This window comes from Aegilops tauschii, chromosome 1, assembly GCF_002575655.3.
Source record: "Aegilops tauschii subsp. strangulata cultivar AL8/78 chromosome 1, Aet v6.0, whole genome shotgun sequence".
Classification (NCBI taxonomy): Eukaryota; Viridiplantae; Streptophyta; class Magnoliopsida; order Poales; family Poaceae; genus Aegilops; species Aegilops tauschii.
Genome location: NC_053035.3, coordinates 415737690 through 415808175, shown reverse-complemented (window position 1 = coordinate 415808175; position 70486 = coordinate 415737690). Strand labels below are relative to the sequence as shown.

At 46.5% G+C, this 70486-nt stretch overlaps 4 protein-coding genes and 1 long non-coding RNA gene across 8 annotated transcripts; 2 read left to right on the top strand and 3 right to left on the bottom strand.

Moving 5' to 3' along the window:
* Window positions 1–26664: 26664 nt before the first annotated feature.
* Window positions 26665–31559, bottom strand: LOC141023288 (uncharacterized). Its single transcript, XR_012184117.1, has 3 exons — window positions 28330–31559; window positions 28098–28224; window positions 26665–28006 (listed from the first exon to the last, which is right to left on the bottom strand). It is a non-coding gene; the product is annotated as an uncharacterized lncRNA (long non-coding RNA).
* A 2117-nt stretch (window positions 31560–33676) lies between these two features.
* LOC109767089 (GPN-loop GTPase QQT2) lies at window positions 33677–38715 on the top strand. 2 transcript variants are annotated; one of them, XM_040388460.2, is made up of 7 exons: window positions 33677–33885; window positions 33979–34102; window positions 34238–34467; window positions 34809–35099; window positions 35408–35613; window positions 35709–35995; window positions 38387–38715. In XM_040388460.2, the coding sequence occupies exons 1-6, from the start codon at window positions 33823–33825 to the stop codon at window positions 35992–35994; spliced, it is 1200 nt and encodes a 399-aa protein (XP_040244394.1). In that variant the 5' UTR covers window positions 33677–33822; the 3' UTR covers window position 35995; window positions 38387–38715. The 2 variants fall into 2 exon arrangements, with proteins under 2 accessions (XP_040244394.1, XP_020181436.1); XM_020325847.4 differs by having other exon boundaries at window positions 33677–34102.
* Window positions 38716–39435: 720 nt separating this feature from the next.
* On the top strand, window positions 39436–40861 carry LOC109767090 (uncharacterized). The gene is made up of 3 exons (XM_020325850.3): window positions 39436–39987; window positions 40098–40193; window positions 40536–40861. The coding sequence occupies exons 1-3, from the start codon at window positions 39561–39563 to the stop codon at window positions 40658–40660; spliced, it is 648 nt and encodes a 215-aa protein (XP_020181439.1). The 5' UTR covers window positions 39436–39560; the 3' UTR covers window positions 40661–40861.
* Window positions 40862–41984: 1123 nt separating this feature from the next.
* LOC109767087 (probable prolyl 4-hydroxylase 4) lies at window positions 41985–52086 on the bottom strand. Of its 3 annotated transcripts, XM_020325846.4 has the most exons (17): window positions 51324–52086; window positions 50774–50855; window positions 50601–50676; window positions 50199–50258; window positions 50007–50094; window positions 49826–49930; window positions 48833–49442; window positions 48321–48514; window positions 48134–48242; window positions 47855–48003; window positions 47231–47432; window positions 46954–47094; window positions 44491–44595; window positions 44105–44162; window positions 43044–43219; window positions 42812–42869; window positions 41985–42702 (listed from the first exon to the last, which is right to left on the bottom strand). In XM_020325846.4, exons 2-17 carry the CDS (start codon window positions 50801–50803, stop codon window positions 42407–42409), a joined length of 2457 nt encoding a protein of 818 aa, XP_020181435.1. In that variant the 5' UTR covers window positions 50804–50855; window positions 51324–52086; the 3' UTR covers window positions 41985–42406. The 3 variants fall into 3 exon arrangements, with proteins under 3 accessions (XP_020181435.1, XP_020181434.1, XP_020181433.1); XM_020325844.4 differs by lacking the exons at window positions 41985–42702; window positions 42812–42869; window positions 43044–43219; window positions 44105–44162; window positions 44491–44595 and having other exon boundaries at window positions 46700–47094; window positions 47221–47432; XM_020325845.4 differs by lacking the exons at window positions 46954–47094; window positions 47231–47432; window positions 47855–48003; ... (7 more) ...; window positions 50774–50855; window positions 51324–52086 and adding exons at window positions 44692–44749; window positions 44865–45266.
* Window positions 52087–57907: 5821 nt separating this feature from the next.
* On the bottom strand, window positions 57908–61164 carry LOC109767086 (NADH--cytochrome b5 reductase 1). Its single transcript, XM_020325843.4, has 9 exons — window positions 60850–61164; window positions 60311–60452; window positions 60087–60177; window positions 59857–59934; window positions 59543–59623; window positions 59363–59452; window positions 58776–58841; window positions 58361–58447; window positions 57908–58248 (listed from the first exon to the last, which is right to left on the bottom strand). Exons 1-9 carry the CDS (start codon window positions 60959–60961, stop codon window positions 58156–58158), a joined length of 840 nt encoding a protein of 279 aa, XP_020181432.1. The 5' UTR covers window positions 60962–61164; the 3' UTR covers window positions 57908–58155.
* Between the last annotated feature and the right edge of the window lie 9322 nt (window positions 61165–70486).

The following is a 70486-nucleotide window of genomic DNA, read 5'->3' as shown; positions in this document are numbered from 1 at the left end:
TAAGCGAGTATTTTATGGTTATATTTCAAAGATAGTAGTTATAACATGGCTTCCTCTTGCCCAACCCCTAATGCCGAAGACTCCAGAAACTCGTGTCGTCAAAATAAGGAAGTTGTAATTGACATCTATAAACAACGAGGGAAATTAATAATCCATACCATCTATTAATTTTTCTCCAAATATAGGAGTAGAGCTGGAGATTTGCGACCTCAATCAGGTTTTAATTATTTAATTTATGCTCATAATATAACCAGAACAGGAGAGCACGGATGGCACGTGCCCCTAAAATTTCTAATATTTCAGTCTAAATTGTTTTTGTTTGAATATATTAAAAACTTAACTAAAACAACTTAGATTTTGAAATCATGTTTAGATCTATGCAAGGTTTCACCTAATTAAAATAAAGATTATAAGCCGCTGTGCTTGAAAAGAATAAGCAGACCTTGAGGTCAGGGTGCGGGTGATTTGTCCATCGTTCACGGCATTGCTTCCCAATCTGTCCTGGGAGGTGTTTTGAAATCTCCGCCCATTTACGTTTTCCATGCTCAGCCCCCAATATCTTGAGAAGTCTGTAAACCGGCAATTGGGAGGGGGCCCTCCGGCAAGGTGATCATTGAGGGAGACTTGCCGAATCCGGAAACGAGTGACCCCATGTCATGGATTCTGGTCGAAGCGGTGCTAGCTTGCTGGAAGGGCGAAAAACCATGGCTAGATCTCGGGAAGTACCCTTCAACCCTCCCTTCCGCCTCAACCATCATGGTTGTCGCGCCGCAAGCTCCTCATTGAAAAGGATGTCCACCGACGACGCCATGGGCACGGACAGAGGTTGGAAGCAAGTCAGGAACTGCGAAGGGGGTGGAATTTTGAAGGTACCAAGCTAGAGATATACGAAGAGTTTCACGGAGGGAAAATGTCAAGTCGATGTCGAGATCCAGGATGCACATAATATAGAGGAGGAGGTGTCACTTCATTCATTCATCTATAGCCCCACTTTCATCAGACGACACAAAACCTTCCATGATATAACGTTCCAATTACACACATTGCATGAACCGGTTCACGAGAAAGGTGAACATTGGGCCCATCATTGTCATACAATTTCTCTGTGCCCATGTACACCAGCGCAACCAGTTGTCTCAAGAGGTTAGCTGTTGCGCTGTGGGTCCCAGCTAGCTATCGGTACACCTCACTAGAGCTGTCAGGGAGGCTTTGCTCGACTCAAATTTCCAACTCTCTCTGTGTTGTATGCATATAAAAGGCCCTTGCCAGTGGGATCCCTATGGAAAATGGATCTTACTAATGATCTTTGCTTCCTATGAAATCGGTCGAAAGCCCTACGATTAGAAGCAATCTGTTCAACCAATCTGGCACGAAAGCCATGCGGCTGGTGGGTTGGTTTTCTTTTTGATCACCTTCTTTTCGGCAACTACTTCCGTTTATCACGCCAACCATACGGAATATGCTTAGATTCCTAAACTCGCTTCCACAAATGACGTGATGCAGTGGCGAAGCTTACTAGAGGCCAACCCGAGCCATCACCCCCAAGCCCACGAGATTTGTTTAGATTATCCTTCAAAAATTGGCTCGTCGAATCACTAAAATCCAGCCCATGCATGGTGTTGGTTACCCCAGCCCATTGCCCGCCAAAAAGGTTGCACAAGCTCCGCCACTCGCATGATGCATCATTGCTTGCAGAAATAATTTTGACAAATTGTAATTATGGATCTTAACTAAATCCATCTATTAAATATGATCTTTTAAAACGTATTTCTATATATATATATATATATACCACATAAACATGTTTTAAGCTAACCACGGAATCATCCCTATTAATGCATGGAAAAGTAACTTTTTAAATGTGCCCAAAAATTGTTGGCATGATAGTGCACACCTTTTTCTATTCTATTGCCACAATATAAGTGTGTTAATAAGCATCATTTTCCACTAGTTTTTAATTTACGAATGTGTATCTTACATATTTTGTCCAAGGTCAGTGTAGTCAATCCCTAGCTCCTAGCAACAGCGGCATCGCCACCGCACCTCCTCCTGGTCTGTTTAGCTCTCCCACTATACCGATAGGTTCCATGTCCTATAAACTTTGTCATTGATTGTCATTGAGCCCACCACCATGCACCCGCACCCTTGACCGGTATGTCTCGGTCTTTATCATTCTTCTCCCGCTCAACATTCTAGCATTCCCATAGAAGCGATAGGGCACGCATCCACAAGGGCATGCTGGAGTAGATCACTAGGCACGCACTGGTAAACGATGTTGCCAGCTACCTGCGATTCTAGGCAGCATACACGGAGTGAAGGGAACATACCGATGACCCCAAGAAGCCTAACAACCTCAACCAGCGCTTACATCACTCTGTTGGATCCTACTACGAACGAGTGCCACAACTGGCGCTGCATGGTGAACCAGTCCAGCCAGCCGAAGATCACCGCGAACCTCCCTCACCTCCAAGGCCTCACCATCGAGCCAAGTCCAGTGGCGTCCTCGTCCTCGTCCTTGTACACGAGAGTAGCCTTTTCATTTGGATTTTGAGCCTGATCAGTGGGTAGCATTTCAACGGTTTGAACAACTTCCGTTGGTCCCGTGGTGAGCCACCCTGCATTGGACACCACGCCAAGGACTTCCTATACCTGTTTAAAGTGACATGAGCCACGTTTGCCAGAGTCTCAATGCTGGTCCTTCATTTAGAGTGGGATAAAAAGCTCTTGGCACCAAGCTCCAAGATGGTATGCGAAGACTCGTTGCTCTACTCGGCCTTCCCATTTCGTGGAAAGGTCTACTTCGCCGACCGACAGAGGGAAGGGCCCATGGTCGTGGACGCCGAGGCTACATTACCAAAGCTGACGCTAACCACAAGATGTCCGCCGATGGTGTTCAAGTTTGTGCACAACTTCTGGTTCTAACCAACAACGGTTATGCCAAGAAAGGAACTGTGTATTAGACGATGGAGTTCGGCACATTCTGACTGAACATGGATGCCAGGGCACCTATCCTAATGAGGAGCATCGTTGGCCGTTACTGTGGCGGGTTGCTCCTATCGTCCCAAGTTACCATGAAACCCAACGCCAACTACTTATAGTTCTATCACGATATCATTTCGACAGGTTTCTTGTGTGTGGTGTGTCCCGCGAAAGTGGAACGACCAGTCCATTGTCCGATGCCGAAGCTCAGGGCTGCTTCATTCATGATATGGCATCTTATGTGCCTTGGGATGGGTGCAAAATTGACGGTTGATCAATGGTGGCATTTGTTTTGATCATTTGCAACTGCAATAGTACCAATGAATGTTGATGTTTGTTCTTAAAACAAAATTATGTTCATGCATGTGGTGTGTGGCATGTGTTGATCAAGTCAAAACTTTAATGGACCAAGAGTTGTCCGAAAATGCTCTAGTTTATTTCTTCAAGATTAGTTATAAGTATGCTTGGATACAATATGTTACTCTGTTATTAATTCATTGATATATACAAGATGGTGTGATGCTCTAATCATGTGTTTTCCCCATTATATTTTGTTTGTTGAGACAAATGTGTTTTTTCCATTCATACATTTTAGCAACCCCTATGGACCAAAGAGGCCCATAAGCTAGATTAACTAACCATGTCATATTTATATTTGTATAATAAGCGAGTAGCTTATGGTTATATTTCAAAGATATGAGTTATAACATGGCTTCCTTTTGCCCACCCCTAATGTCGAACACTACAAAAACTCATGTCGTCAAAATAAGGAAGCTGTAATTGGCATCTATAAACGACGATGGAAATTAATAATCCGTACCATCTATTAGTCTTTCTCCAAATATAGGAGTAGAGGCTGGAGATTTGCGACCTCAATCAGGTTTTAATTATTTTAATTTATGCTCATAATATAACAAAAACAGGAGAGCACGGATGGCATGGCACGCGCCCCTAAAATTTCTAATCTTTCAGTCTAAATTGTTTTAGTTCGAATATATTAAAAACTTAACTAAAACAACTTATATTTTCAAATCATGTAGAGATCTATGCAAGGTTTCTCCTAATTAAATTAAAGATTATAAGCCGCTATGCATGAAAAGAATAAGCAGACCTTGAGGTCGGGGTGCAGGTGATTTGTCCATCACTCACGACATTTCTTCCCAATCTGTCCTGGGAGGTGTTTTGAAATCTCCGCCCATTTACGCTTTCCATGCTCAGCCACCAGTCTCTTGAGAAATCTGCAAACAAGACAATACATTGATCAAGAAAATTAAACAGAACAACATACATACCATGAGATCAAGCTGCTATTAAAACAAATTAGATTCCGCTCTTTCACATACTCATCATCTTGCTGCAACCACCCTCCTTTGGACGGTGCCACCGCTCGGTTGTTCTTGGCGGAAGGCTTCTGTTGCCAATCCTTGAGGATCTCCACCGGGATGGCAGCAGCGCTATAACCAGCAATCGGGAGGGGGCCCTCCGGCAAGGCAATCATGGAGGGAGACTTGTCGAAGCCGAAAACGAGCGACCCCATGTCATGGATTCCGGTCGAAGCGGTGCCAGCTTGCTGGAAGCGCGAAAAACCATGGCTAGAGCTCGGAAAGTATCCCTCAACCCTCCCTTCCGCCTCAGCCATCATGGTTGCCGTGCCGCAAGCTCCTCTTTGAAAAGGATGTCCACCGACGACGCCATGGGCTCAGACGAAGGTTGCAAGCAAGTCAGGAACTGTGAAGGGGATGGAATTTGGAGGTACCGAGCTAGAGATAGATGAAGTATGACAGGGGAAAAGTCAAGTCGATGTCGAGATCCAGGACACACATAATATAGAGGAGGAGGTGCCGCTTCATTCGTTCATCTATGGCCCCACTTTCTTCAGACGACACCAAACCTTCCAAGATTTAATGTTCCAATTACACACATTTCACGAATCAGCGAATGAGAAACGTGAACATTGACCCCATCACTATCCAGCAATTTCTCTGTAGCCCATGTACACCAGCGCAACCAGTTGTCTCGGGAGGTTAGCTATTGCGTAGTGGCTCCCAGCTAGCTATCGGTACACCTCACTAGAGCAAGAGCAAGTCTGGGTGATGAATTTTTACAGCTGTCAGCGAGGCTTTGCTCGACACAAATTTGCAACTCTTTGTGTGTTGTATGCACATAAAAGGCTCTTGTGAATGGGACACCTATGGAAATGGATCTTACTACTGATCTTTGCTTCCTATGAAATTGGTCGAAAGCCCTATGATTAGAAGCAATCTAGTCATTCAATCTGGCATGAAAGCCATGCGGCTGTTAGGTTGGTTTTCTTTTTTATCACTTTCTTTTTCGTAACTGCTTCCGTTTATCATGCTAGCCATACGGAATATGCTTTGTTTCCTAAACTCGCTTCCACAAATGAGGTGATACAGTGGCGGAGCTTAGTGGAGGCCAACCTGAGCCATCACTCCCAAGCCCACAAGATTTTTCAGATTAACCTAAGAAAGTGGTATGTCGAATCACTAAAATCCATCCCATGGATGGTGTTGTTTGCCCGTTCACATTGCCCCCCAAAGATGTTGCACAAGCTCCACCACTTGCATGATGCATCATTTCTTGAGGAAATAATTTTGATAAATTGTAATTATGGATCATAACTAAATCCATCAATTAAATATGATCTTTTAAAACGTTTTTCTTTATATATACCACATAAACATGTTTTAAGCTGACCACATAATCATCCCTATTAATGCATGAAAAAGTAACTTTTTTAATGTGCCCAAAAATTCTTCGCATGATAGTGAACTCCTTTTTCTATTCTATGGCCACAATAGAAGTGTGTTAAGAAGCATCATTTTCCACTAGTTTTTAATTTACGAATGTGTATCTTACATATTTTGTCCAAGGTTAGTATAGTCAAAATGGTGCATCCCAGGTGTGTGTGGTCCATTGAATTGGGATGTGAGTACACCAACATGTGTGGTCGGAGATCCGCATGAGAGGAGATAGGCAACAAAGGATGCACATCAATGTCCAAGCACCAAAAAAAGAAAGAAATGCAACCTCCCGTCTGACGCCGTCGTCTAGCTAGCCGAGAGGGAGCAACAACGTGTAACTGCGTGTATCCTTCTTCCTTTGCCCTCCAGATTACCTTTCTGCAGCTATCCCGTAGAGAGCTACAATGCACCATGCGTCTGTCTAGCGAGTACATACATATACACCAACCCCTCCATGCCTCAATGCAAACCCTAGCTCCTAGCAACAGCAGCGTCGCCGCCCCACCTCCTCCCGGCCTTGTTTCACACTCCCTCTATACCGATAGGCTCCATGTCCTCTAACCTTTGTCATCGACTATCTTGAGCTCACCGTCGTGCACACGCACCCCCGATTGGTACATCTCGGTCTTTATTGCCCCTCTCCCGCTCAACATTCTAGCACTCCCATAGGAGGGATAGGGTAGGCATCCACAACGCCATGCTAGAGTGGATCACCTGGCACGCACTGGTAAACGATGTCGCCAACTACATGTGATTCTGGGCAGCATACATGGAGTGGAGGGAACATACCAATGAGCCCAAGAAGCACAACGTCCTCGGCCAGCGCTTCCATCGCTCTATTGGATCCTACTGCGAACGAGTGCCACAGTTGGCACCACATGGTGAACCTGTCCAGCCTGCCGAAGATCACCGCAAACCTCCCTCACCTCCTAGGCCAAGCCAAGTCCGGTGGCATCCTCGTCCTTGTCCTCGTACACGAGAGTAGCCTTTTCATTTAGATTTTGAACACGATCAGTGGGTAGCATTTCAACGGTTCGAACTCCTTCCGTCGCTCCCGTGCTAAGCCGCTTGCATTGGACACCACGCCAAGGACATCTCGTACCTATTTAAAGTTAAGAGACATGTTCGCCGGAGTCTCAATGTTGGTCCCTCATTTAGAGTGGGATAAGAAGCTCTTGGCACCAAGGTCCAGATGGTCATCTGTTCTGCCTTCCTGTTTCGTGGAAAGGTCTACTTCACCGACCGACGGAGGAAAGGGCCCATAGTCATGGACGCCGAGGCTGCATTGTCAAAGCTGATGCTAACCACAAGATGTCCATCGGTGGAGTTCAAGTTCATGCATAACTTCTTGTTCTGACCAACAACATTGATGACAAGAACGGAAGTGAGTATTAGATGGCGGAGTTCGGCACATTCTGACTGGACATGGACGCCGGGGCATCGATCCTGATGAGGGACATCGTTGGTGGTTACTGTGGCGGGTTGCTTTTGTCATCCAAAGTTATCATCAAACGCAATGCCAACTACTTCTAGTTATATCACGATATCATTTCGACAGGTTTCTTGTGTGTGGTGTGTCTCGTGAAAGTGGAACGACCAGGCTGTTGACTGAAAGCTTAAGCTTAGGGCTGCTTCATTCATGAACCGGCATCTTATGTGCCTTGGGATGGGTGAAAAATTGACGTGGTTAATGTTGATCTGTGGTAGCATTTGTTTTGATCATTTGCAACTCCAATAGTACCTACGAATGTTGATGTATGTTCTTAAAACAAAATTACGTTCCTACATGTGGTGTGTGGCATGTGTTGATCAAGTCTAAACTTTAATGGACTGAGAGTTCTCTAAAAATGCTCTAGTTAATTTCTACAAGATTAGTTTATAAGTATGCTTGGGTACAATATGTTACTCCGTTATTAATAAATTGATATATACAAGATGGTGTGATGCTCTAATCATGTGTTTTCCCCATTATTTGTTCTTTCTTGAGACGAATTTGTTTTTTCAATTCATAATTTTTAGCAAACCCTATGGACCAAAGAGGCCCATAAGCTAGATTAACTAATCAGGTCATATTTATATGTGTATAATAAGCGAGTATCTTATGGTTATATTTCAAAGATATGAGTTATAACATGGCTCCCTTTTGCCCACGCCTAACGCCGAAGACTCCAGAAAGTCGTGTCGTCGAAATAAGAAAGTTGTAATTGACATCTATAAGCGACGATGGAAATTAATAATCCATACCATCTATTAGTTTTTCTCCAAATATAGGAGTAGAAACTGGAGATTTGCGACCTCAATCAGGTTTTAATTATTTTAACTTATCCTCATAATATAGAAAAACAAGAGAGCACGGATGGCACGTGCCCCTAAATTTCTAATCTTTTAGTCTAAGTTGTTTTAGTTCGAATATATGAAAAACTTAACTGAAACAACTGAGATTTTCAAATCATGTATAGATCCATGCAAGGTTTCCCCTAATTAAAATAAAGATTATAAGCCGCTATGCATGAAAAGAATAAGCAGACCTTGAGGTCGGGGTGCGGGTGATTTGTCCATAGCACACGCATTGCTTCCCAATCCGTCCTGGGAGGTGTTTTGAAATCTCCGCCCATTTACGCTTTCCATGCTCAGCCGCCAATCTCTTGAGAAGAAGTCCGCAAACAAGACAATACATTGATCAAGAAAATTAAACAGAACAAGACGCATACCGTGAGATCAAGCTGCTATTATAACAAATTAGATTCCGATCTTTCACATACTCGTCCTCTTGCTGCAACCACCCTCCTTTGGACGGTGCCACCGCTCGGTTGTTAATGGCGGAAGGCTTCTGTTGCCAATCCTTGAGGATCTCCACCGGGATGGCAGCAGCGCCATAACTAGCAATCTGGAGGGGGCCCTCCTGCAAGGCAATCGTGGAGGGAGACTTGTCAAAGCCGAAAACGAGCGACCCATGTCATTGATTCCGGACGAGTGAAGGAAATATGCCCTAGAGGCAATAATAAAGTATTATATATTTCCTTATATCATGATAAATGTTTATTATTCATGCTAGAATTGTATTAACCGGAAACATAATACATGTGTGAATACATAGACAAACAGAGTGTCACTAGTATGCCTCTGCTAGACTAGCTCGTTAATCAAAGATGGTTATGTTTCCTAGCCATAGACATGAGTTGTCATTTGATTAACTGGATCACCTCATTAGGAGAATGACGTGATTGACATGACCCATTACGTTAGCTTAGCACCCGATCGTTTAGTATGTTGCTATTGCTTTCTTCATGACTTATACATGTTCCTATGACTATGAGATTATGCAACTCCCCTTTACCGGAGGAACACTTTGTGTGCTACCAAACGTCACAACGTAACTGGGTGATTATAAAGGTGCTCTACAGGTGTCTCCAAAGGTACTTGTTGGGTTGGCGTATATCGAGATTAGGATTTGTCACTCCGATTGTCGGAGAGGTATCTCTGGGCCCACTCGGTAATGCACATCACTATAAGCCTTGCAAGCATTGTGACTAATGAGTTAGTTGCGGGATGATGTATTACGGAACGAGTAAAGAGACTTGCCGGTAACGAGATTGAACTAGGTATCAAGATACGGACGATCGAATCTCGGGCAAGTAACATACCGATGACAAAGGGAGCAACGTATGTTGTTATGCGGTCCGACCGATAAAGATCTTCGTAGAATATGTGGGAGCCTATATGGGCATCCAGGTCCCGCTATTGGTTATTGACCGGAGAGGTGTCTCGGTCATGTCTACATAGTTCTCGAACCCAAAGGGTCCGCACGCTTAAAGTTACGATGACAGTTTTATTATGAGTTTATATGTTTTGATGTACCGAAGGTTGTTCGGAGTCCCGGATGTGATCACGGACATGACGAGGAGTCTCGAAATGGTCGAGACGTAAAGATTGATATATTGGACGACTATATTCGGACACCGGAAGTGTTCCGGAGAAGTTTCGGATTAAACCGGAGTGCCGGAGGGTTACCGGAACCCCCCGGGGAAGTATTGGGCCTTAGTGGGCCTTGAGGGGAGAGAGAGGGCAGCAGCCAGGAGGTGGTGTGCCCCCTCCTAGGAGGAGTCCTAGTTGGACTAGGAGAGGGGGGCGCAGCCCCCTTTCCCTCTCCCTCTCCCTCTCTTTCCTTCCCCCCTTCTTTTCCTAGTAGGACTAGGAAAGGGGAGTCCTACTCCTACTAGGAGGAGGACTCCCCCCCTCTCCTTGGCGCGCCCATAGGCAGCCGGCCTCCCCCTTGCTCCTTTATATACGGGGGCAGGGGGCACCTCTAGACACACTTGATATACGATATTTTAGCCGTGTGCGGTGCCCCCCTCCACCAGATTACACCTCGATAATACCGTCGCGGAGCTTAGGCGAAGCCCTGCGTCGGTGGAACATCATCATCGTCACCACGCCGTCGTGCTGACGAAACTCTCCCTCAACACTCGGCTGGATCGGAGTTCGAGGGACGTCATCGAGCTGAACGTGTGTAGAACTTGGAGGTGTCGTACGTTCGGTACTTGATCGGTCGGATCGTGAAGACGTACGACTACATCAACCGCGTTGTGATAACGCTTCCGCTGTCGGTCTACGAGGGTACGTGGACAACACTCTCCCCCCCCCCCGGTTGCTATGCATCACCATGATCTTGCGTGTGCGTAGGAAATTTTTTGAAATTACTACGTTCCCCAACAACGAGGCGGTGCCAGCTTGCTGGAAGTGCGAAAAACCATGGCTAGAGCTCGGAAAGTACCCTTCAACCCTCTCTTCTGCCTCAGCCATCATGGATGCCATGCCGCAAGCTCCTCTTTGAAAAGGATGTCCACCAACGACGCCATGGGCTCAGACGAAGGTTGGAAGCAAGTCAGGAACTGTGAAGGGGATGGAATTTGGAGGTACCGAGCTAGAGATAGATGAAGAGTATGACAGAGGGAAAAAGTCAAGTCGATGTCGAGATCCAGGACACACATAATATAGAGGAGGAGGTGCCGCTTCATTCGTTCATCTATGGCCCCACTTTCTTCAGATGACACAAAACCTTCCAAGATTTAATGTTCCAGTTACACACATTTCACGAATCAACTCATGAGAAACGTGAACATTCACCCCATCACTATCCAGCAATTTCTCTATGGCCCATGTCACCAGCGCAACCAATTGTCTTGGGAGGTTAGTTGTTGCGCAGTGGGTCCCAGCTAGCTATCGGTACACCTCACTAGAGCAAGAGCAAGTCTGGGTGACGAATTTTTACAGCTGTCAGCGAGGCTTTGCTCGACACAAATTTGCAACTCTTTGTGTGTTGTATGCACATAAAAGGCTCTTGTGAGTGGGATCCCTATGGAAATGGATCTTACTACTGATCTTTGCTTCCTATGAAATCGGTCGAAAGCCCTACGATTAGAAGCATTCTAGTCATCCAATCTGGCACGAAAGCCATGCGGCTGGTAGGTTGGTTTTCTTTTTGATCAACTTCTTTTCGGTAAGTGCTTCCGTTTACCACGCCAGCCATACGGAATATGCTATGTTTCCTAAACTCGCTTCCACAAATGAGGTGATACAGTGGTGGAGCTTAGTGGAGGCCAACCTGAGCCATCACTCCCAAGCCCACAAGATTTGTTCAGATTAACCTAAAAAAGTGGTATGTCGAATCACTAAAATCCAACCCATGGATGGTGTTGGTTGCCCCAGCCCATTGCCTCCCAAAGATGTTGCACAAGCTCCACCACTTGCATGATGCATCATTTCTAGCGAAAATAATTTTGATGAATTGTAATTATTGATCATAACTTAGTCCATCAATTAAATATGATCTTCTAAAACATTTTTCTTTATATATACCACATAAACATGTTTTGAAGCTGACCACAGAATCATCCCTATTAATGCATGGAAAATTAACTCTTTTAATGTGCCCAAAAATTGTTCCCATGATAGTGAACACCTTTTTCTATTCTATGGCCACAATAGAAGTGTAAAAAGAAGCATCATTTTCCACTAGTTTTTAATTTACGAATGTGTATCTTACATATTTTGTCCAAGGTTAGTATAATCAAAATGGTGCAGCCCAGGTGTGCGTGGTCCATTGAATTGGGACGTGAGTACACCAACATGTGTGGTCGGAGAGCCGCATACGAGGAGATAGGAAACAAAGGATGCACATCAATGTCCAAGCAACAAAAAAGAAAGAAATACAACCTCCCGTCTGACACCGTTGTCTAGCTAGCCGAGAGGGAGCAACAACGTGTAACCACGTGTATCCTTCTTCCTTTGCCCTCCATATTACCATTCTGCAGTTATCCCGTAGAGAGCTACAGTGCACCGCACGCCTATCTAGCGAGTACATACATATACACCATCCCCTCCATGCCTCAATGCAAACCCTAGCTCCTAGCAACAGCAGCATCGCCGTCCCACCTCCTCCCGTCCCTGTTTCACACTCCCATTATACCGACATGCTCCATCTCCTCTAATCTTTGTCGTCGACTGTCGTTGAGCTCACCGCTGTGTACATGCACCCCCGACTGGTACGTCTCTGTGACGCCCCGATGTCGTGGTTCTATGTCTGACAATAGAATGGGGGTAGGTTGTAGAGGCAAGATCTTAGCTATGGAGAAGTTGTACGCACGAGTTTTACGAGTTCAGGCCCTTCTCGGAGGAAGTAACAGCCCTACGTCTCGGTGCCCGGAGGCGGTCGACTGGATTATATGCGTGTGTGTTACAGGGGGTGCGAACCCTTGTCACTGAGGAGGGGGTGGCTTATATAGAGTTCACCAGACCCCTCCGGCCCTCAATTACACAGGGTTTAAGGTACATTAAGACAGGGCGTTACTGGTAACGCTAGTAATAAAGTGACATAATGACCATTAAAGCTATGACGTAATGACCGACCGTTGTAGTATGGGGTGGCTTTAGACCTTCTGGCGGTCGAGTGACAGTCTCCATGGTCGAGTGACTTCAAGTCTTCCGAGTGGAACGCTTCATGGTCGAGTGGATGATGATTCTTCTTCGAATGCTTCTGGTTTTAGGGTGATGGCCTTGGGGAGGGTATCTTGGACAGGCCCATGACCCTACCCTAGGTACATAGCTTCATCATTAGCCCCCGAATGGATCAGGGTTTGAGTGGAGAAGGAGTTGAAAATACTCCGGACTCAGTATTCGCGCTCAGGAAGCGCCTTGTTAGGTTCAGAGAACAACATGATGACTTCAACTTCTTTTTCACTCGCCTTGGTCCATTCTTGATTTTGTCGAGTGAACTTTTGGCTGAAAAGCCTTGAGTGTTGATGTGGAGAAAATCTTCTGCCTGTCAGGTTGCTCTGCTACTTGCGGATCTTCCGGGATTCGAATTTGGGGAAGCGCGCGGGATGGGAAAGGCCGCAGTAATCGGGACGGGTTAGGCAAGGTCGCCTCGATCTCCGTGCCCCCCTTTTCACCACGTACTGCGCGCGTGGCTGTTGCGCGATTTGATAGGATAGTCTGGACCCACAAGTCAGCCACTCGGAACAGAGTCCATATAAAGCACCAGATGGGGGTTTTTGCACAGTGCGTTCCCATTCCTTCCCTTCCTCCTCTTCCTCGCCGTATCTGCTTCCTTCTCGGCGCCGCTGATCCGCCCAAGCTCCGCTCGCCGCAATGGGGAAGGAGAGGACGGTGGCTTTGGAGCGCGCAAAAAAGGCGACGGCGAAGGCGAAGGGGAAGAAATCCAGCCGGGGCGGATCTTCGTCGAGGTCTGGCCTGCCGCGCGGCTGGATCCAGGGCGATTGGATCCGGTCGACGATTCTCCAGGACGACATCGACGATCTGGCCGAGGAGGGGTTGATTCCTCACAGATCTGCACGGCTTCCGGGGAATGAGACCGAGCCTCGTCCGCAGGAGGGTGCGTGTGTCCTCCTCGCCACTCACGTTGACTGCGGGTTTTCTTTGCCTCCTCATCCTTTTTTCGAGCTTTCTTGAACTTCTTTGGAGCATAACTTCACCATTTTTCCCCCAACACCATCGTGTATCTCGCTGCTTTCGTGTCTATGTGCGAGAACTTCTTGGGCTGTCGACCGCACTGGGGTCTCTTCAAGCACATTTTCATGTGTCGCTCTCAGTCGGTCAAAAAAGCTAATTCGAGTGACGAGAAGACGAAAGTGATCCAGATGTGTGGGGGTCTTGGGATTCAAATGAGGGGTAAGAGTTCTTTCCCAGCCATAATCCTTCCCGAGTCAGTCCGAGGGTGGCAGTCGACCTGGTTCTACTGCAAAGACCAGCCGACCCCGGGTCAGTCGACTGGGCTTCCACCCTTTTCCATGGCCCGAGTAGAAAAACCTTCTGCCTTGAAAGTGACCCCGGGGGAGAAAGCGGAGGTGCAGGTGCTGGTTGAGCGAGTGGTCCAGCTCATCCGTGACGGCGTGACTGGCATGGATCTGTTGGAAGTCTTCCTCAGACGACGCATTCAGCCGCTTCAAGCTCGTGACCATCCGATGTGGATGTATTCGGGCATTGACGATTCCACTCGGATCCACCCAGAAGAGGTTGACGAGGATATGGTGGAGAAGTGGCTGAAGGGCATCACCGGCAACAAGGACAACCCCGGGGGTCCAGGAGAATCACTCCGCTCGACAATTCGTACGATACAGACAAGGTCCAATTCTGAATCGCCGAGTGTTATCTTGATTTACCATGAAATTGCTTTTTGTCGATTGACTGATATTTGTTTTACTTGTTGTTCTCCAAACCTTCACTGAGATGTACTCGATGCCCAATGGAGAACAGGAACAGGACCCTGAAGGGGAGGCGAGTGCGGACAAGAGCGGTGAATGGCATTCTGACGGAGGAGGGGACGAGGAGAGCGATGACTCAAGTGATGGTGAGGAAGTCGACTCGCTTCCTCGCAAGGAAAGGCGATCCAAGCACTCCCATGATCCGGTGAGTATTCGTGGCAAAGCGACTGGGTCGACTGGGCAAACTTCCAAGCCTCCTCGGACGTCTTCTCCGACGCTGACTGAGAAGGCCCCGAAGCAAACCAAAGTTGAGGCACCAAAGTGTCGGAAGACTCTGCCCCGAATCAAAATCGACATCCCTGTTGCTTCTGCGTGAGTGTCCTGTCTTTGCTGGAGATTTTGTGCTATTCATCATTTCCTTGATTTGATCAAATGAATCTTGAACCCAACAGTGCTACTACCTCTGGAACTTCTGCTTACAAGAATGAGGACGAGGAGATGGAAGATGCGGTTACTTCAACCCCAGGTTTGATCTTTGTAATTTTGTCTCTGTTTTGTTGACTGAACTGCAATCGACTGATTCCGATGACTACGCTTTTGCAGCTCCTCCCAATGTTATTACTCTTCCAGATGACAACGAGGACGTGCCGCTGAGGCCTTCAGGAAGACGTCGACTGGAAAGACGCCTCAGTCGATGCCGGTGGTGGAACCAGTGGTCCAGGAGGGTGGTGACGTCAATCGGACTTCCGTCACCTTCGCCATGCCATTGTCGAGTGCTCAGCCCTCAGCGTTGTCTGCACAGGTCTCAGTCGATCCTGCTTCGCTCTTCGTTGTGCATCACGTCCCAGAGGACCAAGTGGGCGCCGCCAAGGAGGCCATACGTCAAGCGGGCATTATGATGGAGCAACTGAAGGTGGTTCGAGATGCCAGCCAAGCTGCCTACAATGCCAGCTCAGCTCTCCAAAGCAACGTCCAGGTCGGTTGATTATCGACTGCTCTCTTAGCTTGTCGCTTGTTCTGTTAGGATATGGTACCTGAAAACTTCTTTTGAAACGTCTTTTCGTCAGTCTGCTTTTGTGTTTGTACACCCACTGGGTGTTTGAATTTGATGTGAATAGTCTTGTTTCTTGGGTCGACTAATCTTGTGTCGACCGAGTCTTCGAACCAGTGGGGGCACGCTGAGTGCACCCACTGGGTGTAGTCCCCGAGACCGTAGTCGACTGCTGGCAGTCAGTTATGGTCTGAGAGTTGAAATTTTCTCACTCATCCTGGACGGACCACGTCGAGTGGAAACTGAACCTGTGGGGGCACACTTAGTGCACCCACTGGGTGTAGTCCCCAAGACCGTAGTCAACTACTGGTAGTCGGTTATGGTCTGAGAAATACTTTCCCTCTCTTTTTTTACTCGTCTTGGACGGACCACGTCGAGTGGAAACTGAACTAGTGGGGGCACGCTGAGTGCACCCACTGGGTGTAGTCCCCGAGACTACTGTTGGATGTTTGATTCAGCAGTAGTCTTAGAGTTTGTTGAATTTCGATCCTTTCACCCACTGACTGACTGCCCTTTGATTGCAGAAATCTTGTGACCTTGGAGCTCGTTTCGCTGACCTAGAGCAGAAGCAGATTCAGCTGAATCTCGATCTGGAGCTGGCCAACAAGGACTTGCAAAAGGCCCAGGATGAAGCTGCTGGTAAGAGGAATTCGTTCGACTGTTTTGTTTCTGATCCAGGTGGCATTTGTTTTTTCCTCAGAGCTTATCGTTGTTTCTTTCAGAGAAAATGAACCAAGCTCTAGCTAAGAAGGATCTGGACCTTGCAGCTGCATAGAAAACAGCTGACGAGAAGACTGCACTCGCCGACCAGAAGCTGGCTTCAGTCGGCAAACTAGAGGAAGAGAATACCAAGCTGAAGACTGCTTTGAATGAAGCCAACAGGGAGGTGACTCGTCTGAAGAAGGATAAGATATCCTTGAACGACAAATTTGAAGAAACCGCCCGCAAGAGGAATGACTTGGAAAAATATATGGGAGATCTTGCCAAGAAGCTGTTCGTCATGCTTGAAGGTATTTTCTTTCTTCCGATTGACTTGTTGTTGTCGATTCGATGTACAATCATTGACTTGTCTTTGAATTGTGCATGCAGAATTTTGTCAGAACTTTGAAGAAGAGACTGGGCGTGTTGAGACAAGCTTGGACCCCATCAACTCTCCAGTGAAGGATGAAGCTGCCATGAACGTGCTTCGACTGGAATCCCGCGTCGCTGGTGTCGTCGAATATCTTGTTCGCTTGAAGGTTGCGGTGTCAAGGATCGACACAGCACTCTGGCCAAGGGAGACTCTTCCGAATGACCTCGTGTCTTTGATAACTCGACTTAATGAAATCCCGAGCCGTGTGCAAGATTGGAAGAAGTCTTCTACGCAGTGCAGCGTCGATGTGGCTCTGTCTCTGGTACGCGTCCAATGCAAGGAGTCGCGAGAAGACAAGCTAGCAACAATCAAGGTCGCCAACACCAAAAGGCATGACTTCCAGTCCTTCATGGATACCTTCATCGCTGCTGCCACTCGGATTGCTGATGGAATTGACCTGGACAAGTTCATTGATCCTGCTAGTCCACCTCCTGCGGAATGAACAAGCTTTATGCCTCACTTTAAATTTGCCTCGGAATGCCGAGTGATTTTGTAATCGTTAAACTCCTTCGGGTTTGAAGCCCGAGTACTTCGATCCGTGGTCCAGAACTTTAGGGTTTATCCGAACTTGGTTTATCTCTGAGTATGCTCGTGTTTGCCGTCGAGTGAATCTCGTTCTTCATTTGGAATAATCTTTGTGCTTGAAATGCAGCTTTGAGGAGGAGGCAATCGACTTGTACTTGTGGCGCAGCTCCGAAGGAGAAGGTTACAGTCGACCTGCACGTCATCGTCCTTGCGGATAGGGATGGAGCGCATGTTGTACTTGTGGCGCAGCTCCGAAGGAAAAGGTTGCAGTCGACCAGCACCTCGTCGTCCTTGCGGACAGGGACGGAGCGCACGTTGTACTTGTGGCGTAGCTCCGAAGAAGAAGGTTGCAGTCGACCTGCACCTCGTCGTCCTTGCGGATAGGGATGGAGCGCACGTTGTACTTGTGGCATAGCTCCGAAGGAGAAGGTTGCAGTCGACCTGCACCTTGTCGTCCTTGCGGATGGGGATGGAGCGCATGTTGTACTTGTGGCGTAGCTCCGAAGGAGAAGGTTGCAGCCGACCTGCACCTCGTCGTCCTTGCGGATAGGGATGGAGCGCACGTTGTACTTGTGGCGTAGCTCCGAAGGAGAAGGTTGCAGCCCACCTGCACCTCGTCGTCCTTGCGGATAGGGATGGAGCGCAAACTTAGGCGAGTACTGGACTGCAGCTAAGCCCCCGAGTGGGAGGGTTGCTCACCACTCGGTAGGATTTTTTAAACTTAGGCAAGTACTGGACTGCAGCTAAGCCCCCGAGTGAGAGGGTTGCTCACCACTCGGTAGGGTTTTACAAACTTAGGCGAGTACTGGACTACAGCTAAGCCCCCAAGTGGGAGGGTTGCTCACCACTCGGTAGGATTTTACAAACTTAGGCGAGTACTGGACTGCAGCTAAGCCCCCGAGTGGGAGGGTTGCTCACCACTCGGTAGGATTTTACAAACTTAGGCGAGTACTGGACTGCAGCTAAGCCCCCGAGTGGGAGGGTTGCTCACCACTCGGTAGGATTTTACAAACTTAGGCGAGTACTGGACTGCAGCTAAGCCCCCGAGTGGGAGGGTTGCTCACCACTTGGTAGGATTTTACAAACTTAGGCGAGTACTGGACTGCAGCTAAGCCCCCGAGTGGGAGGGTTGCTCACCACTCGGTAGGATTTTACAAAATTAGGCGAGTACTGGACTGCAGCTAAGCCCCCGAGTGGGAGGGTTGCTCACCACTCAGTAGGATTTTACAAACTTAGGCGAGTACTGGACTGTAGCTAAGCCCCCGAGTGAGAGGGTTGCTCGCCACTCGGTAGGATTTTACAAACTTAGGCGAGTACTGGACTGCAGCTAAGCCCCCGAGTGAGAGGGTTGCTCGCCACTCGGTAGGATTTTACAAACTTAGGCGAGTACTGGACTGCAGCTAAGCCCCCGAGTGGGAGGGTTGCTCACCACTCGATAGGATTTTACAAACTTAGGCGAGTACTGGACTGCAGCTAAGCCCCCGAGTGAGAGGCTTGCTCATCACTCGGTTGGATTTTTCAAACTTAGGCGAAACGGATTCGCGGCCAATGTAAAGCAGTAAAGGCTCTTTGCTGATTGGGGCAGCAAGCACCGGCTGGGTGGAAAGCAGGGCTTTGAGCTCTACAAACGCTGCATCAGCTTCAGGAGTCCACTCGAACTTATCAGAATTTTTCATCAGTCGATAAAGAGGCAATGCCTTTTCACCGAGGCGAGAAATGAATCGACTTAAGGCGGCCAAACAACCAGTAAGCTTCTGGACATCGTGCACACGCACAGGGCGTTTCATCCGGAGTATGGCACCCACTTTCTCTGGGTTAGCGTCAATCCCTCGTTCGGAAACAAGAAAACCGAGTAATTTTCCGCCTGGAACTCCGAATGTGCACTTTGATGGATTAAGCTTGATATCATACCTTCTGAGGTTGGCAAAAGTTTCAGCAAGGTCAGCCAGTAGGTCGGAACCTTTACGTGACTTGACCACAATGTCATCCATGTATGCTTCCACATTCCGACTGATTTGAGTGAGTAAACACTTCTGAATCATCCTCATGAATGTGGCTCCAGCGTTCTTCAAGCTGAATGGCATGGTGACATAACAGAAGCACCCAAATGGGGTGATGAAAGTTGTTTTTATCTCATCGGGTCCATACAGTCGGATCTGATGATACCCGGAATAAGCGTCCAAAAAGGACAAGCGCTCACACCCTGCAGTCGAGTCGACTATTTGGTCGATGCGGGGGAGAGGAAAGTGATCTTTCGGGCAGGCCCGATTGATATGCTTGAAGTCAATGCACATGCGAAGTGAGTCGTCCTTCTTGGGGACCATGACAACATTGGCTAGCCACTCGGAGTGGTAAATCTCTCGGATAAACTCAGCTGCTAGGACCCGAGCCACGTCTTCACCGATTGCTTTTCTCTTCTGTACGGCGGACCGTCAAAGATGTTCTTTGACTGGTTTCACTTTTGGGTCGACTCGCAAACGGTGCTTAGCCAGCCCCCTGGGAACACCCGGCATGTCAGAAGGTTTCCATACAAAGATGTGCCAGTTCTCACGGAGGAACTGGATGAGCGCTTCTTCCTATTTGGAGTCGAGGTTGTCGAAATGTGAGTCGGAGCAGCATTCGGATCGGTCGGGTGAATATGAATCGGCTTCGTTTCACCAGACGACTGAAATGCTGAATCCGTGGCAGGCTTCTTAGCTCGCAACAAATCACTCGGATCTGCATTTTTTTGATGCTCCTGCAATTCCACTACTGCCATTTGCGCATCGGCGATCTTTGAGCCCTTCTGGAAGCACTCTTCTGCCTTCTTCCGATTGCCAGTGATAGTGATCACTCCTTTAGGACCAGGCATCTTCAATTTGAGGTACACGTAACATGGTCGAGCCATAAAACATGCATAAGCCGGCCTGCCCAGAATATCACGATAAGCACTCTGGAAATCCACGACTTCAAACGTCAACTTTTCTTTGCGGTAATTCTTGGAATCACCGAAAACCACATTGAGGGCGATCTGGCCGAGTGACTCAGCCTTCTTGCCAGGAATAACTCCATGGAAACTCATATTGCTTTCACTGAGTCTGGACATCGGAATGCCCATTCCTTTCAAGGTCTCCGCATACAGTATATTCAGTCCACTGCCACCATCCATCAGAACCTTAGTCAACCGAATGCCTTCGACGACTGGGTCGACCACCAACGCTTGCCTCCCAGGGGTGGCTATGTGTGTTGGGTGATCGGACTGGTAGAATCTAATGGCAGTCTGAGACCACTTCAAATAACTGGGTGTCGCCGGAGCGACCATGTTCACTTCTCTGTTGATGACTTTCAGTCGACTTTTGCTCTCAACATCAGCAAAAATCATCAGAGTGGAATTGACGTGGGGGTAACCATCATCGTCCTCTTCTTTATCCTCAACTTTGTCCGATTCTTTCTCCTTCTCTTTGGGTTGTTTCTCTCGGAACTGCTGGATTAGGAGCCGACACTATCGAGTGGTATGTTTCGGGTAAATGAGATTACCCTCGTCATCTTTTTTGGTGTGACTGTGGCATGGTAAATCCAACACATCATTTCCATCTTGATCTTTTACTTTCTTGGGGTTCCATGGCCCTTTGGGCTTCCCCTTGAACTTTCCTTGAGTCACGGCTAAGGCTTCTCCGGGAGCAGCTGGCTCGGCTTTGCGCTTCTGCTTCTGACTGGAGTTCCCTCCCCCGGTTTCGTGGGCGACTGTTTTGTGCTTGCCACTCTGGAGCCGATCCTCCTCTTCACCATTAGCATACTTGGTGGCAATTTCCATCATTCGACTCAGAGACATATCTCCGGTCCGACTGAACTTCAGATTCAATTCTCGATACTTGACACCTTCCTTGAAGGCATAAACTGCTTGGTGATCAGACACATCCTCCACCGTGTGGTGCAACATGATCCATCTCTGGATATAATCCCTCAAAGTTTCATTCGGCTTCTGCACACAAGATTGTAGCTCTGTTAGCCCTGCTGGCCGTTTGCATGTACCTTCAAATGTTCTGACAAACACTCGGGCAAGCTCTTCCCAGCTATAAATACTGCCAGGTGCTAACTGATTCAACCACGCTCTGGCCGAGCCCTCCAACATCAGAGGAAGGTGCTTCATGGCCACTTCATCATTGCCACCACCAATTTGCACAGCTACTCGGTAGTCCTCAAGCCAAGTGTCGGGCTTGGACTCACCGGTGAATTTGCTGACTCCAGTCGCCAACCTGAAGTAGGGAGGAATCACTGCTGCTCTGATGGCTCTGCTAAAACACTTGGGACCTGAAACATGCACTCTGCTGCCGGTCGGGTAATCTCTATCGTGGCCATCTCTGTGTGCCCTGTTCCTGTCAACCAGACCTTGAACGAGAATGGATCTCGCGTCAAAGCCCGGCTCCCGGGGGTCGACTGGAATCCTTCGCCCTCCACTGTGAGGGCGTCTGTCATCGTGTAGCCGAGGCGCGTACGACCCACTCCTTGGGGGAGGTGTGGGCGCTCGACGACGATCATACTGCTCACGGTTTATGTACTAATCCTGTCGATCTCCACATCCCTCACGTCTTGGAGGCGATCTTGGGCTGTGAGCCGACTGAACTGTGTCTGCCATTACAGATCTACTATGAATCCTATTTCGAGACTGTGACACTGCTGTGTTCTGCTCCCCCGCCGCCCGGATCTGCATCAAACCCCTACCAGCTTCCAACTGGGAAGGCTGAATCGACTCTGCTATTCGGGCCGCAGCTGTGAGATTCTGGATCGGAGTTCGATATACCTGGGTGGGAGGCGGAAAAAGTTGTCGTCGACTGGACTCAGGAACCCGCTGCCGAGCACGCTCGTTGAGTGCGTGCTGGAGGTTCTCCAGTCAAGTGCGCTCAGCCAAGTTGGCCAAGCGCGCCTCTTCCAAGGCCCAGGCCTCGGGGGTTTCTCCAACGATAGGAATGTGAAGTGCATCCATGTTACGGCGGCGAAGCTCTTCCCTTTGCTGCGAAGAGAGGGGCTCGGGGCGGTACTCCTCGTGGACGCGCGATGGATCGCCTCCGCCATCACCACTGTCGTCGCGGGGAAAGACAGGGGGACTGTGCGGTCCGTTGACCATCAGGACTTCCGCCGCGGGGTCACTGCTGTCGCACTCGGATGTAGTCTCGACGGAGCCAGTCGAACAGGCCGTAGAGAGTTTCGTCAAGCTCGATTGCCGCGACTTGGGAGGTGGCCGACTGGCGAGCCACCGCTTGCCTCACCCACCACTGGAGCCTCGACCGACCGGAACGCTTGCGCCGGCGGGCAGCAGGGAGTGAAGACGCCACAGGAGCCGACCGATACTGGGTCGACGGCTGCCGCAGGAGGACGTCGCGGACGCACGCGCGAAAGTGTGTTACCCCATGGACGGGGAGCGCCTCGACGTCGAGTGGAGCCTCTTGGAGCCAAGCGGAGTCGTCGGCGACGAACACGAGCGCGCCGAGACGGATCTCGCGACCCTCGGCCAATCCTCCGCCTGAAACCATGCTGATGGGGATCGGAAAAATCGCAACTTCTCCAATAAGTCGCTAAGGCACCTGCCCCAAGGTGGGCGCCAACTGTCGTGGTTCTAAGTCTGACAGTAGAATGGAGGGTAGGTATGTAGAGGCAAGATCTTAGCTATGGAGAAGTTGTACGCACGAGTTTTACGAGTTCAGGCCCTTCTCGCAGGAAGTAACAGTCCTACGTCTCGGTGCCCGGAGGCGGTCGACTGGATTATATGCGTGTGTGTTACAGGGGGTGCGAACCCTTGTCACTGAGGAGGGGGGTGGCTTATATAGAGTTCGCCAGACCCCTCCGGCCCTCAATTACACAGGGTTTAAGGTACATTAAGACAGGGCGTTACTGGTAACGCTAGTAATAAAGTGACATAATGACCATTAAAGCTATGACGTAATGATCGACCGTTGCAGTATGGGGTGGCTTTAGACCTTCTGGCGGTCGAGTGACAGTCTCCATGGTCGAGTGACTTCAAGTCTTCCGAGTGGAACGCTTCATGGTCGAGTGGATGATGATTCTTCTTCGAATGCTTCTGGTTTTAGGGTGATGGCCTTGGGGAGGGTATCTTGGACAGGCCCATGACCCTACCCTAGGTACATAGCTTCATCACCCGATTCAATCGTACACTAATCATGCACGCAAACGTGTACGGTCAAGATCAGGGACTCACGGGAAGATACCACAACACAACTCTAAAAACATAAATAAGTCATACAAGCATCATAATACAAGCCATGGGCCTCGAGGGCTCGAATACAAGTGCTCGATCATAGACGAGTCAGCGGAAGCAACAATATCTGAGTACAGACATAAGTTAAACAAGTTTGCCTTAAGAAGGCTAGCACCAACTGGGATACAAATCAAAAGAGGTGCAGGCCTCCTTCCTGGGATCCTCCTAAACTACTCCTGGCTGTCGTCAGCGGCCTGCACGTAGTAGTAGGCACCTCCGGTGTAGTAGGAGTCATCGTCGACGGTGGCGTCTGGCTCCTGGGCTCCAGCATCTGGTTGTGACAACTAGGTAGAAGGGAAAGGGGGAAAAGAGGGAGAAAAGCAACCGTGAGTACTCATCCAAAGTACTCGCAAGCAAGGATCTACACTACATATGCATGGGTATATGTGTAAAGAGGCAATATCGGTGGACTGAACTGCAGAATGCCAGAATAAGAGGGGGATAGCTAGTCCTGTCGAAGACTATGCTTCTGGCAGCCTCCATCTTGTAGCATGTAGAAGAGAATAGATGGTAAGTTCACCAAGTATCATCGCATAGCATAATCCTAACCCAACGATCCTCTCCTCGTCGACCTGTGAGAGAGCAATCACCGGGTGGTATCTGGCACTTGGAAGGGTGTGTTTTATTAAGTATCCGGTTCTAGTTGTCATAAGGTCAAGGTACAACTCTGGGTCGTCCTTTTACCGAGGGACACGGCTATTCGAATAGATAAACTTCCCTGCAGGGGTGCACCACATAACCCAACACGCTCGATCCCCTTTGGCCGGACACACTTTCCTAGGTCATGCCCGGCCTCGGAAGATCAACACGTCGCAGCCCTACCTAGGCACAACAGAGAGGTCAGCACGCCGGTCTAAATCCTATGCGCGCAGGGGTCTGGGCCCATCGCCCATTGCACACCTGCACGTTGCGAACGCGGCCGGTGAGCAGACCTAGCAACCTCCATTTCAAAGGAAGTTGTGTTACGCGGTCCAACCCGGCGCGCGCCGCTCAGTCGCTGACATCACGAAGGCTTCGGCTGATACCACGACGTCGAGTGTCCATAACTGTTCCCGCGTAGCTGGTTAGTGCGTATAGGCCAGTGGCCAGACTCAGATCAAATACCAAGAACTCGTTAAGCGTGTTATTTTTAAGTAACCGCAAACGCCGACCAGGGCCAGGCACACCTCTCACCTAGGTAGTCTCAACCTGCCCTGTCGCTCCGCCACAAAGTAACAGTCGGGGGCCGTCGGGAACCCAGGCCCACCTCTACCGGGATGGAGCCACCTGCCCCTTCAGCCCCCATCTCCGAACAGCATCATAAGTAATGTAACAGTATAAAGTATGTACCATATGCCCGTGATACCTCCCGAAGTGATGACGTCCCAGTAGTATAGCATGGCAGACGGACAAGAGTGCAGGGCCACTGATGGAATACTAGCATCCTATACTAAGCATGTAGGATTGCAGGTAAAGGTAACAACAGTAGTAGCAAGGACAGGCTATGCATCAGGATAGGATTAACGGAAAGAAGTAACATGCTACACTACTCTAATGCAAGCAGTAGAGAGAAGAATAGGCGATATCTGGTGATCAAGGGGGGGGCTTGCCTGGTTGCTGGCAAGAAGGAGGGGTCGTCAACAGCGTAGTCGGCCGGGGCACCAGCAGCGGCGTCAGTCTCGTAGTCTATCAGAGAGAAGAGGGGGAAGAAACAATGAATACAATGCAAACAGATGCATGACAAAGCAAACAGCGGTGTTAGGTGTGCCCTAACGCGGTAAGAGGTGATACCGGCGAAGGGGGGAAACATCCGGGAAAGTATCCCCGGTGTTTCGCGTTTTCGGACAGAGTACCGGAGGGGGAAAGTTGCGTGCTCAATATGCTAGGGGTGTGTGGCGGACGAACGGGCTGCGTATCCGGATTCGTCTCGTCGCTCTGAGCAACTTTCATGTAGAAAGTATTTTCATCTGAGCTACGGTTTATTTTATATGATTTTCTAAAGTTTTAAATCATTTTTAGAATTTATTTAATTAATTTAATTCAACATTATCCAGAACAGTGCATGCTGACGTCAGCATGACGTCAGCAATCAACAGAGGTGTTGACTGGTCAAACTGACGTGTGGGTCCAGTGGGACCCACCTGTCATACACTGTTTAGGTTAATTAGTTAGGCTTAATTAGTTAACTAAAATGATTAGGTTAAACTAATACAGAATTAATTAAGTTAATTAATTATTTATTTATTTTATTTATTATTATTATTATTATTTTAAAATTCCCTTTTTTAAACCGTTCTGGAGGCGGGGCCCTCCTGTCATTGACCCCAAGGGGCCGATGCGGGTTACGGGCGCTGGGAGCGGGCGTCGCCCGAACGGGCGCGTGCCCGAGGGGCGCTGGGCGCGCGACCAGCGCCGCTATGGCGCGGCACGGGCACAGCAGGGGAGGCGTGGCGAGTGCGTGGGTGGCCGCGGGCGGCGCAGCCGTGGTGAGCGCGAGGCGGAGCGATGGTTGGCGGCGGGAGCAGCGGGGCGCGGCCGCAGCGGGGAAAAGGCGCAGGCGAGCGGGGCAGGGGAAAGCGGGGCGAGCGGCGAGGGGACAAGGCCGCGGCGGGGCGGCAGGGCAAGTGCGGCGCGGCGGCGGCCACGGGGTGCAACAGCAGGGGAGGTCTGGGCCGGCGCGGCCGGCGTGCATGACGGCGATGGCGAGTGGCCGAGGGGGGGCGGGAAACGACGACGCGGCCGGCGCGGCTGGTGAGCGCGCGGGCGACGCGGCAGGTGAGCGGGGCGAGGGAGAGAGGAGGACCGGGGTCCTCACCGGGGGTTGTAGGGATTCGGGCAACGGTGCATGAGGAGGAGGACGGACACGACGCGTCGCAGGGGAGGCAGGCCGTCGTGGTGGCTCCGGGCGGCGGCGACGGTCGGCGACGGGGTGGTCCAGCGTAGGCGAGCGGCGAGTTGCGGGGCGTCGGGGGCGTTGGCTGCCCCGACCAGATCCACGCGGGGCGGAGGGTTGAGGAGGCGGGCGCCGGCGACGGCGGGGTAGCGTCGTGCGGTGTCGGCAAGGTGGCGGTGGTCGGAGACGGGCGACAGGGACGACGGGGCGCCGGCGATGGGCACAGGGGCAAGGCGCCCCGATCCAGATCGCGTTCGGGAGGAGGAGCGAGGGGAGACGGGTTCGTGGGAGAAGTGGGGTTCGGTTGGGCTAGGGTTTCCCGGGGGGTTATGGAGAGGAGTGGGGTGGGCCGGCTGGGTTAGTGGCTGGCCGGCTGGGCTGTTTGGCCCAGTTGGCCAGGGGGGTCCTCTCTCTCTCTTTTTCTATTTCCTTTCTGTTTCTTTACTTTTTTCTTTACCGTTTTCTTTTAATTTACTTTTGTTAGTTTAGTTTCTTTAAAATACCAAGTTAGCAACTAAATTAGTATTATCAAAATAGGCCACTGCCAAACCCTAGCCACTGTTTTCTTTAAAATTAGCAGCTAAAATACCAAGTTAGCAACTAACCTTTTTTGTTAATTTACTTTTAATTTACTGTTTTCTTTAAAATTATTTAGTTTAATATTTTTATATTTTCAAAAGCAATTAAATTATTATTTTAGCCACTGTTTTTAATTAGTTCAGGGCATTTAAACACTTTGTAAAAGGTTGGTTCCACCATCAAAACTAGTTAGGGATTATTGGCCACATGATGAACATTTTAGTTTTAATGTTTCAAAACTTTTGTTGTTGGCCCCTATTTCAAATTTGAATTTGGATCGGTTATGAACTAATGTGATATTAACAACAGTGATCGTGGTGATGTGGCATCATTAGCGGGGTTTTGCTGTAGCTTAAATATCCGGGCATCACAGTCTCGGTCTTTATTGTCCCTCTCCTGCTCAACATTCTAGCACTCCCATAGGAGGGATAGGGTAGGCATCCACAAGGCCATGCTAGAGTAGATCACTTTGCACGCACTGGTAAACGATGTCGCCTACTACATGCGATTCTGGGAAGGATACACGGAGTGGAGGGGACATACCGATGACCCCAAGAAGCACAACGTCCTCGACCAGCGCTTCCATAACTCTGTTGGATCCTACTTCGACGAGTGCCACAGTTGGTGCCGCATGGTGAACCTGTCTAGCCTACCGAAGATCACTGCAAACCTCCCTCGCCTCCTACGCCACGCCATCAAGCCAAGTCCGTTGGCATCCTCGTCCTTGTCCTCGTACACAAGAGTAGCCTTTTCATTTAGATTTTGAACCCGATCAGCGGGTAGCATTTCAACGGTTCGAGCTCCTTCCGTCGCTCCCGTGCTGAGCCGCCCTGCATTGGAAACCACGCCAAGGACATCCGTACCTGTTTAAAGTTACAAGAGCCATGTTCGCCGGAGTCTGAATGTTGGTCCCTCATTTAGAGTGGGATAAGAAGCTCTTCGCACCAAGGTCCAAGATGGTCAAAAGATTCGTTGCTCTGTTCGGCCTTCCCATTTCATGGAAAGGTCTACTTCACCGACCGACAGAGGGATGGGCCCATGGTCGTGGACGCTGAGGCTGCATTGTCGAAGCTGACGCTAACCACAAGATGTCCGTCGGTGGTGTTCAAGTTCGTGCACAACTTCTAGTGCTGATCAACAACGTTGATGACAAGAAAGGAAGTGAGTATTAGACGGCGGAGTTCGGCACATTCCGATTGGACATGGACGCTCACGGCAGACCTTGAGGTCGGAGTGCAGGTGATTTGTCCATCGCTCACGGCATTGCTTCCCAATCCGTCCCGGTAGGTGTTTTGAAATCTCCGCCCATTTACACTTTCCATGCTCAGTTGCCAATCTCTTGAGAAGCCTGCAAACAAGATAATATATTGATCAAGATAATTAAACAGAACAACATACATACCGTGAGATCAAGCTGCTATTAAAACAAATTAGATTCCGCTCTTTCACATACTCATCCTCTTGCTGCAACCACTCTCCTTTGGACGGTGCCCACTGCTCGGTTGTCCTTGGCGGAAGGCTTCTATTGCCAGATACCTCGAGGATCTCCACTGGGATGGCAGCAGCGCCATAACCAGCGATCGGGAGGGGGCCCTCCGGCAAGGCGATCATGGAGGGAGACTTGCCGTCATGAAATAATTCTATGCACTTGCATGTGTAGGAGGGAATGGGCAGGAATCCACAAGTTCATGCCGGAGCAGACCACCAGACACGTTTACCGAAAAAGGCTTTCGCCCCGCTTTATATATAAAGCAATGTCAACCACAGCCCAAGTACAAACGCACCCCACGACAACACACGCACACACCCAAGGCAGGATACATAGGCGCTGAGCGCAACAACACCACCCCTAACGCAGACTAAGGCATAGCCTAGTAGTGGGGAGGGGTTGATGCCTTCCCACCCACCCAGGTTCAAGGCATGGTACTTGCAATTTGGGTTTGTTGCACCAATTATACTGTAGGGGGTTCCCTTACAGTCTTTCTATCAAAAACACCACCCCTGACACTACAAGAGCAATCAAGGTCGTCCAACGTGAACACGCCACCGCGAAGAGATGAAGCCGCATATGACGAACCGTGTGCTCCAAGGCGGTGCCTTCAAGAAGGTTACGACGCTAACGCGCCGCCATCGCCCGACCCGAGGATCAGAGTTTCCCCTAGAGCAACACGATGACCGATGAGAGCCGCGACGACACCTTCAAGAAGGGAACGCGCTACGCCGCCGCTGGTCCGTCCGAAGAAGAAAAGGTTTTCACCCCCGGCAAACACTCACCGCCACCGAACGCCACACCAGCCACCATGCCGCCCACACGGCCATGGTCACCGGGCAGCACCAAGCCACGGGCTCTGCCCATGAGCACCGCGCTACCACCACCAGGGCCGCCACCCCGGCATCCAAGACCTTGACACCATCTCACCCGAGCCCCGTCGCTACCCCAACCAAAGAGACGAGTGAAAAGGCCTCGCCTTCCACACTCCTGGGCAGCCCCCACCGCCGAAACCCGAAAGGCCGGCCAAAATTGGCCTCCGGTGACCCGTCCTGCTGCGCCGGACGCGAGACGAGCTCGATTCTGCTGCCGGGCGCGAGACGAGCTCGGTCCTGCTGCCGGGCACGAGACAAGCTCGGTCCTGCTGCCGGCGCGAGACGAGCTCGATCCCGCAACACCGGGCGCGAGACGAGCACTGGACCGCAGCTGGGAGAAGGCCATCCCTTCAACGAGGGTAGTGCCCGGACGACGAGAAGATGGGTCGAAGCCGAAACAGGCCGCTCACCGGTGAACCGACGCCGGAGATGTCCAACCGCCACCGTGAGCCAACCCGAACCACAGCTATGAGCCACCACCACGCCGTGGCAGCCCCACGCAGGGACCCTAAGGGGAGCCCCGAACTGCCCTGCAGCAGAGGGGCGCGCCACGAGGCCGCTGCCCGCCCCCGTGCCGCCACACTCCACCCCCCGAGCCTCTCCCGCCGCCAGCCAATAGCAGCAGGAGGCCCCTCAGCCTCGCCGGAGCACCACCCAGCCAAGGCAGTGTGCCCTCCGGTCCAAGCTGCCGCAGCCCGAGCCGGCTAACAAGGGGATCTGGGCCGTCGGCGACACCACCAACAGCAGAGCCGACCCCGCCAACTCCACCTCACCCGCCGCCCAACCACCGCGCAGCCGCCGCCGCTCCACCAGCAAGCCGCGCCGCCGGCACGGCCGCCCGGGTCGCCGCCGCGCCGCCCTGTGCGAGCGACGCGTCCCTGCCAAGCCGCCGCGCCCGCGCCGCGAGCAACAGGGAAGGGAGGCCAGAGGACCCCGCCGCCGCCGACGCCGACCGGGCTTCGCCCGGCGGCGCCCTCCGGCGGCGGCGAGGAGGAGAGGAGGTGAGGAAGAGGAGCGGTCCGGCGGCGGCTAGGGTTCGCCCTGCCGCCCGCGGGGAGCGGCTCGGGCGAGAGCTGGTTCTATCCACCAGACACGTTTTGGGCAAACAACGTTGCCAACTACCCGCAATTTCTCACGACATACACGCAATGGAGGGAAAACACCGATGACCCCAAGCAGCATAGTGTCCTCGAACAGCTCTTCCACTCATGCCCTTGGATCCTATTGCTATCGAGGGCCACAGTTGGCGCCACATGGTGAATCTGTCTAGCGAGACGAAGATCATCGTGGACCTCCCTCACCTCCTGGGCCACGCCATCATGCCTGGTCCGACGTCGTCGTCGTCATCCTCATATACTAGAGTAGCCTCGTCGTCCGGCTTCTGAACCCGCTCAGTGGGCAACACTTCGATGGTTCGACCTCTCTTCCATCGCTCCCGTGTTGAGCCTGTGCTGAGCCTCTCCTGCACTGGGAACCATGACAAGGACTTCTCGTGCCTGTGTAAAGTGACATGAACCACATTCGCCGGAGACTCAACGGTGGTCCTCCATTTCGGATGGGACAAGAAGCTCTTGGCACCAAGCTCGGTGAGGACCATTGGAAGATATACAGCAAAGCCTCATTGCTTTGCTCATCCTTCCCGTTTTGTGGCAAGGTCTACTTCACCGAACAACAGAGGGAAGGGCTCATGGTCATGGATGCCGAGGCTACACTGCCGAAGCTGACACTAGCTGCGAGATGGCCCGTCGGTGGTGTTCAAGTTTGCGCACATGGCCGACTTCTCAGGCATGCTTCTGCTTCTGGCCAACAACTTCGGTTACAAGAAAGGAAGTGGGGATTACACGGTGGAGTTCGGACCATTCTGGCCGGACGCGGACAACGGGGCACTGATCCTGGAGAGGGACATCGGCGAGCGTGCAAGGTTCGTTGGCGATTACTACGATGGGTTTGTTATGTCGTCCAAATTAAGTTTCCTTCGAACTCAACGACATCTACTTCTAGTTCCATCACCGCAGTTTTGATAGGTTTCTTGTGTGTGGTGTGTGTGGTGGAAGTGGAACGACCAAGCCGCTGACTGAAGCTGAAGGTCAGAGCATTTTCATTGACGATCTAGCATTTGATGTCGCTTGAAATGGGTGCAAGATGGACATGGTGAACGTTCATCAGTTATCACACTTGTTTTGATCATCTCCAACTACAATAGTACCTCTGAAATGTTGATGTATCTTCTTAAAAGAAATTATATGTTCATGCATTTGTTGTGTGGCATGTGCTGATCAAGCCTAAACATTAATGGCCCGAGAATTCTCTTAAAATACTATAGTTAATTTTGGCAAGCTCAGTCTATAAGTATGATTGGGTATAAATATGTTACTCTGTTATTAAGTCGTTGATATATACAAGATGGCGTGATGCTCTAATCATGTGTTTGCCCATTCTTTTTCGTTTCTTGAGAAGAATGTGTTTGTCCCATTCATACATTTTAGCAACTCCTACGAAACAAAGATGCCCAATAAGCTAGATCAACTAACCAGGTCATATTTATATTTGGATAATAAGCGAGTATATTATAGCTTGATTTCAGAGATACTAGATATATATTATAGCTTGAATTCAAGCGTGAGTGTCATGTGCACTTGACACTCACGCTTGAATTCCATGTGAATTTCTCAAATATATCAAACATTACAGGATATAATCATCTATAAAACATAAGTCCTGCTTTGGAAGAAAGGAGTACTATGTTGTTAGTTTTGAAGTCATCGTTGTAAGTGGATTGTTTAAAGTTCATTATAATAGCTCATATGGTACAATTTTCTATTGTGTGTTTTCAAGTGCTATGTTCATTGGTGTGGTGATTACTACGCCGTCAAATCCAACGCCATCTACTTCCGGTTCCAGCGCGACTGTTTAGATAGGTTTTTTGTGTGTGGTGTGTCTGGTGGAAGTGGAACTACCAGGTCGTTGAACGAAGATAAAGCTCGAGCGCCTTCATTGATGATGTGGAATCTTATGTGGATTGGAATGGGCGCAAGACGGACGTGCTCCAAGCTGATCAGTGATCACGTTTTTTGGTTATTGGCAGATGCAATAGTACCTTTGAAATGTTGATTTGTCTTCTTAAATCCAATTATATGTTCATACATGTGTTGTGTGGCATGTCTTGATCAAGCCTTAATGGCCCGAGAGTGGCTGAAACTGTCCTAGTTAATTTCGACAAGATGGGTCTTATGTTTGATTGGGCACAATATGTTATTGTTACGTTTTTACCTCAATTGATATATACGAGATTCCCTGCAACTCTAATCATGTGGTTTTCCCATTCTTTTTTTAGAAGAATGTGTGTTTCCCATTTGTACATATTAGCAATCCACTCTAATCATATGTTTTCCCCACATGGGCGCCACATGTCCACCCGAGTACACCGTCCGCCCTTCGTTTGCTAGGATGCTTCGGCAGGCTCTCGACAAAGAGAGTTATTTGTGTGCTCATGTTCGCGAGAGCTGGAACTCAGCGCACCATCTACGGAAGAACCCCAACGACCCCTCTTTGACGAGATCTTTCATACGGGTCTTGACAAAGCCTTTGTCTAGTGACCAAAGCGCAATACATGGTGCCTTTGCCGAGTTCTGTACTCGGCATAGTTCTTTTTCTGAGTACAGAACTCGGTAAAGCTTTCGTCATCATTTAAAAACAATTATATATCAATTATATCACCGCCAAATCACATACAATTACTCAAGCTCAGAAAAGCATCATATATGGTCAAACAAGCATCATACCAAGTCACTAAACCCCAATGCGACCAATAAATGTTACATACAATCAAATGATATAAGCAACACCACAGTTATGATGAATTGTACGAAGATTATGAAGTTCTTCACCATGCTCAGGGGGTGTTTGTTTCCAGGGACTTTTTGATGTAGGGACTAGAAAAAATCCCTCTTAGAGACTTTTTAACCAAATAGGAGGGACTACTAGGGACTAAAAGTTGCTTTTTGGGACTAAATGAAGAAGACTATCAAGGAAAGTCCTTTTTGGGACTTTTTGGGACTTTTCCAACAATGCCCCTCCCTGCACCCATTGCCCCGCCGCCCCATGGGGTTGTTTGGTTGCTATTTTTCTGTATACTAGGGGTAACATGGTCTTTTACATGTCATCTAGGGAGGGACTAGGGACTTTTTAGTCCCTGGAAACAAACAGGAAGGGACTTTTTAAGGACTAGAAATTTTTTAGTTGGGACTAGAAAAAGGCATAGGACTTATGAACCAAACAGAGCCTCAAATGAGTGCAAGCAACAACATTTTAGAGCATATGGGCCAGGTTCACATAGGCTAGATGGGCCATGTACGGATGGTTACGGAAACCGGTGTGGCCTGGAGTGCGGTGCGGATGGGGTTCCAACCCGCAAAATGCAACGGATCGAACTCACGGGTTGGGTCGAACCCACACTTGTCACGAACAGGAGCACTCTTCCCGTTCCCACACGCCGCACTCTGTTCCCCGATTGGTTCGCCGCCGCCGGCCCCGTCAACCTCCTCGATTCCGGCCGCCGTCTCTCGGCACCCTCGAGCCGCGCATGGACATCGACTCCGAACCGCCCGCCGAGAGCAAGCCCACCCAGATGGACCTCGAGGACCAGGCAAGCCGCCGCCGCCCGCCAACCTTTTCCTCGGGGAATTCCCCCCTCCCTTTTTTCAGGGTTTTGTTTCTGATTGTCTCTGGGCGTGCGCAGGCGGACGCCGAGGGTATGGGGAAGGACGAGGAGCTCGCGGACTCCATTGGGAGCCTATCCATCGCCCCGGGCCGCACCAACTTCAAGAAGAAGCCGGTGATCGTCCTCGTCATCGGCATGGCCGGTGCGCTCGATTTTGTTCGCCACTATTCAATTACTGCAATTACAGTAGCACGGATGGCCCAGCGAACCTGTGACATGTTAGGTTTTGCTGAGAGATTTTGGGATTGGAAGCTTACTGTTCTGCTCTGCAATGCAGGGACGGGGAAGACCACCTTCATGCACCGTCTGGTGTGCCATATGCAGGCATCGACGAACATGAGGGGTTACGTGCTCAACCTTGACCCGGCGGTGATGACGCTGCCATTCGGGGCCAACATTGATATCCGCGACACCGTGCGTTACAAGGAGGTGATGAAAGAGTATGGGCTCGGTCCCAATGGTGGCATTCTTACCTCACTCAACCTCTTCTCAACCAAGTTTGATGAGGTACCCATCCTGTATGTATGTCGTACGTCTAGAATGGTAATGTGCATAGTTGAAATCCTCTGTTGGGCTATAAAATGGGAGATAACTGAACTGTTTCATGTGTTCTTTTTGGTAATTGATTCATGTCAATTTCTACCATTCAATGTAAACTGTTGCATGAGTTGTGCTTAATTTATAGCTTAATGCTGAGCTCATAGAAAATTATTTGATTGCGCGTTGAATAATGCCAACTTCTTTCTGCAAAATTTGTATGCTGCGTTTCCGGGTATTTGGGACACAACTTTTCCCTCTATTCTTGTAGTACCATTCAGCTAATGTATGTCCAATATTCATCCTTGCAGGTTATATCTGTTATTGAAAGCCGAGCAGACCAGCTGGATTATGTGCTGGTGGATACCCCAGGGCAGATTGAAATCTTCACTTGGTCGGCTTCAGGAGCTATCATAACTGAGGCTTTTGCATCAACATTTCCAACAGTTGTTGCATATGTGGTTGACACCCCCAGGTCGACAAACCCTGTAACCTTTATGAGCAACATGATGTATGCGTGCAGTATCCTCTACAAGACCCGTCTGCCTCTGGTGCTGACATTTAGCAAGGTTGATGTAGCCAAGCATGAGTTTGCTCTTGAGGTAGGTACACCCTTGTGATGATTTCAGTTTCACTATTCTTGATTATGTGCACTGGTATTGCATTTAGCTACTATCATATATATTCCATACTGTGTTGTATGCAGTGTGCACTGGTCCTCCTTTGGGTATTCTTTTGTCAATATGTCACATTTGAGCTGCCATGCTGATGTGTATGGTTTAGGTTTATCTAATAATCTGTATTGTGAAAAGTGAAATATACTTACAAACAGGGTTTTCATCTGTGACATGTGTCCATGATGTTTCCTTCAAAGTTTTTGTAACTTGGCCATCATTTTTTGCTGGAGCAGTGGATGCAAGACTTCGAAGCATTTCAGGCAGCTTTGGATTCCGACTCATCATACTCCTCTTCGTTTACCCGGAGTCTCTCTCTGGTGTTGGATGAATTCTACAAGAACCTACACTCTGTCGGAGTATCCGCAGTATCTGGCACTGGAGTTGATGCATTTTTCGAAGCTATAGAAGCAAGCGCCAAAGAATACATGGAGACTTACAGGTTTCTCCCTTATGATATAGTTGTTCAATTGATGAAGCGGAGTGTCGACGCCAAAAAAAACTTATTAGTTACTCTTACCTAACAATCTTTATCAGGACTGATCTTGACAAGAGGATTGCTGAGAAGGAGAGACTAGAGGCTGAGCGCAGGAACGAGAACATGGAAAGACTGAGGAGAGATATGGAGAAATCCAAAGGACAAACTGTGGTGCTCAGCACTGGTTTGAGGGATAGAATTCCTGCCTCAGAAATGATGTGCAACGTGGATGAGGAGGAAGAAGAGGAGGCGGTGGAGGATTTTAGTTTTTCCGAGATTGATGACGATGATGATGAAGAGGAAGACGAAGGAGAAGATGCTGAAGTGACTCATTTTGGCCTTTAAGGTATTTAAATATTTATAGCACATCTCTTCATAATGCGCTTTAAAGATGTTGTCATTAGTCGAATATCTATCACAGCCACCCGGCCATTGATTATTCTTTTTCGATGAGAGGGGCCACATGGCCCCCATTTTCATTAAGAAAATGGAGTCTTTTACAAGCAAGGAGCAGTACACTTTTTACATCCCTGGCACTAAACCACATCAGGATGCTACGACACACAAGTAACCCAACCAGCACTAGCATACTTATCTAGATAATATCGAGCCAGATCGGCGGAACAAAAGCTACAGCAAAAATAGAGGCAAGTGACGATAGAACAAAAGTTAACTATAACCAGCATCAGAAATATCCACTCTTTTGGGTGATAGCCAGAAGCGATCCAAGCCTTTGAAACCAGCACCTCCAGCAACTGATTTCATCAGATTCTCCTCACATACGGCGCCCACCCATATCCTCTCCTGAAGACATCCCGAGTCACCTGGGCAATCCTTCTAGCGACTAGCTGTAGCGTGTTTTGTAGTCCTTTTTTCTGCAAAATTTTCCACGAATATAGAAGGGAGCAAACAGACATAATAATATCAGTAGGATCATTGGGCATTACACCTTGAAAGCATGATTTATTTCTTGTTTTCCAAATAGACCATAGCAAAGCAGCAACACCAAGCATAACAACTACTCTATCTTTGCCAGTATAGTTAGGCAACCAATTCTGGCATAAATCAAGGAAAGACACTGGGGATCTTTGGTTACCCAAGGAACACCCCACAATACTCCATAAGAACCTAGACAAGGAACAAGAAAAGAAAAGGTGATCCACATTCTCTATACTGTCACAAAACTCACAATGCTTAGCACCTTTCCACCCTTTTTTACTTAAGTTATCTTTGGTTAGGATCCTATTCTTGATCACTAACCAGGAGAAGGCTTTAATTTTCAACGGCATCTTCATTCTCCAAAGCAACTTATAAGGGAAAACAACTTGTCGAGCAACAAGATAATGGTACAAAGATTTAACTGAAAATTTCCCAGAAGAGGTAAGAAGCCATTTAACTCTGTCAGGTTCCTCCGACAAGGTCACCTGACTACACATATCAAGTAATTTGTTCCACATCTCAAGGGTCTCCCCATACAAACATCTCCTAAATCTGATGCAATCAAAATACTGGCTAAACACCTTCGCGACCGTGACATGCCTACAAAAGGTCAAGTTGTAAAGACGTGGGAAAACCAAACATAGGGGGTTGTCTCTTAACCAAACATCCTCCCAAAATCTAGTTTTGCGACCATCACCCACAACTCTCTGGCAGCATCTATAAAAAATATCTTTAACCTCCATCAAACCATTCCAGAAATGGGAGTTGCCAGGAGATGATTCACATTGAGTCAAAGTTTTCTTTTTCAAATACTTTGCTCTAATCATCTCCTGCCAATCTCCAGCCTCGTTCTCTAGCCGCCAAAGCCACTTGCACAAAAGACTTATATTCTTTATATCTAAATTAGTAACTCCCAGGCTACCCTGATCTCTAGGTTGGCACACATCAATCCAGTTTACCAGATGATATTTACGCACACCCTCCTTTTCTTGCCAGACCAACCGAGCTCGGAAAAAGTCAAATCTTTTACCCACGCCTTTTGGTAGTCTAAAAAAAGAGAGCATGTGACTGGGAATGTTACTCATGCAGGTTTCTGCAAGGATTAGCCTACTCCCCATAGGAAGCAAGCTCCCCTGCCAAGTTGCTGCTTTCCTTTCACACTTCTCCTCTGCAGATTTCCAATCCCTATTACCAAGCCGCTTATAATGTAAAGGAAGACCCAGATACCCAAAAGGAAACTCACCAATAGCACACGTAAAAATCTGAGCATAATCATTCCGTTTTGGTTCAGCCCCACCAAAACAATAAACCTCGCTCTTCAGAAAATTAATTTTTAGACCAGTCAGATGCTCGAACACACACAAGATAATTTTTAAGTTTCTAGCACCCTCTAAATCATCCTCAATCATAAAAATAGTATCATCGGCATATTGTAATATAGAAAGGCCACCGTCATACAGCTGGGGAACTAAACCTTTAATAAAACCTTGCTCCTGCGCCCTTTAAAGGAAAACCTTGCTCCTGCGCCCTCTCCCGGGCATTGATTATGCCTGCACTGTGACATAATCATGAATTAAATGGGGTTCAAGTGGTTTTTCTCAAGGGATATACATAGGCTATCTAATTCATATACGGGTTCACACTTGGCGTGTAGATTCATTTTGCAAATTTGAAATCTCGCCGAGGGTGATGTTATAGTGCCGGCTTGAGATGACTTTAATGTTGATTTTCCTGTGAATGGAAAGAAGATTCTGTAACTCCATTCTGATGCCGTTAAGCTGTCTTGGCTCTTTGACAGGTTGATGGGATCGGACAGAAGAGGGCGCTGGCTTATGGAGGACCCTGTCAGGTCCAGGTTATTACGGTGGAAATGAAATGCTGTCGATATCACTCTGTAGCAGTGTCGCTGACCGTCTGACGCTAGTAGTAGCCTGTAAATCAACTTGCACCACGTCGAACCCGCTGGAATGAATCAATCCCATTCCCATCCCAGCGATGAGCTGAAGTGTTTTCGCGTAGTACTAGGTATGAATTGTCTCCTGACTTGTCATGCAAACAAAACAATCAGCCGCAGCCGCTGTGCCATCACTGTCGATAATTATCATTGGTAGGGGATTTTGTTTGCAAGCTCCGTGCAGCCTGTAACATAAATGCTCTCCCCTGATCTGCCGTCGCCTCAGCTGTGCACCGTCGGCGCGACGTGACGCCATTGATTCCCTGTGAGAAAGAAGGCACGCGCTCCACTCTGAAACTGCTATTTTTGAGCTTGATCTGAATACCTGCCCGTGTGAGAAAGAACAGCTGTGTGTGGACTGCCATGCACGCATCACGCATGCCAAAGTCAAACTGTGTCTGTCGTCCTCGTCCTCGTCGTCGACCGGCCGCCGAGTGCGCAGTCGCGAGCGCATTTATCGCCGGACAAGCAAGAAGAAGAGCGGGAGACGGAGAAGATGGACGTTCCATTCCATCAGTAATGGGAATGGCGGGATAGATAGGCCATCGCGTTCGTTATGACCAACGGACTGGTTCTAACCGTGCTCCTGCTGCCGTCATTGCTAACAACAAACAGCCTCCGAGGCTAGCTATAGGACACCATCCTCATCCACAACACGTACTGGAAGGCGGGGATTCACGCTGTTTCATTCATGTCAAATTCTCACCAAATTTCACGTGGAATTCCTGTGAATCCTAGATAGATATGTACATGCCCTTGAAATGCACCGAAAGTTGGCAGCCGCCGGTCGCCACGTACTCGGCTCATTCGATGGCGCACAACATCTGGTGCAGCCCAGTTGCCACCTCCCCCACGCTCCACGGCTATATAAACACCGCCTCCGATCCTAGCCGCTGCACTACTACAGTCCAAGCCGCACCGCTCTCTCGCTAGCCACCTCCCTCTCGTCCGCCACCGCATTAACTCTTCGCCCACCGCTTCCCAACAAACCCGCCGCCCGCCCTTGACCGCGGCAGCCATGGCGCTCGCAGCGGCACAACGCCAGCGGTCGGCGTCGGCCGTGCTGGTCGCGGCGGTGCTGCTATCGCTTTCACTCTCACTCTCATGCGTGCAGGCGCAGGCGCCGCACGTGGCGGTGCCACCTTCGGCTCCCCCGAAGGCGGCGGCGGCGCCTGGGCCGGCCGGGGGGTTGAGCGCGGCGTGCCTCAACTCGCTGCTCAACATGTCGGACTGCCTGCCGTACGTGCAGGCCGGGAGCAAGGCGCGGGCGCCGGACAAGCCGTGCTGCCCGGAGCTGGCCGGCATGGTGGGCTCCAACCCCGTCTGCCTCTGCGAGCTCCTCTCCGGGGCCGCCGACTCCCTCGGCATCGCCGTCGACTACGCCCGCGCGCTCGCGCTCCCCGGCGTCTGCCGCGTCGCCACCCCGCCCATCACCACCTGCGCAGGTAGTAAACTAACTCGAGCCCTTCTGCTGCAGCTTGGCCGCTGGATTTGCTGCTCTATGAGCGAGTCTCTCTTGAGGTGGATTTGATTTGTGTGGATATTATTCTTGCAGCAATGGGATACAACGTTCGTCTGGGCCCGTCTCCGGCGCCCGCGCCGGGATCTCCCTCGCCCATGTCGCCCGGCGGCAGCCCACAGTACCCCGCTGGTAAGCGCCGCCGCATGCAGTAGCAGAATTTCAGTTGCGGGTTCAGTTTAATAATTCTTTCTGGCTGCCCAAGAGTCAAAGACCAAGAGGAAGGATTAATACAAGAAATTGATGGTACTAGGTAGTAGTATTAGTTAAATATATAAATAAAAAAGAAGCGAAAAACAGAAGTAATGCTAAAACATCCAGTGGCCATATGTATGCTCGTAGGTACAGAAGTACAGACACACAGTTTCAGTTCACGTGCTTGTCATCACGTTCTAGTGCCATGGAGCCGAGTACTGTAGTGGTATAGTAGTTGTGTACAACTAATATATACTGTACGTGCCATCTCCGTCGCAGGTCCTTCGCCGTTCGCCTCGCCGCCGGAGTCGCCCAAGCCCAGCCACGCGGCGCGCCGCTTCCACGCCGCCGGCGCCCTCGTCGCCCTCGCCGCCTCCTTCGCCGTCGGGATGGCCTTCTTCTAAGCGGACAAGGCCAGCGAGACTGTTAACCGTTCGATAAAAATCTGTCGCGTGAATGTCATGGACATGCTTTCTCCGTCTCTAGTCTGTGCGCTAGTACTCCAGTATGATGATTCTAGGTAGATAAGATAATACAGTACCAGTTATTTCCCGCCAATATGTTATGTGCTATGCTAATCAATTGATCTGTCGCTCACTGATAAACTCGTTCGTGGCGTGAAGTGTAGCAACGCTCAGTAACATTGTCGTGTGCGCATGCTCCCTCATATCTTCCTCGTGACGCCCGAACAAACATCCGTCAGTCGCATCAACTAAGCGTGCTCCCGTCCGGTTGCCATTCTCCATTACAACACGAAATTCCTTCCAATTTCCTACTAACACACTAGTAGTATGAGTGTTCATATCACAAAGTCATACTAACATACATTAGTACTGTATATACGCGTATATATCGCAAAGTTAGCCTAATGCGTTTTCCGAGGCTAACTTTGACCAAATATTAGAGCAATAATATATGACATGCAACTTACACAAAGCACACCGTTAAATTCGTGTGTGAAAGGAGCTTCCAATGATATAATTTTCACATTGTGCATGTCATGTACTATTAATCTTGTCAATAGTCAAAAGCGGTCTTGAAAAACGCATTAGGCCCTATATAGATGGAAGGAGGGAGTAGTCTTTATCGAAATATCAAAAAGACTTATATTCAGGAATGGAGGGAGTTCGCAGTAGGAATTTCGCGATGAAGCATTGAATTCAAAGGCGGTTGGTTGCGACTTGCGAGGATTGGAGGAGTGCTCGATACTTTCTGCGAGCGAATGCAATGAATGAAAGGCATCACCAGCCAGCAATCCCTCTCGTGATCGAGACGAGAGGCATTCAATTCCCTCATCTGCAGCAGTTCCGTGCAAACCGCCTCCTCTTCTTCAGCATCATCATATCAAACTAGTCACAATGGGAGTAACTTAACTAGTAACATCACATATTTCAATACAAGATTGCTTATGTGGCAGCTAATTAATGAGGAGAGAGGGGTTTGTGGTAACTTAGCTAGTTACAGTAACATCACACGTTTCAAGGCATAATGAGTCTATAGCCTAATAAATGAACTCTTTCATGATACCGGTCATATGTTACTACCCACTATGGAGGTAGTAACATAGACTAGTAACATCGGCAAGTTACTACTCTATGTTACTCCCCACTGTGAGCAGTCTCACGGGCAAGCAAGCGTCCAACGACATTCTCTTCTGTGCACATGAATGATTCAGTTCATTCTAATAGTAGCACAGTAGTACAAAAAATGAGCACAAAACCAAAGGAATTGGAAATGTTCGTCAAATTCAGGATAACACGTGTTGATGCTACATATATATACCAGTATAGCACAAGAGTGAGAAAAGAGATTACAGTCCCTACAGTCTACAGAGAAAAATGGCACCACAGGCTCATGAAATCTGTCATGGACCAACTCTAACAATCAACTCGTCTCTGCCTGCCTAGCACAAACCACGAGCACTAATCAACAAGGGTCTGTCCTCTGATACTATCTAGCCAGGTTTACCGTTCATCAATCAATAATTAAACACTGGTAGCCAGGAACCAACTTGTCATCAGGGAGTAACAAGAAACCGGTACCATCTGGACGACCAAACCTCGTGCGACACCAGCTCAGTTCGACCCGCCATTGCCGCTCCTGTATGAACCTCAGCTCCAGCAACGAGCGGCGTCCCAAGGATTCCAGCGCTAACACACGTTGCAGCTCCTTCTACAGTGCCCGGGCAGCGCCACGGTCCCCACCATGTATGCTGGGTTCTTTGTGCACTCTCCCAACGCCGCCCACTGCGAGCAGCTGTTGCTGTTGTCCGTGCAATTGCCTGGCGTGTGATAGACCTTGTCGAACGAGGCCACGCGGATCCATTTTGTTGCCGACCATTTCTCCCCCTTGATGACCTCGCATCCGCCATGGAGGCTCGACGGATCTGTCTCGGCGTCTGGGCGAAGGTTGAAGAACAGAAGGGCGTCCCCTTTTCGTGGTTTCACTAAGGAACGATGGATACAGGTGCATGTCAGTCAGGAAATGTTTCGGGTGTCTAATTAATAACTCGGGAATTAGGACCGCCAGTAAGGAAAAGAGCGCGAAAATTATACCTGCAAGTCCTTTCTGTGCACATTCTGACAAATCTTTATGGTGTGATCCTTTACGTGCCTGTTTGACAAATGAATAGGCATACCTAGGAATAAGTACAGGAGTCATCGTAGAAATAGAAGTACAAAAGAACACTACGGTGCTAATGGCTACTTGTGACTGGCTCAGACGACAAATCAGCAATCTGACACACTATCTTATTGAGCACCACCACTGTGAAGAAATAAAATTTACCTTGGCTAAGGGGAAAACAGTTTCCCCTCCTTCTGCAACGTCTGTTAAGTACAGAAGTACAGTAGCTACCCGATGTCCACCGCGGATAGTGTTAACACTGTCGGTGAAGAAATCATGGTGCGGTTCATACTTCTCACCGCGCTTATATCTTAGAACTTGCATATCTTCGCCATTCTCTGGTCATTTTATGACACTTATAAGCAAAACTGAAAACAGTAAGACTCTCGGACCCTTGAAGTTCAACTTTCTACCACACACATAAAATTGGAAGATATAAACAGAAGTGCAGCAAGCCAACCCTGAAAAATCCTCTTTATCAAGCCCACGATTTTTATGACATGACATTCAAAGTCCAAACTAATGCTAATGCTCAACAGCAAAAAGAAGAGGAAAGTTTAACTTCCAAATTAGGGAATATAAAGGTCGTTTCAGGGTGTTGTAGTGCATTGGGTTTGAGTGTTTGACACCACAACAGATACATGATGTGTCCAAGTAATAACACGTAGCTGTTCTACAGGTTCTCAAGTCAAATGGGACATGATCAAAAAGGATAAAACACCATGGCTCTTAACCCTTTGCATTGAAAACTTGTGCAAAGCACAAAATACAATTAGGAAAACAAATGGAAATGGTGAACATAGTGTGTGACATGTTGTGGTAATTTGAGCATAGAATTTGGCCAACTAGTACAGTGTACCGCCGTAGGGTAACTAGGACAGTATGACATTTTAGCTCTTTTTCTACACCTTGAGCTGCTAGATGCACTTGTATCTCCGTGTGAAGTGAATTTGTACTTCATACTATTTTCTCAACTTTTTAGAGAACTCCTTTCCTGGAAATGCAAAAGTTCTACCTCTTTTGGATTTTTTTTATGTTTCTATGAAGATCTGTCCACAGTTTGGTTAGGTCCGTTGGACTGGATTCTAACCGGCCAACAAAGGTGCTTCCCCTATCAAACTCAAATACAATTCACAAATAAAACATTTTTATTCTCTACAACTGCAATAATAAGCACCCCTGAAATGCATGAATGGAAAAGTGTGATGTTATTGTCTCACAACCTTTTGGAAGAAATGTCCATGCGGCAATTTTATCCTCTATACCAGCAACAATTGGATCCTACAAGTTTGGACATGATTGATCATCAGATGAAAAAAAATGTAAGCAACAGAAATACCTGAACTGTACATATAGATAGTGCCCTGTAAGAGAGTACAGCTATGGCTAGTCACTAAATAAAGAAGATATTGTTGCCTTGAGAAATAAAAGAACATGAAGAGTACATACAGATAGTGCCCCGTAAGAGAGAGTACATATAGAAATAACTGCTATGGAATACATAAGATACTGAGCTCAAATTTCAGATGAAACATGCAAGAGAGATGATCAATCCATGGATTTTTCTCTTCCAATATAATGCCTATGAGCTGAAAAGCAAATGGCCAACCTGGCCCTTGCTGATGAAGGTGCCGGAGCTGGTGCGGACCTCGCTGAGCTTGCTCTTGCCCGACGTGTCATCGGCGACCGCCGACCTCTTGAGCTCCGCCCTGGCCTAAACAAGCAGGAGAAGCCCAGAATCAGATACACCCCCACAGCAAGAGCACTCTGGGTGTCAATGGGGACTGGGAGCAGCGGGAGAAGCACTGACGAGGGAGACGAGGTGGTTGGCCTCATCGTCGGTGAGGAAGTGCGGGTAGAGGAAGGCCCTGCGCACGCCATGAAGCACATGTCAGTCGCTCGGTTCGACGACCCCACCCGAATCGAGATCGGAGGCGAGATGAAGCAAGGCGAGCGCAGGGGCGGTGGAAAGAATCGGCTGACCTGGGATACCAGGAGATCTGCCTGGAGTGGTGCGGGTAGACGACGGGGGCCGGGTACACGGAGCTGCCCCTGCCTCCGCCGCCGCCGCCGGCCCCGGCAGCTCCGCGGCGGCCGACGAGGAGGAGGATGACGGAGAGGAGGGACAGAGCTGGGCCGGGAAGGGGAGCCCGCGCCATCGCAATTAAGCCGACCCTCACCCTCGCTGTCCAGCCGACGCGGGAGGCGGAGAAGACGCCGCGGCGACGGCGGCGGCGAGGTGGAGCCTGGGAGTGGTCGCCAGTCGCCACGCTTCAGGGGAATGGAGGGAGCGGGGGACTGGAATGCGGGCCGGGAGAGATCTGCGCCGCTCACGTGGCAGAATCCGTCGATCCAACGGCCATCACGCAGCGGAGAAACGTGCGCGCACATCCGGCGAAATCATGGGGGGCACCGACCGCCAAACGTGCGCACAGAGATGTCGTGTTCCACTGGCCCCGTGGAGTTTTCATTTAGAGTTAAAAGTCTTCATCAAATCTTGATATTATAGTGATAGCTTTGAGTTGAACATCGACTTTCTAACTAGAAAAACCCTTCTGGTCTTTGAAATCAGCGCCTCAGCCTCGTCCGGTCGTTTGATGAAATAATTGTGCTTGAAAGTTGGTGTCGACGACGTGGTGAGAGCACCGGACACCGACGTCGTGGCCATAACCATCGATTTAAAGTAACCGCTCCGCATGGCAATGTTTTATCATAAGATTGGGCGTGATGCCTATCCAGACTCTGTATTTAGAGCCATCTGATCCAGCATCGTACGACATGATGTTTTTCACAAGAACGTGTCAGAGTCTAGGATTGAACCCAGGTGAGTTGGTTTCACCACAAGGAAGCTAACCATCTGAATTAGGGTTAGTTTGCTTATTCCGACACTACTTGTAGACCCGATTTTCCTCAAATACCAGCCAAGAACAGCAGACACGCAACGGTAACAGATGCAATTGACTGAATGAGATCACGAACATGAAAGGCAAGGAAAAAAAAGCAAGAATATGAATAGTACTCACAAGAAATGACCATCATACTGATCTTGTGTCCATTCACAAAATGGAAAATCAAGATGAGAAAAAAATACACTGTACATTTTGATCAGATGCCTTTGTTTTACAACAAATTATTTTTGCGAGTAAATTCATTGTGTTACTCAAATCACAGTGTCCATACAAGCAGCACCGGCTAGCTCTAAAGAATCTGACAGGTCAAAACCAAACCAAGTCATAGTTCTGCCCTCAATTCTACCAAGTTTAGCTAAGCTCAAACTTGCGGTTATCACAATATCGCCTGAAATACTTGCCAAGCCTCTAATTTGAATTTCAAGCCATCCGACTCAAGACTGCATAACACGATGTTTTTTGCACGAATATATTCTTACAATATTTGTAGACACAGTCTTCAGGTTAAAAGGCCTCTTTGATTTGTGATTTTTTCTGTTTGTTGCCTGAATTTAACTGTTCCATATAAAAACCATATGGGTTGAAGCGCCCTGGCTACTTGTGTTGTTTTATGTGTAAATTCCCAAGTGGCTTTTATGGCATGGGTAGTAACGCATATGTTCTTTCGTAAAAACAGAAAGATGTTGAACACGAATTGTGGGAAATTATTCCTGAACTCAAATCCTTTTATCATTCTGCATCGTCTATTTTTCGGCTTACAGGTCATGAACCAAGTTCAAGAATTATGTACTTTCTCTTTGAAAAGAAACATGTGTACTTTATTTGGGGTTTTCCCTCTACTTTGACCGAATGAGATCATGAACACAAAGCAAGGGGAAAAAAAGAATGTGAATAGTACACACATTGATCTTGTGTATCAAGATGAGAAAGAATATATTGTACAGTTTGATTGGATGCCTTCTTTCAGTACAATTTTGCTCCAGAAAAAACTCAAGCTTGACACATCTACAACTACAGTGGTTTGTAAGACACAACTTGCAAAACTGTGCAGAGGCTTTCTTGCTCTACCCGAACCAACAAAAAAGAATATCGTGGGAATTTCTGAAGTATAACCTAATCACTTGCCATTTGAAAACTACATGTGATTACATTTACTGTACAACATAATAATCACCTTTCTCTTTGTGAGAAAACAATTTGCTGGAAACAGATAGCAAGCCGCAGCCTAGGAAAGTTTCCTCGGCACCTTCCTCCATGAGTGGCATGGCATGAGCCGATTTATTTTGTGGTTTTGGTCCCAGCACCTGCAGTGTTATGATCATACTTATTAACTTGTCTATGCATATACTGGAGTTTCCATTGCTTTATGTAAACTTTCATAGGCACGCTTTATTTTGCACAGATTAACTGAAAATAGAGAAGGTGCACACCTTTGGTAACCTTATTCTTACTCGTCGGTAAGAGCTCTTCAGCACCAATTCTAATATTAGTGTTAGATGTGCGCCTCTTTGATTTGCCGTCCAGCAAATACACTTCCACAGTGAATGATCCACAGACAGGACGATGGTCAGAAAATTTAGACTCCCCACGGAAGTAGGATGACTGCGCAATCCCATCTCCGTGCCATAGTATTCTATCACACCTGAACAAGTTGAACTACTTAGCTTACACGAATTGATAACTCATTAATAATTCATTGTATAGTTAGGCCTTAAGTTGCAAGACAAAAAGATACATCAACTGAAATGTAGACTGAGATTTTTTGAACATCCTCTTTGTAAGTTATGTGATGATGTGAATAGTTCTATTGTTTTTGCTTCCACGACTGTAACCAATATGCTTGAGCTAATGTACCTCATTTCATCTCAAGAGAACAAACTATGTCTAAGCTTCTTCTGGCACACAAAGATGGGCATGCATGATTATTGAAGTCGTACACAGGTATATATATAATTTGTGGTCATACGGTCATAATTAATTATTAATACTACTAAAGGTTATCATAGCTTCTAAAGTAGGAGTTATTTGTAAGATAAAACGAATTAATATGAACAAGATAAATACCAGGCTGGGGTTCTCCTCTTTTTCTTTGAGGTTGCAGTTTCTCCAGAATAAGAATCTGAGTTAAAAGTGTACTTGTATGTGGGGGCAAAATATATCTTCTCTTCGCTCCAATCCCTGAATACCCTTCCAGAATCACGCTCAGTGTTAAGCTGAAAATGAAAATTCTAAAAAGTCAAGCCTTTTCTCATTCCATTACTTTAGTTGTTTAGTTCCTCGTTGGGGAAATTGAGTTGCGCTCAACTAATTACAAAAAATGGGCGCCATTTTTTAGGTGCTTACTTGATCCTTTTGAAAAAGGGCATCCCAGTTATTTTCAGTCAGAAGTTTCTTGGTATCTTCATAGCTCAAGGAAATACGGTAGTTCAGATCCCCCAACCATATCACCCGGCTAAAATAAATAGCACATTAATCAGATATAGCACAATACAATAAAAGCTTTAAAATAATTGTAGCATTAGTATCTTACTCATGGTCAATAATTTTTTCAGGGATTCTTTGCCCAGCTCTTCTGCAAATTCTTGGAAACTGTGTGGCCCTCAGTATCTCTAGAACATCTGAGTTGCGCCGCAACTCATCGCCTTCTTTCTCACCTGAAGCCAAATGGCTACAGATGAAACAAAAGCTTGTCTGGTGCAGTGTCATGCTCACTGATATACATCCCTGAAGCCAAAAAGTAAGTGCATGGCATAAAAGAACTAAGGGATCTACCATACAGGATGCTTCAGAGTTTTTTTCCTGTTCAGTTTTCTTGGCGAGCAGAAAGTTATTATTGTTGAAGCCAAATATTGAATGCCAATAAAGAACATGATATGAGAAACAGAGCATTAGCATAGTACTACATAATTGTCTTTGTTAATGTCTTTGCGACTATCATAACATTTTACTCTGTATCTCGCATCTTTAGTTCCATAAAAATTTAGGGCATGCCACACCTTGCATAATGAAAAGGAATTACTTGAATACAGATTCAGTTCTAACCTTGTTTCCAAGATAACCCATTACTCCACGGCCTACACATGATGTCCTCACATGACCGATATGCGGCACTAGTTCTTTCTTTGCCCATACTGTAACAAAAATACCAACCATTCGTTTGCAAGATACGAGGTTATATTTTAGCTGATCACTAGAGGCAGAAGCAGACGAAATCACTCCATCAACCACATAACCAGAAGCATTATTTGATCTGTCATCAACTTCATCTTCTTCCGAAGAGTCGGTCTCATTAATGTGTGCTTGTGGGCATCCAAAGCAAGCATCTTTGTAGGATTTCCTGGGCATTTCAACTGAGCAGTTGCAGATCTTGAGCAGTTTTCTCTGAGTTGGCATGTAAGGCTTCCTGATAGATTTTAAGGAGGACTGGAAGATTGCAGAACCAGAGCGGTTGGAGAAAGAAGCATCAAGGTTCGATGAAGATCGAGAAGAGGTTGAATCAAGGGATAGAGATGGCTTGTGACAGAAGATATCAGCATCCCCGTCAACTGTTCTGTTTAACGTGCGGTTTATAAGAGCAAGCCATCTTGCAGCTGGTTCGTTGTCTTCGATCACAAGCACATTGCCAGCATTGAGAGGGACAATTTCCTGAAAACTGTGTGAAGGATAGAAAAAAGACGTAAGAATGTTGTCTGTTCACTAAAACAAGCCAATTTAACTCCAAGGAAAATACAGCTTATTGTGATAACGATTAAATGCCAGAATGTCAATAACACCCAAAGGACTGTAAGAAACAAAAAAAAAGGAAAGGATAACCTACTGTTTTTTATTAATACAGCTTATTGTGATAACGATTAAATGCCAGAATGTCAATAACACCCAAAGTACAAGTTTACGAATAGGGGAAGTGAAATGTACAGAAAGTATGTAAGTCGATCACTGTGTATTCTTCTATGAATTTTCGGCACCGCAAGTCTGCAACTACTAGAATTGACAGGCATACATTTCAGAACTGCGAGAAACAGATGGATTACATACCCTAAAACATAAATATCTGAGTGGTCATCTGCAGGAATGAAGTCGTCCAGATTCAACTCAGCGGTAGGTGTGTTTCCTCCAACGTTCCATGTAGAAATAAATACCCTGTATGATGAGTGAATTTAAATAAAATTCAAGAGACCACATAACTGAAAATGCAAGTTTGGCTGTTTGACCTGACCTAAAAGATTCAGTTTTTATGACACTTGGAGAACGGGCTAGAAAATGGCTCAGACGCATGCTCCGAACTTCGCGCATGCTCCTAACTTCTGCTTCCAATTCGTCCAAAGAAACACAAGAATAAGCCAGTCAAATAAAACCAGCAGCATCGAAAGAGTGATCCAGTGCAGCAAAGTGCCAGATAGAAAACTACCTGAAAGTGGTCTGAATGGGGAAGAAGATTGTGCCTTGGAGGAGCTTGGTGCAGACTTAACTACAGATGACAAGAGAACATGGAACAGTATCATCACGAAATCCTTCTAACATTGTAACGAATTAGATACAAAATGTAAAAATGTGTAATTCTTGAATCTTGAACACATGAATTCTACTGTAGCATATTCCATCGAACTGGCTGCTTCTTCATAGCACTGATTATACGGAGTTGACAGAGGCTCAATGGACTTAATGAACTGACAACCAACTTAACCAAAAAAATTGAACCCAGATGAGCTAAATTTTGATAAAATTCGCTCATCTATTTATTACTTGTGATCACGTTGCTACAAGACAGTGACTCAGTTATTCAGCTTCCAAAAGAATTAAGATTAACTACCAGCGGAGGAGCTTGGACGGTCTGTCTTCTTTGCGGCTTTCTTATCTTTCGCCCCGAATATCTTTGGACGACAGCCCTAGAGTACAATGATGTAAAGCCAAATACTTAAGTCAATGATGTATCTCTGAAACTAAGAAAGAGGAGCAAAATGGGGTGAAACAAGAGACACATACCTTCATCTTTTCATCATCTGGAAACGCCATTCGCTTTGAAGTCCGCCGAAAACAACCGAAGCTTATTATTCCAGGCTCAAATCTGACCACATTATTGGCTAGAAATTAAACTGCGCGGTTCATCTCAAGGAAATACAGTACTGATTAGATGAACGCTGACATCAGCACAAGTAAATAGGGGAAAGAAAGCATGTACATATGCTTGTCCCAGAAAATAAAATAAAAAGGAAATAAAGGAGAATATTTACACCCCAAAAGAACTTGCTGGATCTAAATCGTTGCTCAAATTCAAATTCAAATTCCTTCACTCTAGCTAGATTTGAAGAACAGACACATGACCCAAGCAAAAGTAAACAGAAGCCTTTCACATCAAAAACAGCCCCCACATCCACAAAGCACGCCCTTTCCAAAAAGTAGGCTACCTATCTGTATCTGACACACGGGATCTTGAGAATCCACTGCACATTACAGCTCGCAACAGAGAGACAGGGATGAACAGGAGAGAGAACAGGATGAAATGAAACAGACATCACAGCAGCGAGGAACCCACCGAATCAGCAGCAGTTTTGCCGCCACCGGCAAATCCGGCCACCGCAGCGCCGCCCGGGAGAGCCGTGGACTGAATCCCTCCTCCCCCACCAGAGGCGCAGGGCCCTCCTCCTAAATTAACCAAGAAGGAGGTAGCCCAACGACTCCTCCCCCTAACCACCGGGAAGGCCGCGACAAGAAAGGCGAGGCGGATAGAGGGGAGAAGAGGAGCGGCGGCGCGGAGACGACGACCCCTGGAAGCCGGGGCGGGGTCTGCAGGTGCGGGAGGAGGACGGTCGAGGAGGGCACGGCGGCCATTACCTAGGCCGGCCCCGCACCCCGCACCCGGCCCGGAGAATTAAACTATTCTCCCCGGACAACTGTCCCGTACTACTGTGCGCAGCAGCGGCGTCGTCCCTCTTGAGAGAAAAAAAAGAATTCACCTCCGCGGCGTTTGTTTACGGGCGGCACGACGCGGCATGAGCACGGCGGTGGTGGTGGACCATGGGAGGGAATGAGGAGCTTGGGCGGCGCACGTGCGGCCGGATTGATTGGGTTTTGGCGCGCGGCGGAGGGAAGGTGGTGGTGGAGGCGGTTTGGGTTCGTTGGTTGGTTGAGTCGGGCTTGGAACCTCTCGTTGTCTGCTGCCGGTCAACGGTGGACACAAGGACAAAAGGGGAAGCTTCTTTTATGTGGTGCTTCGTTGGTTCCGTGTCTGAAGCTTTCTTTACAAGGCCATGGCTGGCTTTTGGTTGAATCATTCCATTTCCAGGTAGTGGTTCTTCACAGACCAGAAAAAAAGCATAGCAATCTCAAACAATAGTGTTTGCGCTCAAGTACTTTGGCGCCACATAGGGCGGGTGGGGCTTGAGAGGACTGGTTCTGAAGAGCGACTCGGACAGGCTCAGCACCCCGGTCTAGGGTTCAAATGTGGAGCATGTCAAAGGTTGAGGGGTGAATATCTTCTTTTTTTCTGGAACAAACCGCGTTTTACCTACTGCTTATTTTATCTTATTCAAAAAATACAAGTATTTTTTATTGATTACTTGCCAAAGCATCAGGACGATATACACATAGAAGATTTAGGCTCACATCTCAAAATAAACTTAGGAACTGGATAATAAATCGCTCTCCGTGGCAAGGGGAAAAGCGACACTTTGAGCTTATGTCGCAATATGAAGAATAAATTGTCACATTATTTTTTGAATAATAAACCGTCACATTGGTTAAATATATATTGTCATGATTAGCGGCGTGCACATCACAAGGGGCGTAGACAAGCCCCATACTAGGGGGACACAGCGTGGGCGTGACGACCATGTATCTGGTCCATTTTTGCACTGTTCAGCACTAATTAGCCTTGATTGGTCTGATTGCTGCACACCACCACCACCTCATGGTCCTTAGGTTGTCGAATTTATTTTCTACAAACGTCATCTATATTACATTGTAATCCTCGCGCCACGGCGTTTTGCTCACACGCTCGATGGGAATCGGTGGCATCAACTGACAGCGACAAAAGAAATTAGAACGGGTGATTATAAAAGGTCAATTATGGTAACCTTGCACATTAGAGTATTTAACCAAAAACTACCACATTTCACGGACACGTGACAGAAAACTACCACTTTACGTTTTTGTGCGGAAAACTACCACTATTTGTCTAATCTTTGACTAAAAACTAACATGTCTGTAAAGTGCCCGATCCGCCTCTTATAAACGCCTTTCTGACAGGTGGGACCCACACGTCATCACCAACCTTCTTCTTCCTCCCCTCCTCTCTCTCTTTGGCATTTCAACGAACACCTTACCAGCAGTAGAGCCGCCGCGCTCGGAGCCGGCGGTTGACACATAGCAGAGAAATCCGCGACCCTGCGTGCCTGTTCCACCCTGCCACCGCCGCGCCGCCCGCCCGCCCCGGCGCACAGGCCGCACGCTCGCCGGCCGCGTCCACAACGCGCTCGTCTTCGCGGCGGGCGCCGTGTCGGCATTGCTCGTGCTCCTCTGCTTCTCCTCGCTGCTCGCGCCCACGCCCGTGCCCAACCTGGTCACGGGTCGGGTCGCTGCCTCCCCTTCCCCACCTCCTTCCCGCAGCAGGAGGACGCCGTCGGCGACGAGGAGAACCTGTACGCCAGAGTCACCATGGGCCCGCGCACGTTCTACGACGACGCAAAGCTCTCGTACGCCGTGGACCGGCTGGGCAGCGAGCAGTACCCACTACAGACGACTGCATCTCCCTGCTGCGGCTGATTCCTTGCCGCGTGGGGCTGCGGCGAATAGGAGCCGGGCCGCTACGGCGAGCGCGAGCAGCAGCCGCATGAAGACGGGGACTCCGCCGGAGCCGAGGTCTTTCGCGCGGAGGAGGAGGTCTTGGGCACGGCGGCAGCGGTGGGCGCTGCAAGCGACGGGCACGGCGAGCGGCGGCGCGGTGCGCGGCGGAACGGGCGAGCAGCAGCGGGTACAAACAGCGTTGACTAACGATGCCATCACTTAAATGTGGGCCAGGCCTGTCATAAGTGCGTTTAAAATGGATGAAGGCGCCGATTTACAGACATGGTAGTTTTTAGTCAAAGATTAGACAAATAGTGGTAGTTTTCCGTACAAAAACGTAAAGTGGTAGTTTTCTGTCACATGTCCGTAGTTTTTTTTTAAATACTCTGCACATTAAGGCTAACCATGCGTCCACATCGCTTATAGAATCTGAATTACTAGATGCTAACTAAAGGTGGGCAAATCGTGCACCCTTGTCTCTCCACAATACTAGCGTCTTGAGCCACCACTTGTCACCACCTAAGGATGCCAGCCAAATGACATCCAATCAAATTATTTAAAATTCTCCACGAGACTAGGCAAGACAAATATAACTCTTTTAGCTTCCCGTTAAAATTAGTTAATACGTTGGTGGTAACTAATTCTTCACGACTAGCTCTAGCTTTAGCAGTTTAAGTGGCACCATGATTGCATCGGACGTGGATGTTTTTGTCAGCAGCAATGGATGTATAATTGTATATCACTATCACTCGAGGAGTAGGGAAAGTGCGCATATGGTGGGGATGTGGCCATGCAATGCAATTTGCAATCGATATGATTTGGGCCAGGGTGAGGCTATGATCTACCTACGGTTAGGATCGATAGATCATCATCTCCATTACGTTACATTATTAAGAGTACTGTGGGGACCTCTCGATGTAGGAGTATGGAGAATTAGTGGGGGTCCATGATGCGAGCGCATTTATTTTAAGATGATGATTTTTATTTTATTTTATTTTAAGATGATGATGACAGTGATTTTTTTGTGCACGAGAGATCGGATCCAGATGATAACCGAAGGAGAGTCTTGTATGCTTGTTCAATAATTCTTCATAATTACACCGAATTTGAGATGACAACGTTGTCCACACTCCAGAGCATCATCGGCTACATATTTTTCTTATACGTATGGGAACCCATACGACGTTTGTGTGTGTGTGTGTACTGTAAGCTGAGTTTATTAGTGTCCTTTTATTTGTTTATTTATTCAGACAGTGTGTTTAATTTGTGTTGCAGGCTGTACGGTACATGCTGTCCTCGCTGGTGCCCCAGCACCCCATGTGGAGAGAGGAGCACACACGCACGGCACGACACGGCAGGGTACGGGGACGTACGTACGTACACACGCACGGGGCCGAGGAGAAAAAGACGGCTGATTTGCTGTCCCAGATTCGCACTTTGTTCATAAATAAGCAGGCGAATTCGCTGTGCAGACAGCAGTTGGTTTTTATTTTGTTTATTTTGCGGGAAAGACAGGCTAGACAGCAGCTGGTTTGCTAGCTGCCACGGGCTTTGCATCCACGGACAGCCAGAAATAGCGCGGAGCTGCGGACGCAGATGCACTTGCGCAACTGTACGAAAGCTGCATGGGTACGAAATTCTGAATTGTACTCCCTCCGTTCCTAAATATAAGTCTTTTTAGACATTTCAAATGGAATACAACATACAGATATATGTAGACATATTTTAGAGCGTAGATTCATTCATTTTGCTCCGTATGTAGTCACTTGGTGCAATCTCTAGAAAGACTTATATTTAGGAACGGAGGGAGTATATGAAACACTTCTTCCTCCGTTCCTGAATATGCTACACCTGCTACTGCATGGGAGTTTTGCAACATTGGGTTAGAGGGGAGGAGACCCACAGCGATGTTCGAAAAGGGATTAGTGGAGGGATTAACGCCGAAGATCTGTAGAAAAATCGTCTGAGGGTACAAAATTTTCGGACGTATGTTGTTCTCGAATCTAAGCGGCTAGTAACTTTCGGGCCTGGTACTTGTGTGAGGTAATATCACCCGAAGTCATAGAACTTGCACTTGATGTTCAATTTGGTGCTAGAATTTTAAAAATACGGATTTTTGGTCACGTAACTTGACAACGCGTGCAAATATAGTCACAAAATACGCATGCAGACGTATCAGGGTGTATGACCCCACCTGTCAATGAGTGATGTTGCTCGGCTGACTAACTTTTGCACAAAACACCATCATATTTTTTTATTTGCGGAAAAAGCCGACTGTTGTGTTGCATATAGGTACAAAAATTAACACACAAAATGGGTGAGCAGAGACTTAACTCGTGGCCAATGTTTACGACACAAGCCACTCCAGCCAACTCACCCTTCCCGTTTCTTATCTCATGTATGGATAGCAAACTTAGATTTATTGAACGTGGAACTTAAATGATTTTTTTTTTTTGCATCTATGAGGAATTGGTGTACATCTGCAGCCCATTTAAACTATTTTACTGGTCCTTTTATTACCTGAAATATGTAGAGGCCCGTACTGCTACAGTTGATTCCGTTAAGCAGGACCAGAAGTCATATTAGGTAGGTTGACACATTAAGATAAAATATAATGCCATCAACATAGTACTTACAAGTGGAGCAGTAAAACAATGGGAGTGATACTAATTGGCTAATTGCACATCAAGACGGTTTGACAGAGCTGTAAAACAGAGTGACATTTCAACAATCAAGTCGTGTTTTTGCTCCCTCTGTCACTCTGGCTGGCTGTCTGACAGTACATGCGTGTCTTTCAGAAGGGGGTTGCCATTGCCGGCTTATTTCTGCGGATACTGCGGCCCATTTTATACTTGCTATTTTCTAAAGCTATTTGTAAACGCCATTAACAAATTTATGTTCCAAGAATATTATACATACAAGCGATCATTATTAGTAAATAAAAACATTTAAATATACACATGCGTATTTATATAAACAATATTTAGTTAAACCGACATTGAAAATGTTTATTAAATAAATATGTTTAATGAATCCAAGAAAAATAACACACTCGAGGCTTATATTTAAATTATGCAAAATGATGGGTTCAAACATTTACTAAATATTCAAAATTATTCACTTGTGTATAATTTTTACTCATGACTTATATTCGAAAAATTATATAATTCAAATATTAGACACGATTGAATATTCATATCAATGTTTACATTTTAAATTATACAAAAGTTGAACTCTATAAATGCGAGAACAGTTATTGAAATGTTTGTAAAGTTAAAATAATATTTGTAATTTTATTTTTGAAATATTTATTTTAAATGATACAAAAAAATATAATTCATAAATTTTATTTAAATATATGAATATTTTTAAAATAATACATGAACAAATTTAAAAGTAGGTTATATCATTTGTACGTACAATATTTATAACACATATTTAGACATTATTTTTATTATTGTAATTATAGTTTACGTAATATTTACATATTTCCAGTATATTAAGACTAGTTATTCACCGTAGACGTGTATACGTGTAGGTTGTAGCGGCTAGAACGTCCTGTGTGCTACCCTTAGGTTGTTTGTTCGAGAGCTGGCGGTCACACTTTTTCCTGTTAATTTTCAATGTGTAATGACAGGCAGAACCCACTGCTCATAGGCACGAAAATAAATGTCATTTAAGCTCCACGTTCAATATATCTCAGTTTGTTATCCATATGGTTGGCTAGAGTGGCTTATGTCCTTAATTTGGGTCGTGTGTTCGAGTCCCGCCTCGCTGATATTTTAGTTAATTATCGTACCTATATGGGTTGGCCTTTCCTTCAAATAAAAAATAGTAAGGTTGTTTTGTGCAAAAATCAGTCGCGCGAACGCCATCACTCACTGACAGGTAGGCCCATACACCCTGATATGTCCGCATGCGTATTTTGTGACCGTATTTGCACGTGATGTTAAGTTAGATGACCACAAATCCGTATTTTTAAAGTTCTAGCACCAAACTGAACATCAAGCGCAAGTTTTATGACTTTTGGTGATATTACCTCTACCTGTGTACAATAACTTACTAGATCCGTTGTACTGTAAATGTAGTGTGTCGTCGGATTTGTTACAAGCAATACTTCCAAATAAAAATAAAGCGTTTTTACACATGTAGCTAAATGTATTGCCATGAGAAATGAAGTACCTTTGTGAGTTTAAACTTTAATTCAGTGTGTGTTTTGTTTTGGTGCCGATAGAGAGAGGAGCCTAGTCGCTATGGCCATGGCCATGGCCAGACAATCGTCGGTCATTCGGTGGTTAGCGATGCTTTGGCCAAAGGTGAATGAAATCGCAGTGCTTTTCATGTAAAAAAGCTTATTTCTGGCATTCTGATAAGCTGTTGTCTCCTATACTCGGCAAATAACGTTACGGACACAGGTAACACTGGACACGCATCAACGTGCAGCATTACGGTAACTGCCACTTCATGGACTGTGGAAGGTGTCTACACGAGCTAAATGGCATCAGAATCAGCCCATGTCAAACTCAAAAATACTAAGAATGGTCATGCGACCCGTTATTTTGGTAAGCTTCCACCGTCGAAACCTAGAACTGGAACTGCATCTCCTTGGTGTACCCAAGGTCATCTAGGTTTGCAGACATGGCTTTGTTCATCGGAGGAGGTCCGCATCTCAATACCTGAAACAAGGCAAAGAGCGTCGTATCAGTGTCTTGTTCGTCGGATGAAAAACATTTTGAACGTTTCACCGAGAACTGATGGTCTCAACGTTCACTGAAGGCCGGAGATTACCTGAATGTCCGCAGCAGGCGCTGGGCAGTGAGCTTGGATCATTTCCTTTGATACAAACCCAACACCACCATCCCAGACTTCAGGTGGCTGCACATGGAAAAAAAAGCCTATGGTGTAAGGTGCGTGCGAGGAACCTTGGCGTATTCAGTGAGGATTGCAGTAATCATATAGTGCATGAAAGTTGTTATGTGAGGATTCGGTGAGGATTGCAGTAATCATATAGTGCATGGAAGTTGTTATGCGAGGATTCAGTGAGGATTGCAGTAATCATATAGTGCATGAAAGTTGTTATGCGAGGATTCAGTAAGGATTGCAATAATCATATCAGTCAAGGCTAGAAATACATAAAGCGTCGGCCATGCTGTTTATAACAGGTCACGAGACAAAGCTTCAAACTTCATGACAGAATATTCACCTGATTCAAGACATAGTAGATCTTGAAGCGATCAGGATAGTTTTTAGCCATATTGTCCAGTTCTTCCTGCATGGATCGAAGAAAGAAGTGAACATCAGCACTCAAAACACAATACCATACTGGTACCATAGTAAATTGCATTCACCATAAAGAAGCAGTACTGTAAGCCTAATGACCTCCCCAAATGCAAGCACTAAGTATTAGGCCAACCTGTCATTTTCTTGTACAGGTCTAACCAGCAAAGAAATGGTATAACAAGATAAAATAAAATGAACTGTTGGCTAGTGTTTATGGCAGGACATCTCCATAAATCATTTATCACTTAGGAGTGAGAAATAGGGTCGCTAGCACATTATAGAAGAAAAATCCTTCTGGAAAAGGCGTGTATGAAATACAATTCACAATGATTGATCTTATGATATGTTTCTGTTCTTTGTGCCATGATACGTAAAAAGTTCCCTACACATAGATTCTTCCATTTCCAGGAAACATATATCCTCTATGTATCGACAATAGAACGAATTTGGAATGATAATCAGATCAAGTGCGAGTGAAGAACTGCAGCAAATTTAACAACAAAATCATACCAGCAGAAGAATGTCGTCATATGTGACATTAGCGTAGATCAAGTGAACTTTTGTATTGTCGTTTGGGTTCTCAAGAATTGCCCTTGTGACCTACAATAAGATAGCAAGATGCATTGCTCAGTACTAGCAGAAATGTTTCAAGTATTAACTGCAATGGAAGAACATTGGATCACATATTACTTGGAACATTGGCGTAATGCCTGATCCTCCAGCTATCATTCCAAATGCTCTCACTTGCCCAGGCTGGTACTTGAAACGGCCCTGCATTAGAGACAAACGCATTTAACCTCTGATTCGAACTGTCAACATGCATGGAATTGTGAGTTTACACATTTCTGTTAGCAAGTTTATGATCCGTACGGTGTTGTTTATGTTTCATGGAATTTGAAGATATAATAAAGATAAAAAGCAGAAAAAGACCACGAAAATGGCCAAATCCAGGAGATTCAGTACGGAACAATCAAGAACTAAGTACAATAAAAGGATAGACATACCTTTGGCCCCTTCACAGACATGTAGTCGCCAACCTTCATCTCACGAAAATGATGAGACATTCTTCCTTGGGGATACATCTGTATAATGAGAAGGAAAAGTGCAACAAAAAAACAAGAGGTGAATTCACAACACTATACACCCATAGAGGAATAGATTGATATTTCAAATAAAGATAATGGGACAAAATAATTCTAAAGAAAACAAATGGGACATGTTTACAACAAGTTACCTTTATAACAAGCTCAAAGTATCCAATATCAGAATCCAGTGTAGTAGGAGTATAAGGCTTGATTACTTCCTCACCAGTAGCATCCTGCCCTCTGCGGTCAGTTAACATAATACAGAAAACAATGGAATCAGAATATTCGACTCACTCCATGAACCAAAAAGAATGAACATTCAACTCAACCTCATAACTGTAGACCAGGATATGAGCAGTAAAAGTGTTCAAACCTGCAGCTTATATGTTGGCCAATTGGAAGGCCCAAAACTGAAGTAGGTGTCGGGAGAGCAAATTTGAACTTGGCCACGTTATGACTGATCTGTCTCTTCTGCACAAGTTTAAACTCTTTGAAGTTCTCAGCATCCAAGCAGCCTACAGAGAATAGCACATCCATTAATATTTATATTATACACAAACTTCAAAAGCAGTAATCTTGCTTTAATTTGAGCAAATAATTTTGTCCAGAGGGTAGCAAGTGTGAAAATGAATCACATAAAACAGTTTTAAAATCCCCTAGAATCTGCAGGGGCAGAAGCATGCGAACTAAATATCCGAATCATGCTGCAACTTTGGATGAGGCGTGAACATGAAGTCACTGTGGATTCAAATATATCAATATTATCTGTAGCAAACAACCTAAGTAAATGGCATCCACGGCATCTCTTCCAGGAGATCCACTCCCCTAGCCATCAGCAAAGCATCCTCGATCCACAGAAACCCACGCACTAGAGCTCGAACTATCTATCTGCACGGACTCGAGCGCGCGTACCCTTGGGTTTCTTGCTGCGGAGGAGGAGGAATCCGGCGCCGGCGGCCACGGCGACGACGGCGACCGCGACGGCCACCGTGGTCTCCGTGCTCTGCCCCTGCAGGAACTCCATAATCGGGCGGCGGGTCGCTCCCCCTCGTGGATTCGCGGCGGGTGAGGAGAGATGCGCGTGGGGTCCGGGAATTTATGAGTCTGGAGTGGGGGAGGGACGACGAGAGTGGTTGGTCGGGGGGGGGGGGGGGGGGGGGGTGGTGGTTTGGAGGAGGGAGACGGCGCGGTGGAGAAGAACGGGGTTTGGATGGAAAGTTTGGTTTCTCTCACATTGGAAACCGCGAATGTAAATGATCGGACGGTAGAGATAAGATGCCTACCCTACCTTTTTTCTTTTCTTTTCTTTTTAAAAAACCTCCAATCTATTCATCTCCAATCATGTCACTACAATAAACACCAAAAAAAATTACATCCAGATTCATAGATCATCTATTGACGACTATAAGGACTGAAGCGAGCCGAAGGCGCGCCGCCGTCATCGCCCCTTCCTAGCCGGAGCCGAGCAAAACTTGTAGTAGACAATCCGGGAGTCGTCGTGCTAAGACCCCATAGGAGCATCGCACCAGAACAACAATCGTTCATATGTTCGTTTTCCCATAAACCAAACGCAAGTCGGGGGAGCTTTGCGGGCACCCGGACCGCTGCCAGGCACACATTCGACACCCTGGTCCCCATTCTAAACCCTCTCCGTCGGAAAAACTATTTCCGCACATTCATGCCGGTCGGCATCACTCTAGAGCGGATGTGACTCCAAATTGATGCCGGTTAGAGCGCGACCAGACGAGCGGGCGGCGCCGCTTCAATGTCGACGCGACGACGAGAAATCTACTCCGGCCTCTGTGCCGCATTGAACCCGCCTTCTCGTGGCTTCCTGACCCTTTACCTCGCCTAGCCGCACCTATTTAAGTTGGCTCCGACGCCTTCCACACCGCACCACATCATTCCTTCTCATCTTCGCTCCCCTCCACTCCACACCGAACAACGTTGTCCATATCCACACCATGTCGAAGTCATGGTACCCCGCGCCGACAGGCGGCGAAGGGTACAGATCTCCCTTCGGATCTTGGCGCCATCGCTCCGGGGCCCTCTTCCCCTACGGTTGCCAGCTCCTCTGACAAGAAGGAGATCGTCACCTCCTCCGACGACAAGGAGGACCAGGCACCGCCGCAGCAGTCACGCATGCACGCAGAAGCGGCGGTCAGGAACGACGAGTACGTCCGTCAGATGGATCTCGGTCGCTCCGAGACAATGGTCCGACTCCGCCTTTGCCACCAGCACGTGTAAGGAGGAGCCGTCCTCGCCGCCTCTCCATCGTGTGAAGGGAGAGTGATGGCATGCAAGTGCACAGAGTTTAGTTGTATCCTTTTTAAAGTAAGAGTATGATACGTCCATTTTTGCATCATGTTTTTTTACTTTTATTTATAAATTTTTGGATCAATATTTCACTTTATGATGCAATTCTAATGTCTTTTCTCTCTTAATATGCAAGATACACATGAAGAGGGAAATTTCCGGCAGCTAGAATTCTAGACCTAAAATAGCTACAACAAAAAGATAGCTATTCTCCGGAGCTCCAAATGACCTGAAATTTTACAAAGGATTATTTTGAAATATATAAAAAAATACTAGAAGAAAGAAGTACCAGAGAAGAGTCACCATGGGCCCACAAGGCAGGGGACGTGCCCTAGTGCCTTGTGGGCCCCTCGTGCACCTTCCTGACTCTGTATTCCTCCCATATGCTTGTCCTGCAAGATAAACATTCATTATATATACTTCACGCTGTTTTGACCTCCGTATCGCAAGTTTCTCCTCTGTCCTTGTTTCGGGCTATTTTTCTCACATGATTTTGAGCTCCCGCGCATCATGTCTTCCTCCTCCTCCAACAACGTGGGGGCCGACGCTTGGTTGTTGAAGATAGAGCTGGAAAGAGAGCTAATATGGGAGATCATGATGGATGAAGGATCAGGAGATTCTATGGAGGTGCAACCCCCCACTTCGGAGCGAGGCACCCTGGTCGGCATCTCCACCACTCCTATCCATGTCAAGCTAGGAGGACTATGAGAAGCCAACCGTAACATGATGTGCCAAAGGGGCCTGCTCCAAGGAGGCCCCTAGGCAGGTTACATGGAAACAACTTTCACAACTTAATTCATAACTATGGGGTTGAGAATACTTCCCCCATGCATATACCTTCCAATTGGGATCATTGTTTTTAAGGCGTCTCTAAGGCGTCGCCTAGGGGACGCTTAGTCGTCAGGGCGCCCCGCGAGCTCAAGGCGTCCAGCTTGCCTTAGGTGCCGGCGTAAGGCGTCCGCCTTAACCTTTAGAGCGTCTGAGGCATCTGCTTAGTGATACGTCTCCAACGTATCTATATTTTTTTATTGTTCCGTGTTATCATATTATCTATTTTGGATGTTTTATATGCATTATTATGCTATTTTATATTATTTTTGGGACTAACTTATTAACCTAGAGCCCAGTGCCAGTTTCTGTTTTCTCCTTGTTTTTGAGTTTTGCAGAAAAGGAATACCAAACGGAGTCCAAACGAAATAAAACTTCACGATGATTTTTCTTGGACCCGAAGACACCCCGAGGACTTGGAGTCCAAGCCAGAAGAGCCACAAGGCGGCGACAAGGGTGGAGGGCGCGCCCCCTGCCTTGCGGCCCCCTCGGGGATCCCCTGACCTACCTCTTCGTCCTATATATTCACATATATTCCAGAACCCTCAGAAGCATCCACGAAAATACTTTTCCGCTGCCGCATGTCTCTGCCCTCGTTAGATCCCATCTGGAGGCCTTTTCCGGTACTCTGCCGGAGGGGGATTCGATCACGGAAGGCTTCTACATCAACCGTATTGCCCTACCGATGAAGCGTGAGTAGTTTACGTCAAACCTACGGGTCCATAGCTAGTAGCTAGATGGCTTCTTCTCTCTCTTTGATTCTCAATACCATGTTCTCCTCGATGTTCTTGGAGATCTATCCGATGTAATATTCTTTTGCGGTGTGTTTGTCGAGATCCGATGAATTGTGGATTTATGATTAGCTTATCTATGAATATTAGTTGAATCTTCTCTGAACTCTTATATGCATGATTTGATATCTTTGTATTTCTCTTCGAATTATCCGTTTGGTTTGGCCAACTAGATTGATTTTTCTTGTAATGGGAGAGGTGCTTAGCTTTGGGTTCAATCTTGCGTGATTTCCCCCAGTGACAAAGTAGGGGTAGCGAGACACGTATTGAATTGTTGCCATCGAGGATAAAAGATGGGGTTTTCATCATATTGCTTGAGGTAATTCCTCTACATCATGTCATCTTACTTAAGGCGTTACTCCGTTCTTTATGAACTTAATACTCTAGATGCATGCTGGATAGCTGTCGATGTGTGGAGTAATAGTAGTAGATGCAGGCAGGAGTCGGACTACTTTGACACGGACGTGATGCCTATATTTCATAACCATTGCCTTGGATATCATCATAACTTTGCGCTTTTCTATCAATTGCTCGACAGTAATTTGTTCACCCACCATACTATTTGCCTTCATGAGAGAAGCCTCTAGTGAAACCTATGCCCCCCGGGTCTATTTTCCATCATACTTGTTTCCGATCTACTATTTTGCAATCTTTTATTTTCAGATCTATAAACCAAAAAAACCCAAAAATATTGAGTTACCTTTTTGTTCTATATATCTCTATCAGATCTCACCTTTGCAATTGACCGTGAAGGGATTGACAACCCCTTTCTCGCATTGGGTGCAAGTGTTTGATTGTTTGTGCAGGTGCATCGTCTGGGGACTTGCTTGTACCTCCTACTGGATTGATACCTTGGTTCTCTAATTGAGGGAAATACTTATCTCTACTTTGTTGCATCACCCTTTCCTCTTCAAGGGAAAAACCAACGCAAGCTCAAGAAGTAGCAGGAAGAATTTCTAGCGCCGTTGCCGGGGAGGTCTACATCAAGCCTACCAAGTACCCATCATAAACTCTCATCTCTTGCATTACATTATTCGCCATTTGCCTCTCGTTTTCCTCTCCCCCACTTCTAAAACAATTTTCAAAAAAATACAAAAAGGTTTTCCTTTTTATTCGCCCTTCTTCCGTTCGTCTTTTCATTTGCCTTTTATTTGCTCGTGTGTTAGATTGCTTGCTTTAATTTGTCACGATCACTCAAGAGAACACCAAGTTGTGTGATTTTTCCAATACCAATAACAATGATTTTATTAGTACTCCGATTGCTCCCGCCACTAGTGCAGAATCTTATGAAATTAATGTCGTTTTGTTGAATCTTGTTATGAAAGAACAATTTTCCGGCCTTCCTAGTGAAGATGCCGCATCCCATCTAAACACTTTCGTTGAATTGTGTGATATGAAAAGAAGAAAGATGTGGATAATGATATTGTTAAATTGAAGCTATTTCCGTTCTCACTACGAGATCATGCTAAAACTTGGTTTTCATCTTTGCCTAAAAATAGTATTGATTCATGTAATAAGTGTAAGGATGCTTTTATTTCCAAGTATTTTCCTCCCGCTAAGATCATCTCCCTTAGGAATGATATTATGAATTTTAAGCAACTTGATCATGAACATGTTGCACAATCTTGGGAGAGGATGAAATTGATGATAATAAGTTGCCCTACTTATGGTTTAAGTTTATGGATGATTATACAAAAAAATTATGCCGAATTGAATTTTGCTTCTAGAAATCTTTTAGATTCGGCCGCGGGAGGCACTTGTATGGAAATCAAATTAGGAGAAGCTACTAAACTCCTAGATAATATTATGGCTAATTATTCTCAATGGCACACCGAAAGATCTTCTACTAGTAAAAAAGTGCATGCTATTGAAGAAATTAATGTTTTGAGTGGAAAGATGGATGAGCTTATGAAATTGTTTGCTAATAAGAGTGCTCCTATTGATCCTAATGATATACCTTTGTCCACTTTGACTGAGAATAATAATGAATCTATGGATGTGAATTTTGTTGGTAGGAACAATTTTGGTAATAATGCGTATAGAGGTAATTTCAATCCTAGGCCGTTTCCTAATAATTCCTCTAATAATTATGGTAATTCCTACAAAAATTCTTATGGAAATTATAATAAGATGCCCTCTGATCTTGAGAACAATATTAAAGAATTTATTAGTTCGCAAAATAATTTCAATGCTATGGTTGAAGAAAAATTGCTTAAGATTGATGATTTGGCTAGGAACGTGGATAGAATTTCTCTTGTGATTAATTCTTTGAAAATTAGATCTATTCCACCCAAGCATGATATTAATGAGTCTCTAAAAGCTATGAGAATTTCTATTGATGAATGTAAAGAAAGAACCGCTAGGATGTGTGCTAAGCGAGTTTGGTTTGTAAAAGCGTGTTCTTCTAGTTTTTGTGAAAATAATGATGAAGATGCTAAAGTGATTGATATGACTCCTATTGAATCTTTGTTTTCTAATATAAATCTTGATAAAGATGGGACTAGAGATGAGCCAACTTTAGTTAAAAGGCGTCCCAATGATTCGGAGTTTATAGATCTTGATGCAAAAATTGATAAAGTGGGATTGGAGAGGTCAAAACTTTAAGTAGAAAATGAACCCACTCTTTTGGACTTCAAGGATTTTAATTATTATAATTGATATTGATAGATTGTATTTCCTTGTTGCAATCCATGTTGAATTCTCCTGATGCTTATAATCAAAATAAAGCTTTTACTAAACATATTGTTGATGCTATGATGAAATCTTTTGAAGAAAAACTTGAGTTGGAAGTTTCTACTCCTAGAAAGCTTTATGATGAGTGGGAACCTACTATTAAGATTAAGATTAAATATGAGTGCTATGCTTTGTGTGATTTGGGTGCTAGCGTTTCCACGATTCCGAAAACTTTATGTGATGTGCTAGGTTTCCGTGAATTTGATGATTGTTCTTTAAATTTGCATCTTGCGGATTCCACTATCAAGAAACCTATGGGAAGGATTAATGATGTTCTTATTGTTGCAAATAGGAATTATGTGCCCGTAGATTTCATTGTTCTTGATATAGATTGCAATCCTACATGTCCTATTATTCTTGGTAGACCTTTCCTTAGAACGACTGATGCAATTATTGATATGAAAGAAGGAAACATTAGATTTCAATTTCTGTTAAGGAAGGGCATGTAAGACTTTCCTAGAAAGAAAAGTAAGTTTCCATATGAATCTATTATGAGAGCTATTTATGGATTGCATACCAAAGATGACAGTACCTAGATCTATTGCAATATGCCTAGCTAGGGGCGTTAAACAATAGCACTTGTTGGGAGGCAACCCAATTTTTTTTGTTCTTGCTTTTTTGTTTCTATTTTTTTGAATAAATTTACCATCTAGCCTCTGGTTAGATGTGTTTTTGTGTTTTAATTAGTGTTTGTGCCAAGTAAGACCTTTTGGGATGGCTTACGGTGATAGTTGATTTGATCTTGCTGAAAAACATAAACTTTTGCGCCCAGTAAAATAATTTTCACAATTCACCAAAGCATGCTTTTGATCTGATTTTTTTACAAAAGATTGATATACAAATTGCCCAGGATGTCCTAATTTTTCAGAATTTTTGGAATTACATAAGTGTACGAAGTTTCCTGATTACTACAGACTATTCTGTTTTTGACAAATTCTGTTTTCTATGTGTTGTTTACTTATTTTGATGAATCTATGGGTAGTATCGGGGGGTATGTGATGTTGGCTTGAACTACGCCGGTATTTCCCCAAAGAGGAAGGGATGATGTAGCACAACAACGGTAGGTATTTCCCTCAGTGATGAGAACAAGGTTATCGAACCAGTAGGAGAACCACGCAACACTACGTAAACGGTACCTACACACAAAGAACAAATACTTGCAACCTGACGTGTTAAAGGGGTTATCAATCCCTTTCAGGTAATGGTGCCAGAAATTGTCAAGTTGACGAGATAAAATTGTAGTAGATTGATAGATGCAAATAAAAGCAAATAAAATTCAGCGAGGTATTTTTGGGTTTTTGATAATATAGATTTGAAAATAAAAGTTGCAAATAAATAAAAAGGCAAATAGCAAAATAGATCTGAAAGTAAATGATGAGAAAATAGACCCGGGGGCATAGATTTCACTAGTGACTTCTCTCGAGAAAAATAGCATATGGCGGGTAAACAAATTACTGTTGGGTAATTCATAGAACTTCAAATAATTATGACGATATCCAGGCAATGGTCATTATATAGGCATCACGTCCAAGATTAGTAGACCGACTCCTGCCTCCATCTACTACTATTACTCCACACATCGATCGCTATTCAGCATGCATCTAGTGTATTAAGTTCATGGAGAAACGGAGAAATGCAATAAGAACGATGACATGATGTAGACAAGATCTACTCATAGAGGAATAGACCCCACCTTGTTATCCTTAATAGCAACGATACATACGTGTCGTTTCCCGTTCTGTCACTGGGATCGAGCACCGTAAGATCGAACCCATTACAAAGCACCTCTTCCCATGGCAAGAAAAATCGATCTAGTCGGCCTAACTAAACCAAAGATTCGAAGAAGAATTACGAGGCTATAAGTAATCATGCATATAAGAGATCAAAAGACTCAAATAACTTTCATGGATAAAAACATAGATCTGATCATAAACTCAAAGTTCATCGGATCCCAACAAACACACTGCAAAAAGAGTTACATCAAATAGATCTCCAAGAGACCATTGTATTGAGAATCAAAAGAGAGAGAGAGGAAGCTACTAACTACGGACCCGTAGGTCTACAATGAACTACTCATGCATCATCGGAGAGGCACCAATGAGGATGATGAACCCCTCCGTGATGGTGTCTAGATTGGATCTGTGGTTTCTGGAACTTGCGGCGGCTGGAATTGTTTTCCGTCGCCTCCCCTAGGGTTTCTGGAATATTGGGGTATTTATAGAGCAAAGAGGCGGTGCGAGAGGCGACCGAGGTGGGCACAACCTGCCAGGGCGCGCCTAGGCCCCCAGGCGCGCCCAGGTGGGTTGTGCTCCCCTCGGAGCCCCCCTCTAGTACTTCTTTGGACCAACAGGTGTCTTCTGGTCCAGAAAAAAACACCAAAAAGTTTTGCTGCATTTGGACTCTGTTTGGTATTGATTTCCTACGAAGTAAAAAACAAGCAAAAAATAGCAACTGGCACTAGGCACTGTGTCAATAGGTTAGTCCCAAAAAATGATATAAAGTTGCTATAAAATGATTGTAAAACATCCAAGAATGATAACATAACAGCATGGAACAATAAAAAATTATGGATACGTTGGAGACGTATCAGCATCCCCAATCTTAATTCCTGCTCGTCCTCGAGTAGATAAATGATAAAAACATAATTTTTCATGTGGAATGCCGCCTAACATGTTCATCACATAATGTTTCCTTTGTAGCATGGACATTTGGACTTTTATATGATTCAAAGCAATAGTCTAGTTTTGACATGAAGATTTCAATACTCAAGCATATCAACAAGCAACTATGTCTTTTCAAAATATCAATGCTAAAGCGAGTTATCCCTAGCCCATTATGCTCAATCATTGATCCATTCATGAAACACACTCGCATATTAGCTACACCCAATGCTCAAGTACGATCATAGTGCCCCTTAGTTGGTGCTTTATAAGAGAAGATGGAGACTCAAATAAAAATAAAATTGCATAAAGTAAATACAAAGGCCCTTCGCAGAGGGAAGTAGGGATTTGTAGAGGTGCCAGAGCTCAAAGCGAAAAAGATAGAGATAAAACATTTTGGGTGGAATGACTTTCCTGTCAACAAAAATGATCGAGTAGTTCCCAATACTTTCCATGCTAGATATATTATAGGCGGTTCCCAAACAGAAAAATAAAGTTTATTCCTTTTTCCACCATACTTTCACATTCCACGGCTAACCGAATCCACGGGTGCTGTCCATACCAACACTTTCCAAGGAATTTATTATTTGACAACATAAAGTAAAATCATTTTTCATTTCGGGACTGGGCATCCCTAATACCTTTGCCGTACTCTCGTGCAATGACAAGTGAATAAACACTCATCTTGAGAATAACACATCTAGCATGGAAAAATATCAGCCACCCCCTACCGTTTCATGAGCGGTACGAGCACACAAAAGAGAAATTTATTTTGAAAATTAGAGATGGCAGATACAAATTTGCTTAGAACGGCACGAAAATACCGCATGTAGGTACGTATAGTGGACTCATATGGCAAAACTAGGTTTAAGGATTTTGGATGCACAAGTAGTGATCATACTTAGTGCAAGTGAAGGCTAGCACAAGATTGGGAAGCATCCAACCAAGAAACGAGAAATCTCATAAGCGAGCATTAAGCATAACTAACACCGAATAATGCACCACAAGTAGGATGTAATTTCATTGCATAACTATTGACTTTCGTGCTTGCATAGGGAATCACAAACCTTAACACCAATATTCTTACTAAAACATAATTAGTCATTAACATCACTCATTTATCACTATCAACATATCGCAAAACTATTACAAAGAATCAAGTTTTTTTGTCCTATGATCTTCATGAAAGTTTTTATTATATCCCTCTTGAATATCTATCAC

Coding starts and splice junctions, on each gene's coding strand:
- LOC109767090 (XM_020325850.3), top strand. CDS start 39,561: ATGGCGCTCGCAGCGGCACAACGCCAGCGGTCGGCGTCGGCCGTGCTG. Junction 39,988..40,097: donor GCCCATCACCACCTGCGCAG/GTAGTAAACTAA, acceptor TTATTCTTGCAG/CAATGGGATACAACGTTCGT. Junction 40,194..40,535: donor CAGCCCACAGTACCCCGCTG/GTAAGCGCCGCC, acceptor TCTCCGTCGCAG/GTCCTTCGCCGTTCGCCTCG.
- LOC109767087 (XM_020325846.4), bottom strand. CDS start 50,803: ATGGCGTTTCCAGATGATGAAAAGATGAAG. Junction 48,243..48,320: donor GAAAAAATTATTGACCATGA/GTAAGATACTAA, acceptor TATTTATTTTAG/CCGGGTGATATGGTTGGGGG. Junction 47,095..47,230: donor TACCGACGAGTAAGAATAAG/GTTACCAAAGGT, acceptor ATAACACTGCAG/GTGCTGGGACCAAAACCACA.
- LOC109767086 (XM_020325843.4), bottom strand. CDS start 60,961: ATGGAGTTCCTGCAGGGGCAGAGCACGGAGACCACGGTGGCCGTCGCG. Junction 60,453..60,849: donor CCGCAGCAAGAAACCCAAGG/GTACGCGCGCTC, acceptor TATTCTCTGTAG/GCTGCTTGGATGCTGAGAAC. Junction 60,178..60,310: donor GGCCAACATATAAGCTGCAG/GTTTGAACACTT, acceptor AACTGACCGCAG/AGGGCAGGATGCTACTGGTG.
- LOC109767089 (XM_020325847.4), top strand. CDS start 33,823: ATGGACATCGACTCCGAACCGCCCGCCGAGAGCAAGCCCACCCAGATG. Junction 34,103..34,237: donor CCTCGTCATCGGCATGGCCG/GTGCGCTCGATT, acceptor TCTGCAATGCAG/GGACGGGGAAGACCACCTTC. Junction 34,468..34,808: donor TCTCAACCAAGTTTGATGAG/GTACCCATCCTG, acceptor TCATCCTTGCAG/GTTATATCTGTTATTGAAAG.